General features: G+C 42.4%; 1 protein-coding gene across 1 annotated transcript; it reads right to left on the reverse strand.

The window, feature by feature from the left end:
- Positions 1 to 2,471: 2,471 nt before the first annotated feature.
- On the reverse strand, positions 2,472 to 45,387 carry pogza (pogo transposable element derived with ZNF domain a). Its single transcript, XM_061741955.1, has 25 exons — positions 45,251 to 45,387; positions 41,179 to 41,319; positions 38,437 to 38,564; positions 38,262 to 38,322; positions 36,437 to 36,661; positions 35,476 to 35,676; positions 31,729 to 31,814; positions 31,505 to 31,636; positions 30,989 to 31,257; positions 28,873 to 29,030; positions 25,819 to 25,919; positions 25,590 to 25,736; positions 25,281 to 25,415; positions 24,716 to 24,793; positions 22,460 to 22,557; positions 22,089 to 22,220; positions 21,901 to 21,960; positions 21,685 to 21,800; positions 21,268 to 21,307; positions 8,994 to 9,147; positions 8,480 to 8,884; positions 6,357 to 6,653; positions 4,831 to 5,031; positions 4,623 to 4,753; positions 2,472 to 4,470 (listed from the first exon to the last, which is right to left on the reverse strand). The coding sequence occupies exons 2-25, from the start codon at positions 41,306 to 41,308 to the stop codon at positions 4,053 to 4,055; spliced, it is 3,903 nt and encodes a 1,300-aa protein (XP_061597939.1). The 5' UTR covers positions 41,309 to 41,319; positions 45,251 to 45,387; the 3' UTR covers positions 2,472 to 4,052.
- Between the last annotated feature and the right edge of the window lie 26,702 nt (positions 45,388 to 72,089).

Raw genomic sequence — 72,089 nt, forward strand, 5'->3', positions numbered from 1 at the left:
CTATTTTAGTTTTCAAAGTTGCCATGGGATTTACATACAATTGCATGTAAACATTGACATTTACAAAAACCAAATTGCAGTATTGACAGTTTTGGCATGTTGAACTATGCGACTCTGGATCTGTTTTTATGAATTCCTTCAGTTAGATTTCATGCTTTCCTTCACAGGGAAGCATAATCCAGCCAATTAAAACAAACATTCTTCTTTCCTCTCGCAAAAAGAGTCAACATTACCTTCAGTAGTTTTAAGCTTCTGCAGCCTTTATAGATACTTTGAAATGAAACTCTGGGACTAAATTAAACTAACTGAATGGTGAGCTGTCTCCTGTCTCCTGAGTAAAGGTTCTGAGACTCTACGAGAGTAAAATCTGAGGTCTGGTAACTCTTCACACAAGTTTTGGACCTTTAACCTTTAACTGGTGCCGCTTTTGCACTAGTATCACCTTAGCTCGGTTCTACCCGTTTTGCGCTTTTGCATTAGGGCTGAGACGGGTAGAGCCGCTCCAAGCCGATACCTTTTTCTGTAACCATTTCAGTGAGGTTCTAGCGGGCTGAGCCGGGACTATTTCTGAGGTCACCACCCTCCACGCCTCTGATTGGTCGGGGGGCGGGGCCGTCACCACCCTCCGCGCCTCTGATTGGTCGGGGGGCGAGGCCGTCAAACGTTTGAATCAGGAAGCGGGAGTCAGCGCGAGGCGACTCGCGGCGATTTTATTATACAGCAAAAACGTCTGTTTGGTGATCCAACTCTGAGGTGCAGATGTTCATAAACCTGGTGGCTGTCGAGAAAAAATTAAAAAAGCGATGTAGACGGTCTGTTTTTTTTCTCAGCCGCTCCCGGCTCCAGCTGATTTCTCATCTGCGCCGACACAAACAAAAGTGCTGCGCAATCGAGTACGTCACAGCCGCTTCACCCCACCCCCCCCACTTCTCCCCTGGCAGTGCGAAAACACACGTGTGGAGCCGTGTAAAGCCGCGCCGCGCCGAGTCGGGCCAAGTAAGTCCTAGTGCAAAAGTGCCAAAATTAGGTAATTTATGATGCCCTTTTCTAGCAGTTTGACCTGTACAGTTTTGGTTATGATCAGTTTCTGCTCACATTCTTTGGCCCTCTGCAAGCATGGGGTGCAGATGATGCAGATGTCCTCAGAGGGCGTCCATGGTGTTGATCACTTGTGCTTGCAGAGGAAACTTTAACATAGTTTTCTGTGGAGGTCAAAGTTATTCATGTTTTGGTTGACCTTTTTAAAGTATAATCTGTCCTGTAGTTGAGAGGATGATGTTCAAATAGATGCTCTGTCCACTAATAAACACGTTTCCATCCCTGTATGAGGTTTGAAACAGTTAAACAAAGAGAGATTTTTTAAATTTTATTTATCTGAGCTGGGATAGGCTCCAGCAGACCCCCGTGACCCCGCAAGGGATAAAGCGGGTATAGATAATGGATGGATGGATGGATTTATCTGAACCTCTGCTCTATTTTTCACGACTTTCCCAAATGTACAAGTGAATAAACCCAAATCAGTTCAGGCTGTAATCTGCTGGGAGAGCTAGATTAAATCAGATTAAAGACTAACCAGCACACTTCTTATTCGTCACAGTCCAGGGGTTTGTTTTGATGAAACGAAGACCACCCGGGGTTCACACGGATCAGAGATCACCCTCGCAGGACCGCCTGCATAATCCCCCTGCAATTATCTCAGATTTGGAGGTTTGGCATTTTTGAGGTGGCTGTGATTATCAGATTAAAGTCTGCAGCAGCACTCGGTGGTGCAAATGTGTAATCCAAGTCCAAGTGCAATTTGTCTGCTCAGACTTTTCAAATAATTTGCATGTAAACAAGCTGTGAGCAGCTCAGCAGCTCTGTACACATGAGCTGATATATGATGCTGACACATGCTGATGACTGCAGGTGGACACACATGAAGTAGTGCTCCTTATTTCCAACCAGGACACCACACAAGTGCTTGCTGGGAGGGATTTTCACCAAGAAACTCCAATCTGCCCTCATCATTTCGGGTGTGGTAGTTTCAGCGTCGGATGGGAATCACTGGGATGGATCTTTGTCCTAAATCTGAAACTATATTTAAACAAAAAGGACAGTCGGGGTCCTGAAATTCTTCCCATCATGCATCCCCCAGATGGCTGGAGCAGCCCTTGGGGGGTCAGTGCCTTGCTCCTGGGCATGCTGGGAAAGTGGCTCTGTTCTCATGGTTTCTATATTTAAGTGTCAGCAGGGATGTCGGACGCTGCCGAGGTCAGAGCTCAACACGTGGGGCTGCTATCAGCCCGGCCGGCCTGCACAGCTTACTCTGCTGACTTTTTACGCTTTTTAATTCAATAACGTGTCAGTCTTGATATCAAGTCTCTCTGCACACAGACTGAATATTAACAGATGCAATTGTGAATCTTTAAATTTTATGTGCACATCAGCAGACTCAAAGACTCAGGGTGAAGAAGTTTTCTTTATTCCAGTACAAAACATCAACATGAGTCATCATACGTTTCAGTATAAAAGTAACAAAAGTCTGACTACAAAGCGAGGAGCACTGACCAAATCTCAGTGTGGTTCATTCAAGTTTCTTCTTTTTTACATCCTGAATTCAACTGATTCTCTATCAACCTTTATAATCTGATCATCAGTTTAACCATCAGAATAAATGTTTCCTCCCATAAAGCCAGCACATTATCACTTTGTTTGAAACTGCTTTTGATTTTTTGTAGCTGATGTAACTGATGTGCATAATCCTCATTTTTAATTAAAATTACATGATTTTGTTTTTACAGTTTTACCATCACATTTTCAATTCAATTCAATTTTATTTATATAGCGTCTAATACAACAGATGTTGTCTCTAGACGCTTTCCAGAGATCCAGAACATGAACATAAACATAAACCCCCGAGCAATTATTATATAAACAATGGCAGGTAAAAACTACCATAGTGGGAGAAAAGCCTTAAGCCAAACAGTGGCAAGGAAAAAATCCCCTTTAGGAGGGAAGAAACCTTGAGCAGGACCAGGCTCATAAGGGGGGACCCTCCTGCCGAAGGCCAGACTGGGGGAGTCAGGGACGTCAGCAGCACACAGCAGGCAGGTGGAAGCAGCAGCGGGATGACCAGAGGGGGGTGGGATCATTAAGGACAGAGAAGTTCTTCCTTGGTTTCAGTTTTTTTTTTCTTTCTTTCATTTCCATAAAACTAAACCAGGTTATTTTATGTTGATTGATTGATTGTGACAGCAAATGAAATTACTTTGTTTCACTTTTCAAAGCTTTTATTTTGGAAGGGAATGGAAATGAACACCAACCACAGACCCCTGTTTATTTACTTTTCTGGATATTTTTTGTAGAAAATAAATCATTTTCATCATCATCCTTACAAAAAGCATTTAACATATTTCTTTCGTAAATGAAACTGATTAAATTATGAAATGTGAAAATAACTAGAAGGTTCAATGATGTTACAGGACGAATAACGTTCATTTTTCTAGCATGGGTTTTGGGATTTAGCACAATTTTCTGTTGTCTTAATGCAGAAAAAATGCTATTTATATATTTAGTAAAAGGAGCAGTGACTGTGTTGGAAAGATTAACACCACGTGATAAAAAAAACATTTCAATAAATAGATCCAGTTTCTCTGATATCAAATGTGACATTTTTACGTCATTAAATAACAGTGAAATTTTGTTGTACCACATTATTAAGGTTTAATCCTGAAAACAATCATATTTATTAAAGTGAAAATAGCTGATTGACTTTTTGTTCATTGTTTAATTGAGGATTAAGAACAAACAAAAGTTACTTTTTGATGATCAGATGTGAACCTTTGGTGCTGTGTTTTTGCCAGAATAATTGTTATGGGACTGCTGAATTGCTGTCAGAAAATGTGTAATTTAAAACAATTTGTTGTGTTTCCTTTTGTTTCATAGTCAATTGACTCATGGACAAATAATCCTGGTGGTCCATGTTATTCCTCCAGATAAATCCCTGCAGGTCTGGCCCAGAGCTGGCTCTAGGACGACATCACATCTCTGTGCTCAGCAGCAGCGGCGACTTAGAAAGCAGGAGACGACGAGTTTTCCGGAAACCCATAAAAGGTCTCCTGATCGCTGTCACCGTAAAACATCTGGAGCAGCGTGGGCAGACTATTCATGTCAAACTCGTGCTCTTCTATCTCTTTGTCTATTGGCTCCTTGTTTGTCTCCTGGAAGTTCTCCTGTCCGTCTTCACTCCTGTCATCTCCATGTTTGTACATCTCCTCTTCAAGGTTATCTGCGTCCTTCTCCTTCTCCCTTAGCGCCACGGCCTGTTTTATTTGTCTGGTGGGCTCTGGTCTCGTTTTCTGTCCTGGTGGAGCTGCTGGTCCTCCAGTTTCTTGAGGCTGGATCAGCGTTTGGGTCAAAGCTGCGACCATCCTCAATGTCTCCTTGTGGACGTCCTTGTGCTCCGGGCTGAACGTACAACTGAAGGACCTGAGGGAGTCGTGAAGGCAGAGGGAAGCATTAAAACCAAAATCAGAGGAGGAACACAGCACTCACTGTCACATCCCAATAATGTAACTAGATTTCCTGCTATAACCTCACAATAACCTGCAGAACTCAAATCAGCATCAGGATGCTCTCACCTGGCCAGCATGTTCTTTAGTGAGTTGAGAGTGGAGGAAACTTCACTGAGCCAGCATGCCAGCGTCAGAGCCAGCTGATCCAGCTCCAGACCGTCCAGACCCCCGTCGGAGACCAGCAGGGTCCACCGGGCCTGCAGAAAGAAGCAGCACCTGAGTACGTGTGGTGAGGGAACCGGACGGGAGGATGGAGAGCTAGAGGGGAGAATACCTGCAGGAACTCTCGCAGCACTTGCGTCACACAGACATCTAGAGGTTGCAGACGACAGCTGCATTCCGATGGGATGAAGGCGACATCTGTCTTGATGGAGGACAAGCTCTCTCTGAACCGTTGGCTCCGGTGACCTCGGTGAACATCCACAACCAGCAGGGATTCACTAGCCCACATGGAAGTCACATGGGGGAACCACACCTGAAGGTACAGGGAGCAGTGTTTGACAAAAGGTCACATGACAAAAAGCACACTACAGCTTTAAACTTCTGCACTTTGTGGCAACAACAAGCTGGATAAAGAAGATTTAACCCGGAGGGATGGAAACTAGTCCAGACAGCGAGTTCCCTCCAAGAGAAAGCAACACACTGCCAATAGATGTGTGTTTGCAAAGCTGTCACAACTACGATCCAATACCTAAGTTTACTTTACCTGTCTTATTTGTGACCAAGTACACTGTTAGTGTTAACATTCATAGTTAAGAAATGACCCACTGGCTCTGTTGGTTAGTCTAGAGTAAAAATACACCTGCGCCTCAGAAAATGTTCCCCTAAGGAAGAATAAAAAGATCAGCTGCTAATAAGTGGCTGGTCAGTTGTGCAAGCCTCAGTCTGACCTCCCACCGTCATCCAGAGCAGAGACGCTTTTTATTTCTCTCCAACCGTCCAGTGGGGTAATTGGGGTGACACACCGCTGTAAAATGCCAGTGTGCTACTGTCACTTGTAACATCACGTTGAGCCAGTAAGCAGACAGAGTTGAGCGTGAGAAGAGATTTATTACAGAGCAAATGATTATTTTTCTAACAGAGTAGGCTTGTGTTTGCTTAGACTGAGATATTCTTTGCTTGGAAAAACACAAATCTTGTACGTATGCTTGTGCTCATTAAAAATTGTTGCTTGCAATTACTTTAACCATACAGAATAAAATGAAAGATAAAATAAACCAGATATGTTTTCAGCAACATTCAGGCATTAGTTTTAAATTGTGTACGAGTACAACTTAAATTGAATTCCTCATGTGGAGAACCAAGGGTAAAATAGGTGCTGGTCTTAGAGAGAGGACCGCCCACCAACCTCCACAACAATCAGTACGGTTTACTCGTTGTGAAACGGTGGGTTGTGTTGTATTGCTCATTTGAAGGCCTGAACATTTAAATCCTATTTATTTGTTTATCTGTTCAAGTGTTGTGGCTCCGGTGGCCTTACGGACAGTAAGTTTACAGGAAATGAGGGCAGGGGAAGACACGCAGCAGGGAGTTGCTGCATGAGGACAGTGGCCTCGGCATGTGGGACGCGTGCTGGAACACTCCAGCCATCCATCATCCCACTTCCTCATCTATTTCAACAATACTGTTTATAGCCAACTAACCCAACTGAACAAATAAATACCACAAAAAAGAAAATCTGAGAGGAGCTTCTCCCTTTTTGTTAGTTTATAGCCAAACTGATAACTACCACTCCAACATCCTGTCCCACATGATAAAAATGTAAAACACTTGTGGAGCAACTTTGAGAACATGACCGACCTTATCGATCCAGATCTGCAGGCGGTCTTGGTCGGTGAATCCTTCCTGCCGAGCCTCCAGGAGAACATTGTTGGGGAAGCCGTCTGGAACACGTGAAGAAGCACCGGTGAAGAACAACAGGGGCGGCAGGAAGGTGCCGTCCGCCAGAGCCGACAGGGCGATGTCAAACACGGGGGTTTGGTTGGCTGAACCGAACAGCTGAAAGGCTGACGGGTTTTGTTTGGAGAAGAGATCAGAGTTGATGAAGACGGGGAGCTCGTCCATGCAGCCCCAGCAGTTAGGGGGCAGACCCCGGTTCTGGATCAGAGAAAAGACAAAGACCACTGCTCTGTGACTGCTGCTTCTCTCTCACGTTAGAAATGAGCTCATGAGTAAAAAGGTGCAGTATTTCAATGTGTCAGTATTATTGCAACTGCGATACATTAATATAGCTATATATATATATATATATATATATATATATATATATATACACACACACATACATACATACATACATACATATTTGGCTCTAGTGGCCTTTATTCAAAGTTTGGAGATGAGGGGGGTAGAGGAGAGAGAGAATGGGGGTGACCAGGACTGGAACCTGCAGCCTCAGTACCTGCTGGTTTTAACCACTGTTTAACCAGCGGCCCCTAATACAACCACATTAACATGAAGTTGGATAAAACATGTGATGCAAGAAATGTTAATGTGATAAAGTGACAATCAACTGGGTCTTTTAGATCCAAGCTTTTTAGGTCATTTGCCCATCATCATGCTTTGATAGCTGATCATTTCATTTCATTTCATTTATTCCATTCATGGTATATCTTCTTAATAATGTTGTACAAAATTCTATGAAGTACACATTATCACCATGAAAGAAAAGGAGCAGGAAGAAGAAAACTTATGATACCTGCCCCTCTCTGTTAATACAATTACATTGACTTACTGAACACCAATCTATCTATACATATATTTATAACAAGCATTTATAACAATCATCAGCGCAGCGTCCTCCAATTTTCATGGAATGTGACCATTAAAGTTTAAACCTTACTGGTTAAAGCTTGTTAAAAAATTATTCTTTTCTATCGTTCAATCCTTTTCAAAAATGCACGCCCATAAATGCTGTTGGTGTGATCGAACGATATTCTTTAGTTTAGATAATTATATAGTGTGATGATCCAAACTAAATTAAACTTGGTGACCCCAACTGGGATGACATTCTTTGGAAACAACACATTTCATGAGTATCTGTCCACAGAAGCTGCTACAACCAACATGTCAATCTCTCATGAACTCATTGAGAAATCTTAAGTTTGGTATGTTTGTACAAGGCTTCAGTTGTTACAAACTTTGTTTGTCCATAATGGATTTTGGAAAGACTGTTCCAAAGTAAAAGTCAATTGGCCAAGTAGGAGGTGCTTTTAGAAGAACTCAAAACTAGTCCTAATGTAACGTCCCTTTGGCTACCCGTACCACTAAACCACACACTGTACGGCATACTGGCCCGATCCTGCGCCTTCCTGTTTACTGACCAATAGCAGAGGCGCTAGACCAAGAAGGGCAGCCCTCCTCATTTGCATAAAGAGGCAGAAATTAATTAGGAAAAGTAAAAAGAGGGAAATGTAAAAACAACAAATACATGTACAAAGAAAACAAAAAACTTTTTTTTTGGAACGACAATGCACGTATAAGGAAAAGGAAAAACAAAAAATATATTTTTTTGTTTTTATTTTTAATTATGTCAGTTTTGGTCCTCCATGGAGTCGTTCTTGTTGAGCTCAATACATTCATGCCAAATCCTGCAAGAATGTGCTGCTGGTTGCAAGGCTGCATAAGCTGGTCTAACAAGACGACATTCAGTTCTAAAAACGTCACAGTATGCAAGTAAAAATGAGTGATGATACTGCCCACTGCCTATAAGAATACATATGAAAAGAAAGTATAAATACCAGGAAAACAAAGCGAGAGTAATGCCCTCTCTAAATAGCTCAAACAACTTCAAACAGTGTTTTATATCTGACCCTAACAATTAATTATTGTAAATTATCATACTATTAATTATTCCGTTCTTCAATAGTTGTCATCAATATGAATTGGTGATTGTTATTAACAGCTGGTATTGGGTGTCTGACCTGTGAGAGGAGTTTCTCTATGAATATGCGGCTGCTGTCGTGGATGCTCTTCAGTTTGTTGTTATTAGTGGTCTGCAGTCCCAGGTCGTGCCTCAGCATGAAGTCTATGGTCCAGCTGTAACACTCCTTCAACGTGCTGTTTCCTCCCAGTGTGGCTTTTGCTGTCATCAGCAGGACATCCATACACACACTCAGCTGCTGCTCCCTTCTGTTCAGCACCCACTCCGCCATCTTATCCGTCCTCCACCACCACTCTCTGCTCACCAGCCCATGCTGCTGCTGCATAATCCAGGACCGAATGGTCACTTGGCTCATCTGGAAATGTTGAGCTGTCTGAGAGATGCCATGGCACAAACAGTACAGGACTACCAAGAGCTGTGAGAGTGACAGAGGAGCATCTTTAGCCTGAAGAAGAAGAAGGAGGAAACCTTAGTTGAAATGAAAGAATGTAACCTTTGTTATCCTACTGTCCTGACTGAATATTAGGGATAAAAGTTAATCAGTAACATGTCACCTCTCCTTGTTGTAATTGCGAGCCCAGGATCCTGATGGTCATGGCTGGTGTAAAGGAAGGAGGGGACAGGGAGGTGATGGGTTTGACTGACAGCTGGCTGGAGCTTTGACCTGATGGGAGGAGGTGAATTGGGATGAAGGCTCCAGTCTGAACACTGGGGGAGAAAAGAAAAAGATCAGAGTATTAGAATCACTTCATACACTGTTTCTTTTGGTTATCTATTTTTTCCTCTAAGGATATGATTACATGTTAGCATTACATGTTAGCATTGTTAAGTCGCAAAATATATAAACCCTTTTTCAGGATGGATTCAGGTAGGCTGGTGTTCGTAGGAAGGATATGAGGGAAACTGGTCCACAGTTACATAATATGCAGCACATTTAAATTGTGGAAGCAGCAGTGTGTTAAACCGTTACTGTTATAATAAGCCATTAGTAGTATAAATAAGATTAAGGAAAAACTGTCCCATCTTCAATGAAGTCAGTCATTTAGGTACATTTTGAATTCCTCAATTATGTTTGGGATGCAACAAGTTGCAAATGCACAAATTCAATGTCAATCGTTACCAAAGTTGAACAAGTTAAAAGTTTAACTACTGAGCAAAGAAAACTGCTAACCAAACATGCAGCTAATTCAGAATGAAAAAAATACATCTATCAATGATTTCACTTCAAAATACCAACCCTAAAACTGAAACGCTGAAGATGGGGACTTTAGATTCATGATACAAAATCAATACGGAGACAATTAAGCAAAATAAAGCACACATCTTTGTGACATTTCTTTACAGAGATATCAATACTCAGGGGTGCACATAGTCTAAAGCATCTACTACAGGACTGTCTCAGAAAAATAGAATATTGTGATTTTCTGTAATGCAATTACAAAAACAATTAAAGCTGCAAGCAGCGATGAACGGGCCCTCGCACTCACGTCCACCGCCCCCCATAAGCATATCAGAAATGACACCACCCACGACTTCCTATGTCAAACCATTCAAAAGTTATAGCAGAAAAAAGGAACAACCGATCAGAAGAAGGGGCAGGGCTAATTCAGGCCAATGAAGGTCAAAGACTCCATACAGAGTCTGATGACACCACCCACGACTCTTTATGTCAAACCATTCAAAAGTTATGGCAGAGAAAAGTATTCTAGGGGGCGCTGTTGAGCCATTAGGCCACGCCCATTAATGCAAACCATGAAATATCAAATTTATCACCAGGCCTGGCTTGCATGCAAAATTTGGTGACTTTTGGAGAACTATCAAATATGGACCAATCAGATGAAGGGGACGAGCGCTTTTTCGCGTCTAGCGTCGCCACGGTAACGCTTTTGAAAGAGAAAAGTAATGTGCGTCGTCGCAGGACAGAGACGCACATTTTGATGTAAAAAAAACACAAAAATTGCTGACAAAAATTTCGGCATACAGCCGGGCTCAAACTCCCAACCTCTGGCACCAAAGACCGCAATGCTCTGGGTGAGGTATGTCTCAGCTACTCCTCTCACTTTGACTTACTGGCTTAGGAGAGACCAACATGATCGGTCCACGAGGGGGCGCATGATGTAGGACGTGTTTCACGTCGGCTCTTCGGGAATGAGTTTTTAATATATTTTATTCATTATATAAAGTCTGTCCTTCGGTTGCCACTACTAAATCCCCGTGCAAGGACTGTATATCGGTCTTCCTCAGTGTTTTAACCGGGTAAATGTTGAGTTCCAGAGCGAAGAGTGAGTCTGCTAAGGCCGCCCGGGGCCGGCTGCAACCCGACTCCCCGGTGCTGTCGGATGCCAATGACGAGATGCTAAGCAGCATTAAAGCAATGATGGAGGACTTGCGTATTGAAATTGTCACGAAATTTGAGGCAATAGTGTCGGCAACTGTCAAGAAGGAGGTAGCGACCGCTCTGAAGCCGCTTGAGGGGAGAATTGATCGGCAAAGTGAGTCTATTAGCGATCTCGAGCACGCGGCTAATGAGCACGGCGACAAGCTAACCGACGTGCATGCTAATGTGGCTAAGCTATCTGCTGTGGTGGAGACTTTGAGCAAGAAGTGTGAGGACCTGGAGGCCCGCTCTCGGTGGAGCAACATCCGTGTGGTTGGCGTGCCTGAGGGTACCGAGGGACCTCGACCCACAGAGTTCATGGCTGATTTTTTGAAAGATTTATTGCGACTGGAGGAGAGGCCCGGCCTCGATAGGGCCCACCGCACGCTACGAGCCAAGCCAGGGGAGGGGGAACCACCGCGTCCGATGGTCATCAGGGTGACACTGTTCCGTGTCAGGAATGCTATTCTGCGCCGTGCGGGAGAGGCCTCACCGCTGCTGTACAACGGGAGGAAGGTATTTATCTTCCCCGACTTCACATCGTTGGTGGCCAAGCAGAGGGCGGCCTTTGTCCAGGTGAAAAAGGAGCTCCACGCCTGTGGTAATGTTAAGTTTGGCCTCCGGTACCCAGCTACACTGCACATCACCCTGTCGGGTGGCCAGACCCACAAGTTTGAGGACCCGGACCGGGCTTTGGATTTTGTGAACAAGAAACTGAAAAAGAACCCGGGTCCAGAAGATTCCACCGGCTGAGGGCTGGGCCGCTGATATCCTTATTTACAGCCATGACACGAATGTTGCGAACTTTAGACTGATTATGCGCTCTGCTCAGAGTATGTAGGTGCTAGAGGTTTTATTCTATTTTATTTATTTTTTTTTTTTTTTTTTATTAATTTTTTTTTTTATTAATTTAATTAATTTTTTAAGTAATTCATTTATTAAGTAATCGTCACTCTCTTGCTGAGGATTCTCTGTTTGATGACTGTTGCACTGAGGATTACTCCACTCTTAAATGGAGTCATTTATTTATTTATTTATTTTTATATAAATTTTTTTATTTTTTTATTTATTTAATTAATTTTTTTTTTTTTTAAGTAATTCATTTATTAAGTAATCGTCACTCTCTTGCTGAGGATTCTCTGTTTGATGACTCTGTTGCACTGAGGATTACTCCACTCTTAAATGGAGTCATTTATTTATCTATTTTTATATACATTTTTTTTTTTTTTTTTTAATTTATTTAATTTATTTTATTAAGTGATCGTCACTCTCTTGCTGAGGATTTTCGGTTTAATGACTGTCGCACGGAGGATTACTCCACTCTTAAATGGAGTCATTTATTTTGTGTTTTACTTTGTGGTACCTTTTTCTGTTTTTGCTTATAGACCTTTTGGTTTTTAGGGGACAGCTCAATTCTGCATTCCCTTTAGTCGTTTGGTAGTACAGTGACACTACAGGTAACGACAGGTTTTATTTCAGAGGAGGGGGGGGTAGCACGCATCATTATTTGGATGCTTCTGCTAGGTGGGAACAAGGGGGGGGCGCTCTGCCCTGAGCTGGGGGGGTTGTTTGTTTTTTGGGGGGGGGGGTTGGCACCTACCCTATACTTTTGGTTTTATTTCATGTTTATGCTTACTATGTTGATAGATTTTTATTTTAGTCTCTCATGCTTACTACTTGGATCTAAACCTCTGACATTTGATGGCACAGTCTAGGAGATCACCTCTCATTGCAGGTGGAGATGTTAAGTTTGTTAGTTTGAATTGTAAGGGCCTAATTAATCAAATTAAACGAAGTAAGGTTTTACACTATTTGCGCCATCTCAATGCCCACATAATTTACTTGCAAGAGACTCACCTGAGAGAGGTGGATAACATGAGGCTTAAAAAGAGCTGGGTTGGGAACATTTACTCATCCTCTTTTTCTAGTAAATCACGGGGGGTAGCTATTCTTTTGCACAGGGACATTCCCTTTGTTCATACCCGAACAATCACTGACCCTGCTGGCAGGTTTATAATTGTTATTGGGTGCATTTTTGATGTGAAGGTAGCTTTTGCGAATGTGTATGCCCCTAATTGGGACGACGAATCCTTTTTCAGACGGGTTTTTTCAAGGATACCGGATCTGTCTGTATATGAACTGATCCTAGGGGGGGACTTTAATTGTTGGATGAATCCTTCCTTAGACCGCTCCTCCCGCACCTCAGTTGCACAATCCAAATCAGCCAAAGTGATTGAAGCCTTTATGAGAGAGTTTAATGTGGTTGATCCTTGGCGTTTCCTCAATCCAGGTAAAAGAGCGTACTCATTTTTCTCACATGTTCATTCTACTTACACGCGCATTGATTTTTTTTTAGTGACCAATAGACTACTTACTTCCATTTCGGACTGTAAGTATGATGCAATAGTTGTATCGGACCACGCGTCCGTCTCCATGAACATTTATTTTCAGAAGTTCAATAATATGAGGCCACCATGGCGTTTAGATACATACTTGCTATTGGATAGTAATTTTGTTAATTTTCTCAGTAAGCGGATTGATTTCTTTTTTCAAATCAACAAAACTCCAGAGGTAACAGCCTCTGTGTTATGGGAGACAATGAAAGCGTTTATTAGAGGAGAGATTATCTCCTATAAAACTTATCAAAAAAAATCTGCAAAGGAGAAATTAGCCAAGATATCTCAGCGCATTGCAATTTTGGACTCTTTGTATGCCGCCTCTAAACAACCAGATACCTATAAGGAACGCATGGCCTTGCAAGCGGAGTATGATCTCATTATGTCACAGTTTACAGCTGAGTTACTACTTCGTTCAAGGTCACGATTTTATGAACAGGGAGATAGAACTAGTAAGCTTCTGGCTCATCGGCTGCGACAAATTTCAGCATCTCAGTTAATCCCTCGAATCGAAACTGGTGCAGGAGTGACGTCAGACCCTGTGGAAATCAATAGGACCTTCTTTGATTTTTATAAATTGTTATATTCATCGGATTTTTCTCATGCTCCCCCAGATCTGCTCTCTTTCTTCGATAAAATTGACACTCCTACTCTGGACCAGAACGTGGCGGGGGGATTGGAGCGTCCTATTACAGCAGGTGAACTTGCAGAAGCAATTAAATCGCTCCAAAGCGGTAAAAGCCCTGGCCCAGATGGCTTTCCGGCCGATTTTTATAAAGTATTCTGGAAGCAACTGGCTCCGCACCTGCTAGAGATGTTCACTGAATCTTTTACTTTGGGCACACTCCCCCACACCTTAAACCAGGCCCGTATATCGCTGCTCTTAAAGAAGGGTAAGAACCCCTTACAATGTGGTTCATACCGGCCCATTAGTCTGCTGAACGTTGACTTCAAATTGCTGTCTAAAGTACTGGCCAGACGCTTAGAAACCGTTCTCCCCTCTATTGTATCGCTGGATCAAACAGGGTTTATTCGTAACCGACATTCCTTTTTTAATCTTAGGGGGGTATTTAATGTGGCTTATAGCCCTTCTCCATCTGCTCTGCCTGAAGCCTTGGTCACGTTGGATGCGGAGAAGGCGTTTGACAGAGTGGAATGAGATTATTTGTTTTTTATTCTGGGAAAATTTGGTTTTGGGGAAAAATTTGTTTCATGGGTTAGATTATTGTACGCCTCGCCACTCGCCTCTGTTAGAACGAATAACACAAATTCCGAATACTTTCATTTAGGTCGTTCTACAAGACAGGGTTGCCCATTAAGTCCTCTTTTATTTGCCCTTGTGATGGAACCTCTGTCGATCGCCTTACTGTCCAACCCCGATATTCGCGGTATAATTAGACATAATGTGGAGCTGAAGGTAGCCTTGTACGCGGATGATCTTTTGCTGCTTCTGTCTGATATAGCGCGTTCCATTCCTGCGGCCCTCTCGGTTTTAGATGCTTTCAGTAAGGTTTCGGGATATAAACTGAACCTTGACAAAAGCGAATTATTCGCTGTGAATAAGCAGGCAAGAGAGTTTCCACTTAGACAGTTTCCATTTAAGGTCTCGAACTCTGGTTTCATTTATCTTGGTGTGTATATAGCTGACACACAGGCTTATCTTTATAAGAAAAATTTTCTCTCTCTGCTCACACGAATTAAAGATGACTTTGAGCGGTGGTCCCTCCTAAATCTCTCTGTTGCGGCTAGGATCAATACAGTTAAAATGAATATTTTTCCACGTTTTCTTTACTTATTTCAGTGCATCCCAATTTTTCTTCCTCTCTCTTTTTTTCGTAAGTTAGACAGCCTTATCCTGGATTTTGTTTGGAACAAAAAGACTCCTAGGTTGAGCCGCCAAGTATTACAAAGACCCAAAGTCGCAGGTGGAATGGCGTTACCTAACTTTTTATACTACCACTGGGCGACCACTGTTAGGAATTTAAATTACTGGATTCAATACGAAAACATTGGGGTCCCCCCATCGTGGTTGGTCATGGAGGCGAACTCAGCTCATCCGGTATCCTTGAAGGCCTTGTTATACTCACCCCCTCACTCCTCTACCTCTGGTTTTGCTAAAAATGTAATGGTGGCCTCTTGTCTTAAGACCTGGGCTCAATTTAGACGCCATTTTGGCCTGCATAGATTCTCTGTCGGGGCCCCGTTGTCAGCGAATCACGCATTCCCGCCGTCTTTACTGGACAATTCCTTTGCTTTATGGGCTAGGCTGGGCATAAAAACCGTAAGAGACATGTATGTTGACTCAATTTTTGCATCGTTTCAACAACTTGTCGATAAATTCTCACTCCCTAAGGGACAATTTTTTAGATACCTGCAAGCGCGGCATTGGGCCCGTACTGCATTCCCAGAATTCCCAGCTCTACCTAACCCTTCAAATTTTGAGATGTTCCTGAGACCTCTAACCTCACTGAGGGGGGCAATCTCGGTAATCTATTCAAATATTTATGACCTTCATCTGGACTCCTCAACTACGCTTAAAACAGCCTGGGAAGCAGATTTAGGTGCGAAAATCCTCGATGAGGAGTGGGTGGAAGTTTTGAGAAGAGTACATAAGTCTTCAATTTGTGCTAGACATAGTTTTATGCAATGCCGGATCATACATCGGGCTCACTATACCAAAGCACGGCTCGCAAAAATGTTTGACACAGTGTCTCCTCTGTGTGACCGATGTCACCAGGCCACCGCAAGCTACATACAGATGTTTTGGAGCTGCCCCTCGTATAAATATTAGTAAAACACTATTTTTTATATTATTACTTTATCTGTAACCATTCTACCGAGGTTCTAACCGGGCTGAGCACGGGACTATTTCTGACGTCACCACATTACAACAGCTGATCTGTCGGGGGCGGGGCCGTCACCACCCTACTCGCCACTGATTGGTCGGGGGGCGGGGCCGTCATCACCCTACTCACCACTGATTGGTCAGGGGGCGGGGCCGTAATCACCCTACTCGCCACTGATTGGTCAGGGGGCGGGGCCGTCATCACCCTACTCGCCACTGATTGGTCGGGGGCGGGGCCGTCATCACCCTACTCGCAACTGATTGGTCGGGGGGCGGGGCCGTCATCACCCTACTCGCCACTGATTGGTCGGGGGCGGGGCCGGCAGACGTTTGAATCAGGAAGCGGGAGTCAGCGCGAGAGCGACTGGCGGCTTGCGGCGATTTTATTATAAAAAAGGACAACCAATCAGAAGAAGGGGCGGGGCTAATTCAGGCCAATGAAGGTCAAGGACTCCATACAGAAACTAATGACACCACCCACGACTCTATGTCAAACCATTCAAAAGTTACAGCAGAAAATCGGGACAACCAATCAGAAGAAGGGGCGGAGCTAATTTTCACCAATTATGGTCAAGGACTCAATACCGAGTCCCATGACACCACCCACGACTATTTATGTCAAACCATTCAAAAGTTATGGCAGAGAAAAGTTTTCTAGGGGGCGCTGTTGAGCCGTTAGGCCACGCCCATTAATGCAAACCATGAAATATCAAATTTATCACCAAGCCTGGCTTGCATCTAGAATTTGGTGACTTTTGGAAAACTATCAAATATGGACCAATCAGATGAAGGGGACGCACGCTTTTTCGCGTCTAGCGTCGCCACGGTAACACTTTTGAAAGAGAAAAGTAATGCGCGTAGTCGCAGGATGGAGACGCACATTTTGATGTATAACACACTTGGGGACACGTTACGGTTCGGGCCGAATTAACTGCCGAAGGAATGGCATAAATTTCGCCAAAACGACACAATTAATTCAAAATGGCCGACATCCTGTTCGGTTTCGGCAATGGCTCCAAGAGACTTTTCTTTAAGTTGTGCCATGATACAGGTGTGTACCGATTTTCGTGCATGTACGTCAAACCGTATTGTGGGGCTTGAGGCACAAAGTTTTCCGGGGGGCGCTGTTGAGCCATTTTGCCACGCCCATTAATACAAACCATGAAATATCAAATTTATCGCCAGGCCTGGCCTGCATGCCAAATTTGGTGCCTTTTGGGGAACTATCAAATATGGACCAATCAGATGAAGGGGGGGTGGGCTTGTTGGCGTCTAGCGTCGCCACGGTAACACTTTTGAAAGAGAAAAGTAATGCGTGTAGTCGCAGGATGGAGACGCACATTTGGATGTATAACACATCTGGGTTCACGATACGGTTCGGGCTGAATTAATTCTTGAAGGAATGGCATATATTGCTCCAAAATTACGCGATTAATTCAGAATGTTCAAAATGGCCGACTTCCTGTTCGGTTTCGGCCATGGCGCCAAGAGACTTTTCTTTTAGTTGCGACATGATACAGGTGTGTACCGATTTTCGTTCATGTACGTCAAAGCGTATTGTGGGGCTTGAGGCACAAAGTTTTTTCTGTCTGAACCAATCAGATGAAGGGTGGGCACGCTTTTTGGCGTCTAGCATCGCCACGGTAACGCTTTTGAAAGAGAAAAGTAATGCGTGGTGTCGGAAGATGGAGACGCACATTTTGATGTATAACACACTTGGGGGCACGTTACGGTTCGGGCTGAATTAACTGCCGAAGGAATGGCATAAATTTCGCCAACATGACACGATTAATTCAAAATGGCCGACATCCTGTTCGGTTTCGGGCATGACGCCAAGAGACTTTTCTTTAAGTTGTTTACTGATACAGGTGTGTACCGATTTTCGTGCATGTACGTCAAACCGTATCGTGGGGCTTGAGGCACAAAGTTTTCAAGGGGGCGCTGTTGAGCCATTTTACCACGCCCATTAATGCAAACCATTAAATATCAAATTTTTCGCCAGGCCTGACTTGGGTGCAAAATTTGGTGACCTTTTGGGCATGTTAAGGGGGGCAAAAAGGCCATCACTTTGTCAGAAGAAAAATAATAATAATAATAAAAATTCCTGCAAATACAATAGGGCCTTCGCACTGCAAGTGCTCGGGCCCTAATTAAAGCTGCAAGCAGCGATGAATGGGCCCTCGCACTCACGGCCACCGCCCCCCATAAGCATATCAGAAAAGACACCAGCCACGACTTCCTATGTCAAACCATTCAAAAGTTATAGCAGAAAAAAGGGACAACCAATCAGAAGAAGGGGCGGTGCTAATTCAGGCCAATGAAGGTCAAGGACTCCATACAGAATCTGATGAGACCACCCACGACTCTCTATGTCAAACCATTCCAAAGTTATAGCAGAAAATCGGGACAACCAATCAGAAGAAGGGGCGGGGCTAATTAAGGCCAACTAAGCTTAAAAACTCATTACAGAGTCCCATGACACCACCCACGACTTCCTATGTCAAACAATTAAAATGTTATAGCAGAAAAAAGGGACAACCAATGACAAGAAGGGGCGGGCCTAATTCAGGCCAATGAAGGTCAAGGACTCCATACAGAATCTGATGACACCACCCACGACTCTCTATGTTAAACCATTCCAAAGTTACAGCAGAAAATCGGGACAACCAATCAGAAGAAGGGGGCGGGGCTAATTAAGGCCAAGGAAGCTTAAGAACTCAGTACAAAGTCCCATGACACCACCCACGACTTCCTATGTCAAACCATTAAAATGTTATAGCAGAAAAAAGGGACAACCAATCAGAAGAAGGGGCGGGGCTAATTCTGGCCAATGAAGGTCAAGGACTCCATACAGAATCTGATGACCCCACCCACGACTCCCTATGTCAAACCATTCCAAAGTTATAGCAGAAAATCGAGACAACCAATCAGAAGAAGGGGCGGGGCTAATTAAGGCCAACGAAGCTTAAGGACTCATTACAGAAGTCCCATGACACCACCCACAACTTCCTATGTCAAACCATTCAAAAGTTATGGCAGATAAAAGTATTCTAGGGGGCGCTGTTGAGCCGTTAGGCTACGCTCATTAATGCAAACCATAAAATATCAAATTTATCACCAAGTCTGGCTTGCATGCAAAATTTGGTGACTTTTGGAGAACTATCAAATATGGACCAATCACATGAAGGGGGGGCGCGCCTTTTGGTGTCTAGCGTCGCCACGGTAACACTTTTGAAAGAGAAAAGTAATGCGTGGTGTCGCAGGATGTAGATGCACATTTTGATGTATAACACACCTGGGTGCACGTTACGGTTCGGGCTGAATTAACTGCCGAAGGAATGGCATAAATTTCGCCAAAATGACACAATTTATTCAAAATGGCCGACATCCTGTTTGGTTTCGGCCATGGCTCCAAGAGACTTTTCTTTAAGTTGTGCCATGATACAGGTGTGTAGCGATTTTCGTGCATGTACGTCAAACCGTATTGTGGGGCTTGAGGCACAATTTTTTCCGGGGGGCCCTGTTGAGCCATTTTGCCACGCCCATTAATGCAAACCATGAAATATCAAATTTATCGCCAGGCCTGGCTTGCATGCCAAATTTGGTGCCTTTTGGGGAACTATCAAATATGGACCAATCAGATGAAGGGGGGGTGCGCTTGTTGGCGTCTAGCGTCGCCACGTTAACACTTTTGAAAGAGAAAAGTAATGCGTGTAGTCGCAGGATGGAGACGCACATTTTGATGTATAACACATCTGGGTTCACGATACGGTTCGGGCTGAATTAACTCTCGAAGGAATGGCATATATTGCTCCAAAATTACGCAATTCATTCAGAATGTTCAAAATGGCCGACTTCCTGTTCGGTTTCGGCCATGGCGCCAAGAGACTTTTCTTTTAGTTGCGATATGATACAGGAGTGTACCAATTTTCGTTCATGTACGTCAAACCGTATTATGGGGCTTGAGGCGCAAAGTTTTTTCTGTCTGAACCAACCAGATGAAGGGTGGGCGCGCTTTTTGGCGTCTAGCGTCGCCACGGTAACGCTTTTGAAAGAGAAAAGTAATGCGTGTGGTCGCAGCAGGGAGACGCACATTTTGATGTATAACACACCTGGGTGCACGTTACGGTTCGGGTTGAATTAACTGCCGAAGGAATGGCATAAATTGCGCCAAAATTACACAATTAATTCAAAATGGCCGACTGCCTGTTCGGTTTCGGGCATGACGCCAAGAGACTTTTCTTTAAGTCGTCCCATGATACAGGTGTGTACCGATTTTCGTGCATGTACGTCAAACCGTATCGTGGGGCTTGAGGCACAAAGTTTTCAAGGGGGCGCTGTTGAGCCATTTTGCCACGCCCATTAATGCAAACCATTAAATATCACATTTTTCGCCAGGCCTGGCTTGGGTGCAAAATTTGGTGACTTTTTGGGCACGTTTAGGGGGGCAAAAAGGCCTTCCTTTTGTCAGAAGAAAAAGAAAAAGAAAAAAAAAATTCCTACAGATACAATAGGGCCTTCGCACTATAGGTGCTCGGGCCCTAATAATAATAATAATAAAAATTCCTGCAAATACAATAGGGCCTTCGCACTGCAAGTGCTCGGGCCCTAAAAATGTCATACGTTCTGGATTCATTACAAATCAACTGAAATATTGCAAGCCTTTCATTATTTTAATATTGCTGATCATGGCTTACAGCTTAAGAAAACTCAAATATCCTATCTAAAAAAATTAGAATATTCTGGGAATCGTAATCTTAAACTGTAAGCCACAATCAACAATATTAAAATAATAAAAGGCTTGCAATATTTCAGTGGATTTGTATTGAATCCAGAATGTATGACTTTTTTTTTTTTTTTTTTTTTTTTTTAAATTGCATTACAGAAAATAAAGAACTTTATCACAATATTCAAATTTTCTGAGACAGTCCTGTACTGCATGCTTTAGATCTTTCCCCGGTTTACCACCTGATTCTAATTAAGGGATCAGAACGTCAGTGGCCTCCACACGTCTGTTCATGACACAGCCACGTCTATCAGGGAAACATCTAAACCCAGCCCTCCAGCATCCGTTATGTGCAGCCTTGTCTATACTTCAGTTGTACAAACAAAGGTCAAAATTGTTGAAGCCAGTGTATTTACAGACTCATTTGTACTTGTGTTTGTTATTTACTACCAATTTTACTTCTGTGCGTTTGCCTCGCACTTACCTGTCTGAGTTTTGCTTTTTGTGTCTTTTTGCACCCAACTCTGAAATGAAAACAATTTTTTTTCATGAAAGTTATTTTGTTTTCTTTCACAGTTACATAATCTTGTCAGAAATCACCTGCTCAGAGTCATGAATTTAAATTCAAACAGGCAAATGCAGCTATGGTGGTCTGATCCTTCTCAATAAACACAGATGTGATGACAAACAATAAATACATTCTACTGTGGTGCCACCTGGTGGTGGCATCATGAAGCACAGGACAGCTTAACTATCTAACCCAGTGGCTCCCAACCAGAGTAAAAGATAAGTGAAGGATAATGAATTAATCATTTCGACAGCCGTTGGGCAGTAGAATTCAGTACTTCAGTTCATTTTGGTCAGAAGGCAGCAGTAGTGATATTTTGTAAGTGCGTCATACCGTTGTCTGTTACCGTAGCAAATGCATGATCTTCTCTCTCTGTCAGGTGATTGGCCATTGCATCTCCCTTTCGGGTGGAAAACGAACATGAGATACATTTTAACGCCTCTGACAACCTGAAACAGAAAAAACGAACTCAGCATGTTTTTCCATTTCCTCCATATAAGCACAAATTAAACTGATTGATATAAAAGTTCTATATAAAAGTTCGGCCACCTCATGTCTGACTTGAAGATGGTTAGGAACTGTGGGACTTTCCTACTGGTGCCATGGTTCCTGTTAAAACAAACATTTAAACAACACAGGAACAATATTTTAATTACAGAACCTTCTCGCAACAAAGAATTAACTATGATGGAGCTCTTTTAGTACGAACTGGACTCTGCAATGCTGTGCTGACATACTTGATCATGTGGTTGGCGTAAGCGGTGGAGCAACAGGTGACAAATCTGCAGAGTGAGCAGTGGACCAGTGATGGAAAGTGATACTTGAGATCTGGGATTGACTTCAAACACTCGACACAGCGTTTAGAGACTCTGAAACATGAAAAAAGACACATCTTAAATGATCCCGTTTAGCACAAGCCCCCTAAAAATGCCTTCTGAGACTCCTGTGAGGGAGTTTGCTTTATGGAGGAGGATGTTGCTCCCAATCCATCTTTTCTTGTTGACACCTTATTGATGACAAATATGTGTGAATATTGCAAATTAGGTTCTTATGATTCTAAAATGGAGCTTCCCTTCAGGTTCAGGTTATTCAGATGCAGAATAGATACCTGTCTGAGTTCAGCATGGACAGCAGCGGTCCCAAACTCTTCACCGGTTTCCTCTTGGGAGCCTCCTGTACAGGGGGCGGTGGGGGAACATCTACAACCTGAAAAAAAGGACAATAAGGGGAAGATGTCAATTTGTGGACTGACAGAAAAGAAAAAGCAGGGCAAATGAGAGCTGGCCAACAAGAAAAAAAAGGCTTTTATGCGTACATATTGCATGCTATATAGAATTATTAAATCAATACATTAAAAAAAGAAAAAAAAAAACCCTGAAGCAAAAAAAGAAAAAGAAAATGCATTTAAAATGCTTATGAATACAAACAAACGCAAAAGCTGAAGTCCCTAAGTCCTTAAGAGTGACAGGTAAGTCAGAGGGACACAGAACATTAGAGTGTTGCAAGCAACACTGAAATATTCCTCTGCTCATCAGGTGTTTGAGGTGTTGGCGGACAAACCGCAGGTATGCAACATGATCTAATCTGGTCGGCCAATAGCAGACAGCCATGTAGCTGGTTTAGCGTTAAGCAGGGATGCACGCTATCTGTCAGACAGGCCACATTGAGATTCTTACTTCACCTGCCTTACTGACAGGACAGCGGCTTGGCCATATGTCTGCCTAACTGGAAATTAGAACCAACAGCACAACACCTGAGCTAATATGTCAATCCACCACCAATGATTTCTACAAAAAAAATGTTCATCAAGGATTCGTCAAGGAAGAGAAGTTTTAAACACAACCAGTCTTATATCTCACCTGTAAGACCATTACCATGGAAAGGTTGTGCAAAAATAATATGAAAAAGAGGCGCAGAAGCACTAACACCAAAACAACAGCAGAGCACCAATGTTCCTATTCAGCAAATAAACCGTAAAACAACATTTCTACAGGAGCAGGTGCACCATTTGTGCAATCAGTGGATTTTGGTCCCAACCACTTCACTATGTTCATGCAGCCTTAAATTTAGCTCCTGTAGGCCAATCCAAGTACATCTCCTACTATAAGGATGTGTTTCACCCTGTAAAGGCTCCTGAAAGCCACTTTTGCAGGGACATTCCCGGTAATGGAAATGCATCAATTATCCAGACCCTAAAAAACGACTCGGAACTCCCGCTAGTGGAAACGCACTAATGGCACTTTTACACTAGTACCTACTCAGCCCGACTCGACACGCCTCGACTTGCCCTCGTTTATTTTCGATACCCAGACGAGAAGTAGGAGGAAGCTGCTGTGACGTATTTGACTGTGTGATCTAAACGGAGAAGACAACAACACTAAAGATGTAGAACCTGGAGGAGATGATAGATGTGCTGCTGGGTCTGTGGCTTGTGTTCCATATCAAGTTAAAAAATGAGAGTGAGAGAAGATTCAAGCGGCAACGCTTTTTTTTTGTTAGTTTGTTTCTGTGCTGCTGAAAAGTCAGCTGGAGCCGTGAGCAGCTATGAAGAGACAGAGCTCCTGGTAGATCTGGTCGTTCCTTATGGCCCGTCTACATCCCTTTTTAATTCTCTCCTCAGCACCAGGTTTATGAACATCTGCACCTCAGAGTTGGATCATGAAACAGACTTCTGCTGCCGTTGCTGCTGGAATAAAATGAAGAAGCCACGAGTCGCTCTATCGCTGATTTCCGCCTCTTGACTCAGACGTCTGACTCCAACCCCCCGACCAATCGGTGGCCTGTAGTGTGATGACGTCAGATACAGCCGACTCAGCAGCTTAGAACCTCGGCAGAATAGTTACAGAAAAGTATCTACTCGGCACACCTCCACCCGCCTCCACCCATAGTGGAGAAGCGCAAAACCGAGAAGAGGCGGGCTGAGTAGGTACTGGTGTAAAAGCACCATAATTGTTTTCAAAGAAAAGTAATCCATCTTGAGCTCTTTGTTATTGCAGGTCCTCCAGTGGAAGTCCTACATTTTTTGGCAGAAAAATGTATATGGCTGGATTTCTGGATTTGTTTTTGCTGAAAACGCAAGTTAGCTCTCAAAAGTCTGTTTATCGTAGCTTGGTCTGGACCTCTGCATTCTTGACCAGTGTGGAATCAATGTTACCTCATGGAAAACAGCCGAAATTCAACCTACCGCAAGACACTAAATCTGTAAACATTAAACTTATCAGAAAACACTTAAGACAACATCTTCTTGGTGCAAGACTAATGTAGACGTACCCTAAGCAAGACAAATACAGTATGGCATTCTGATGTCCAATTTTAATACTTGAAGATATTTACTTTAAAGTTACTTTAATATTTATGTGCTCACCTTGCTTGGGACATATGGGCTCCTCAATCCATCTTCACTTTTTTGTCCTACAATGACCGAATATGTCCTGACAGTCACCTGCAGTTACGATACAACATTCAGAACAGTCAAAGATCTTTTGTCCAGCTCAAATAATCACTAGAGTTTAAACGATGGACGGTTTTCTGGCTATTGCTGAATATGAGAAATGCCGGGCTATTTTTCTTTTTTCTGCATACGATGAGATACAATAGGTTTAAAAATGACAATGCACCAATTTCCTAAATTTTGATCCCTCCCAAGACTGTACAGCATGAATGGAATTACTTTTAACGATTACCCAATAATAATGATAATATTTAACATAAAATGTTTATTTTCATGCCAGCTTATCAACACAGGTCACACTTTTGTGTGCGGTTACCGTGTTTCTTTAACTTTACTCACCAAGTCCTATTCAAATTGTTCACTTTTAAGTTAAATTTTTGTGCAATTAAGAGACTCATTTTTTGCAGCAAGATCAGAATGTGAGTGAAGTAATGAGGACACAATTCAGGCATACACACGGCAGAGAGGACAGGAGTACCTTGGTTCCAGGTTTGAGTCCGCAGAGCTGCGGAGGTTTTACGTGAGTTTTGTGATGTAGCGTCCTGTGTTCAATACGTTCATTAAGGTAAAGGAAGAAAAGGCGACACTTATCACAGGCAAGCATATTTTTCCTCTAGAGACAAAGAAAAGACAACAAAACAGACACACTGAGGATTTGTTTTCCATTTACAGAGTGATACATCACTTAATGGTGTTCATGCTGTTAATCTGCTTAAATGCATGTATCTACAATGTGCAACAGGTACAGAAAAATGTGCACAGCATGTACACCTGCTGCAGTGCTTACCTGGTGACGGCCAACGTGCTGCTGGTAGCAGACGCTACTGCGCAGCACTCTGAGACAGTACTGGCACAGCAGGTGCTTGGAATCTGCGTGAGCCCTCTTAAAGTGAGACCAGACATCGGAGTAGAAGGATGAACGAAAGCCACACACCTGCAAACGGAGAACGGAGCTCAGTCACATCATGTTAAGACCTTCATAGAGAGGATGACGTATTTCTTACACCCAGTCAGACCTGGCAGATGTAGGGCATCTCTCCTGGCCTGTGAGTGGTCTTCATGTGGCAGAGAAAGCTTGGTTCATTGTCAAAAGCCAGCTCGCAGATTTTACATGTCGCTAGAACAAGAAAAAGAATAATTCAATACAGCTGAGAGACACGAATGATTGTCATTTCAACCTGCTACAAAGACAGTGAATAAAGGTCTGAAGCTTTGAGCAGTGTCTTCTTTACAATGAGATTTATAAACAACAGAACCAAGGTTTAATCAAAATAACTGCACAATATTGACTAACTAAAGTAGACCAGTTTATTTTTGCTTCGTTTGTGCATGTTAGTGGGAGGAAAATATTACTAATGAACATATTTAACACCAACACTTGCAACATGAGTGCTTAATGCCTTGTTTTCCCTTATGCGAGTATGATGCATTTATTTCAAATATAAAATCATTTTTACCTGTCTGCTACTACTACTACTACTACTAACAACATTTAGCAGACGCTTTTAACCAAAGTGACTTACATCTGAGAGAACAAACGCACCATTTCGACTTAATTAGGGTTAAGGTCTTGCTCAGGGGCCCAAGTTGGTTCATCTTGGTTGCCATTATGGGGCTTGAACCTGGTCCCCCAGACCCAAGACCTAACCCACCTCTGCAGCCACTAGACTACCACTCCCCAATGTCTGCAGTGTCAAACTCTAATCAATGTTTGCATTTCCATCAGAAACACAAGCATTGATTAGAAATCTTGAGTCAGAGGGGAAGTCAAAAAGTAGATTGTAACAGATAATCCAGAACAGGGGTGGCCAACCCTGGTCCTCGAGAGCCACACTCCTGCAGGTTTTAGATGTTTCCCTGCTTCAGCACACCTGATTCTAATTAATGGTCCTAATTAGCTTGTCATCAAGGTCTGCACAACTCTGTTGATGACACAGGTACTTGTATCATGGTGTGTTGAAGCAGGGAAACATCTAAAACATGCAGGAGTGTGGCTCTCGAGGACCAGGGTTGGCCACCCCTGATCATATCTCTACATTGATACATTTTGCAGCATTAGGTCAGAAATTACCCCAGATAATTTAACCCTTTTACCAACTACAGCAGGGGTGGCCAACCGGTGTCATGCGGCTCTTGCGACTTTATTTGATAGATGCAGTGAAAGACAGACTCGTAGGAAGTGGCGGCAAAATATGCATCAATACATCATACATCAGAAATACATATTATCCGGTTAAAAAAAGCCCCACTGTGGCAAAAAATAGTCCCATCTCTCCAGATGTAGCTCCGCATGTCGCCTTTTGCTCGTCTTGTTTTTTTCAGAGACAGGAACTCGCCAATCCATTCATCCATCGTTAGCCCTCCCAGGAGATCAAAGTTTACCGTAAACATGCCAAATTAATTGTTAACGAAATTAAAAAAATAACACCAGCTACTTTTTGCTACCACCTGTAACCGTCAAAAAATATGTAACAGTTGGTTGTTGTCATGGATACATTGTTGCTTCCCTGACACAGAATGATCTGCTGTGATGAGGCTTTAGAATAGAAGCCGTGGTATATAAGATAAGATTGTCCTTTATTTCTCCCTCAATGGAGAAATTCACTTTGTGCAGCAGCAGTACACTCAACACACACATGCAGGGAAAGGGTAAAAAAAAAAAAAAAAATATATATATATATATATATATATATATATATATATATATATATAATTACGAAACATAAACAGTGTACTGTATACATTGAAATGAAAAATATGCTCATTATACCACAGTTAACAACCAATCAGATTGTAGGATTTCACCTTTCTGTTTTATACTGGTATTTTTATGTCTCAGAGAGAGCAGGGAGTGAGGGATGGGGCAGTTGTTGTGGACGATGTGGCTTTGCAGTAACATAGTAACCAATTGTGGCTCTTAGCCTCTGACTGGTTGGCCACCCCTGAACTAGAGGTTTATGAGCTGGCAAAGAAAAGGTATTATGACACAAACATACTGTTTTTATTTGGGAAAACATGTGAGGATTAGCGCCTTCAGAAAAACATGAGAGGACACGCTGAAGGAATTACCTGCAGCAGGAACATGTTATTTTTGCTGAATTAATGAAAGTTGCTTGTGCAGCCGAACAAATCAACTTCTAAAATACTCCAAGAGTGAAACATAGTTGCCTCACAATGGAAAAATCTGTCACAGCAAGAACACACAATTACATAAAGTGCAAACAAAGGGGTTCATAACTCCATTCTTCAATAAGTGTTTTAAGTTTTGTGTGCAGTTTTACTTCACCCACTGTTTCAGACAAGTTCAGCATTGGAGACTGTAGCAGTGTGAGTGCCACGGGGCCCGACCGACAGGATGGAGAGGACACGGAGTTTAGTGCAGACTGATGAAGCATTGTTACAGTTTGGCCCCCCTGCAGGGACACAACGACGCCTTGCAGATTGCTCAAGCCTCATATACCCCTTAAGACATAGACATGCAGGTTCCAGTTCCTGAAGACCCCTGCCGAGACATTGTCACGCAAGGTCCAGCGTCTTGCATCCCTGCCGAGACTTCCAGCCCCCACGGAGACAAAGACCATATACGGACTTCCTGATCCCTCAGGGGTGGTCCCAAAGCTAAAGGATTCACACATCTGACTGGCTCTCACTGGGCTGGTTTATTCCTGTAACTTTTGTATAAAAACCCTTTGACCGAACCCATCTGCGTCGACACACCAACTACAGACTCGATCTGTGCTGGTCATGTCCACCGCCGGCTTACTGATTAAAAACTCTCTATACCACGAGCGGACTTCTGAACTGGTTTTTGATAAATTCCTCAACAAGACCCTTTTATTTCACCCAAATCACCGCCAACACGTGCACAAGCACCTCAGCATACCAGGGACCCCTTGCTGCTGTCCAGCTCTGCCTTATAAGGCAGGCAGGGTGGAGAGCGGCAGCCACTCAGGCGGATGGGACACAGGTGCGTGTGTCCCATCAACCTCTCCACCCTGCCACAGAGACCAAGTACGTAGTTGTTCAACTTTGTATGAAACGTTATCGTAAAAATACTCATTTGTACATACCTGGAGTTACCCCCTGGCTGTGAACGGCCTCTATGTGGCAATCCCGTCTGTACGGCGATTGGAAGTGGCGAAAACAGTGGGGACAGGGGCACACAGAGACGCTCTCTTCATGTCTTTCAGCCACTGTGCGCATGTGCTCCTGTATGTGCTCCATCAACCTGCCACACACACAGCAAACATTATTGGTGCGTCCCAATTCTCCCCCTCGCCCTCGTTTTGATCCCTCCCCCTAAATTTTGCATGTTCCCGTGAGGGTAGTGGTGTCCCAATTCCTCTTTTCACCTAGGGGGAGTGGGCATAACGAGGGCTAGGGGCTGAGAATAGCCCCTTCACATCGAGGGATGTGACATGCTGACTTCGCGAGTGAGGGGGTATAAACATTTCCCAGAATGCTTTTCGTCGTCATTTGCGGACTGAATCCAAAAAAAAAACATGGCGGACATTTTTTTATTTTTTAAGTGAATAAAATCAATATTTTGAGTTAGTTTCTGCATAAAAATGCGTTTTGATTACATTTCTAGCGAGAAATATATATTTTACTTTCATAATATTCACTCAGTGAATGTACATAATCACTTTTTTCCGTTGTTCGCGAAGATCGCCTTGGAGTAAAAGGCTGTTAGGTTACGCCGTAGGCTACGTAGGTTACGCCGTAGGCTACGTAGGTTACGCCGTAGGCTACGTAACCTACGCCGTAGGCTACGTAGGTTACTCGACGCAGAGCCTACGGCGTATATTACGCAACGACGCGCGCCATACGCCGTACCCCACGCCATACCCTACGCCGTACCCTACGCCGTAGGCTCTGCGTCGATTTAACGCGGAACCATAATCAGCTCCGGAGCCGGCAGTCAGGCAGAAATCCCGAAATCTTCGGAGCAAATTTCTTAACAGGCATTATTTGGATAAACTGAGCCCAGGTTGGGGATCTTAACGGTTACTTTTACGCCTGAAAAAATATTAAAACTTAATAAAGTGCCATATTAACAGCGCTACAGCTGAAATTAAAACAGCTTTGGCTCTCAGGGTAGGGATGAAAACGAGGGGGAGTGGGGAGAATTGGGACAGGCACCTGGGCCAAGTGCCCTAGATTTCAAGTGCCCTAAAATCTCCCCCTTCTTTTTCAGGGGGTAGGGAAGAAAAGAAGGGGGAGTGAAGAAAAGAAGGGCGAGTGGAGAAAAGAAGGGGGAGAATGGAGATTGGGCCTTTGACTCCATACCAAAACTTTACCATTGTTTTCAGTCAAACAGCAGTATGTTCAATCCTGATACCCTTCTGGAATGTCATTGTTTTCAGTAGCTTGTCCTTGGTAACATCAACCAGTAGGACACGCTGGAGATCAAATTGTCATCCTGCTGATTGGGAGCCAACCACTATTACCACTTGCTCACAAACTACACAGCAATGGTTTATTTGAAACTTCAGAACAGAGTCTGATGTTGATGTTGATCAGTAAAACGTGTCTTCTCTTTAGTGACGTGTTCACTGTTACTCACACATCACCAAACTAATGTCTGCTGGACCTCGATGCCGCTTTTGATAATAGAGATAACAGCATTTTACTGCACAGGTTAGAGCATGTTGTTGGGATTAAAGGGACAGCAGTAGGCTAGTTTAAATAATATCTATCGGACAGATTCCAGCTCGTTCATGTATGATCTCTGATGTTTGGCACAGAGAAGATGGTGACATTTCTGGATCATGTTCACACATGGCTTCTTTATGCATGATAATATGTGCTGCATTTGTGGATTGCACAGCCAACTGTGTTTACATACATCTTTAGAATTGTGTTCCTGAGCCCAAACAGTGAAATCCAGCAATTAACTTTTCACAACACAATCATTTCCACATTACTGTAGTAACACATTGACTTTGGTTCATCTGGTCAATGTCTGTTGCTCCCCTTCCCATTAAAAACCTCTGATGGACAGCAAGCGAAGATCAGAAATAATCTCTATGGCTGTAGGTTACGATTGCATAATGCAAGAGTTTTGTTAAAAAGAGAAAAATACTATGTGAAAGAGATTTATCTCAGTCTGCTTTTGTCATCAGTAGGAAAACTGTTGGTACAGGTGTATGCATGTGCGTGTTGTAATCCAAATATAAGCCTTACTTGATGTTGTTGTCAAGTGTCTCTTTGCAAAAGATACAGCGGTAAACTCCAGCAGGCCTCTCACTTTTCATAGTGCTGCTTCCAGGAGCACTTCCATAATAAAAGTCCTCCACCAGTATGACCAGTTTACCCTCAGGGAGGGCAGATTCTGCTAGAGCTTGGTAGTTCTTCTGGGGGCTCAACACGGGGGGGCTAGGGAAGTCATCTGACAAATAGTCATAGTCATCAGAAGATCTGTGACTCCTCTGATGAGGAGAGACAACATTAGGCTAAAAGGACACAAACAAAAACACAGAACCGTTGGTCATAAAACCAAAAAACAATCCATCAACAGTGTTCTAATAATAGCAGGATGTTGGTTTTAATATGAGAAATCTAAACTCGGAGATCTCCAGTTTCATTTTCTCTGATGTCCATCAATGTTAATCTCCAGAAATTAACTTCTGAGCTGATCCAGATCAGATACCAAGGTACATGCTGGAATGTACCCTCTCTGGATCAGTAGTGCCAACTCACAGTTAACAGTGCTGGTTGAATCCTGGGCGATTTTGTAGGGGTTTGGGGGATTTTGTCTCTGCTCCTTCGAAGATGTTTAATGTTCTTCCTCCTCAGGTTCTTCAGCCTAATATTAATGACAGGGCAGCATAACTGTAGGAGGAGGAATATTGTTTAGTTGGAGAATTTGCACTGTGCTATGTTCACAAGGTACAGTTATGATGGGCATATCTCAAAGTACTTACACACATAAATCCTCTCAGCTCTGGTACAAGTTTGTACTGAGATGCACACACAGGACAGCTGGAGGGAGAGATGGATCCAAGCTCACCTGACAGGACAGACACATGATAACAGGACACCTCAGTCTTAACCTGAATCTGGATCACAAAGTCACAACAGAAAGCTACTAGTAGGCCTCTTGTTCCCCTCAGTTGATTCCAAAGTATGATAACGCTGCAGCAATTGTTTTTAAAGTAGATAATTGCAACAACATGTGTACAAAGTATTGTGGTGCATGGCAACTTAATCTATATATACAGTGCATCCAGAAAGTATTCACAGCGCTTCACTTTTACCACATTTTGTTATGTTACAGCCTTATTCCAAAATTGATTAAATTCATTTTTCTCCTCAAAATTCTACACACAACACCCCATATTGACAATGTGAAAAAAGTTTTTTCGAAAGTTTTGCAAATTTATTAAAAATAAAAAACTAAGAAATCACATGCACATAAGTATTCACAGCCTTTGCCATAAAGCTCAAAATTGAGCTAAGGTGTTTCCACTGATCAGCCTTGAGATGTTTCTACAGCTTCATTGGAGTCCACCTTTGGTAAATTCAGTTGATTGGACATGATTTGGAAAGGCACACACCTGTCTATATAATATATATATACAGTGGGGAGAACAAGTATTTGATACACTGCCGATTTTGCAGGTTTTCCCACTTGAAAAGCATGTAGAAGTCTGTAATTTTTATCATAGGTACTCTTCAACTTTGAGTGATGGAATCTAAAAAAAAAATCCAGAAAATCACATTGTATGATTTTTAAGTAATTAATTTGCATTTTATTGCATGACATAAGTATTTGATCACCTGTCAACCAGTAAGGCCTCTGGCTCTCACAGACCTGTTAGTTCTTCTTTAAGAAGCCCTCCTGTTCTCCACTCATTACCTGTATTAACTGCACCTGTTTGAACTCGTTACCTGTATAAAAGACACCTGTCCACACACTCAATCAAACAAACTCCAACCTCTCCACAATGGCCAAGACCAGAGAGCTGTGTAAGGACATCAGGGATAAAATTGTAGACCTGCACAAGGCTGGGATGGGCTACAGGACAATAGGCAAGCAGCTTGGTGAGAATGCAACAACTGTTTGCGCAATTATTAGAAAATGGAAGAAGTTCAAAATGACGGTCAATCTCCCTCAGTCTGGGGCTCCATGCAAAATCTCACCTCGTGGGGCATCAATGATCATGAAGAAGGTGAGGGATCAGCCCAGAACTACACGGCAGGACTTGGTCAATGACCTGAAGAGAGCTGGGACCACAGTCTCAAAGAAAACCATTAGTAACACACTACGCCGTCATGGATTAAAATCCTGCAGCGCACGCAAGGTCCCCCTGCTCAAGCCAGTGCATGTCAAGGCCCGTCTGAAGTTTGCCAATGACCATCTGGATGATCCAGAGGAGGAATGGGAGAAGGTCATGTGGTCTGATGAGACTAAAATAGAGCTTTTTGGAAACATCATTCTTTGGGGATGCTTTTCTGCAAAGGGGACAGGACGACTGCACCGTATTGAGGGGAGGATGGATGGGGCCATGTATCGCGAGATCTTGGCCAACAACCTCCTTCCCTCAGTAAGAGCATTGAAGATGGGTCGTGGCTGGGTCTTCCAGCATGACAACGACCCGAAACACACAGCCAGGGCAACTAAGGAGTGGCTCCGTAAGAAGCATTTCAAGGTCCTGGAGTGGCCTAGCCAGTCTCCAGAACTGAACCCAATAGAAAATCTTTGGAGGGAGCTGAAAGTCCGTATTGCCCAGCGACAGCCCCGAAACCTGAAGGATCTGGAGAAGATCTGTATGGAGGAGTGGGCCAAAATCCCTGCTGCAGTGTGTGCAAACCTGGTCAAGAACTACAGGAAACGTCTGATCTCTGTAATTGCAAACAAAGGTTTCTGTACCAAATATTAAGTTCTGTTTTTCTGATGTATCAAATACTTACGTCATGCAATAAAATGCAAATTAATTACTTAAAAATCATACAATGTGATTTTCTGGATTTTTTTTTTAGATTCCATCACTCACAGTTGAAGAGTACCTATGATAAAAATTACAGACTTCTACATGCTTTTCAAGTGGGAAAACCTGCAAAATCGGCGGTGTATCAAATACTTGTTCTCCCCACTGTATCTATCTATATACGGTATATTTATATAAGGTCCCACAGTTGACAGTACATGTCAGAGCAAAAGCCAAGCATGAAGTCAAAGGAATTGCCTCGAGGCACAAATCTGGGGAAGGGTACAGAAAACGTTCTGCTGCTTTGAAGGTTCCAGTGGCCTCCATCATCTGTAGATGATGAAGAAGTTGGGACCAGCAGGATCTTCCTAGAGCTGGCCAGCCATTTAAACTGAGTGATCGGGGGAGAAGGGCCCTAGTCAGGGACCAAGAACCCTATGGTCACCCTGTCAGAGCTCCAGCGTTCCTCTGTGGAGAGAGGAAAAACTTCAAGAAGGACAACCATCTCTGCAGCAATTCACCAATCAGGCCTGTATGGTAGAGTGGCCAGACAGAAGCCCCTCCTTAGTAAAAGGCACATGGCAGCCGCCTGGAGTTTGCCAAAAGGCACCTGAAGGACTCCCAGACCATGAGAAACAAAATTCTCTGGTCTGATGAGACGAAGATTGAACTGTTTGGTGTGAATAGCAGGCGTCTTGTTTGGAGGAAACCAGGCACTGCTCATCACCGGGCCAATACCATCCCTACAATGAAGCATGGTGGTGGCAGCATCATGCTGTGGGGATGTTTTTCAGCAGCAGGAACTGGGAGACTAGTCAGGATAGAGGGAAAGATGAATGCAGCAATGTACAGAGACATCCTGAATAAAAACCTGCACCAGAGTGCTCTTGACCTCAGACTGGGGCGAAGGTTCATCTTTCAGCAGGACAACGACCTGAAGCAACAGCCAAGATTTCAAAGCAGTGGCTTCAGGACAACTCTGTGAATGTCCTTGAGTGGCCCAGCCAGAGTCCAGACTTGAATCCCATTGAACATTGATCTCTGGAGAGATCTGAAACTGGCACCGACGCTTCCCATCCAACCTGATGGACCTTGAGAGCTGCAAAGAGGAATGGGCAAAACTGCCCAAAGATAGGTGTGCCGAGCTGGTGGCGTTATATTCAAAAAGACTTGAGGCTGTAATTGCTGCCAAAGGTCATCAAGGCATCAACAAAGTATTGAGCAAAGGCTGTGAATACTTATGTACATATGATTTTTGTTTTTTTATTTTTAATAAATTTGCAAAAATCTAAAAAAAAACTTTTTTCACGTTGTCATTATGGGGTGTTTTGTGTAGAATTTTGAGGAAAAAAATTAATTGAATCAAATTAAGAGTAAGGCTTTAACATAGCAAAATGAGGAAAAAGTGAAGCGCTGTGAATACTTTCCGGATGCGCTGTATTTAATACATATCTGTTTGGGATATCAATAATGAAAAAAAAAGTGTTTTTTGAAGAATTTTTAAAGGGCTTCGCAGGCTAGGTTCCTTAGGTGGCTGACTGATACACCCCTGCCCAACAGGGGGTCTGAATTTTTCTGTTCAGCATTTTGCGCAGAGGTTGACGAATAATTTCTTATTGTTTGACCTAGATGGGATTCTAAATGGATCTGGAAAAGTTTTGTAAATCTGTAAAAATTGTAAAATCCCATAAAGCAGTTGCATTTGAAGCCACAAAAGCACATTCAGATAATTAAACAAACCTTTCCGTTGCACTTTGTGAGGTGCTGCAGGTCTGCTGGGACGAGGTTTTGTATTAAGAGATGCTGCGTGCGCTGGTGAGTTCATCTTCTGGGGTAAATCCGCAGAAGAAGTCAGGATATTCAATTCTGCCAGAGGGGTAGGTTGGAAGTTCACATTGTGGTCATTCAGAACCTTCTGAGCTGCTTCACCTGAGACCACACCTGGTTTGGAGAGAGCCTGGTTTAGTTTCAGGGGGACGTTTGTTTTTTCTTTGCATAAGAGCATATATTTGAGTAATTACAAAGTTAAATACTCCTAAAACTCACACACTGTATTTGGAGTCATCTTCAGTAGGCCCGAATTATAGAAATGCTAGAGGTATCTAGAATTATCCATCTTATTCCAAATCATAATTTAAAATAATGCTGCATTTCCTGTGTTTAAAGTGATGAGTTGGAACATTAGCCATTTTACTTTGCTATCAACAAGTCAATAGCAACTGTTTGTAAACTCAAGGTTAACTGAGTTTACAAACACTGAATTCTCAGCTGTCTCACTAAAACCAGTTGTTATAACTAGTGATGCACCGAATGTTCGGTAACCAAAATTGTTCAGCCGAAAATAGCAAAAAAAAACACTTTTGGTGTTCGGTGGAATAAGTGGGGAAAAAAACAAACAATCGAACAGCGTGGAGTGAGGGGCGTGCAGCGTTAAATGCAGCAAACATGTCAGCATGTCAGATCATTACTTGGATGTGGGAAAAAGCAGAGGACACGACAAATGATCTGCTGCGCAAAGCCTCCGATTCTCCGAGGTTGGGTCGCGGTGGGTGTAGCCTAAGCATCCGCCGCTTTGCGCGTTATATGTGAAAGCCCCTTAAGATGCTCTACTGTGATCAAAGCCAAGCAAACTAAATATTTATACAACAGGAAATGATGTATCTTAACTGTTTCTTAACTGGAAGCTGGTTGTTTTATCTACCTGTTATAATAGGGATGGGGTTAGGTGAAGGTGCAGGTGAAGGTGCAGTTTCAGCAGGAACATCTGGCGCACTAGAGGAGTTGCCAGCTGGTGTGAAGGGGGCCATAGTGTTGATGAAGTTGATCCCTGCAATGCTGTGGATGGTCACATTGACAGGAACCTGGACTGTGGTAAAGCCGCTGGCACACCCTCCAGGATGCGAGTGCAGCCTCAGCTCCGTACCACCTGCAGGACAGACAGAATAATGCGCAAACTTTAAGACTACAGTAGCTCGACCCAACATCCCCCTACCCCCATAACTCTGGTCTATGATTCTTTGGCACAGCTACACTGGTAAAAATTAACACAAGTATAAATACCAAGTACACCGTAGCAGGCACTGTGTACTTGTACACTGTAGTGTATGATGTTGCTCTGTAATTATACCCTCAGATGCTAGGTTGTATTGCACGTTGTTTCGTGAAGTGTTTTTTTCTTGCAGAGCTGAACTTCCTTTCACTCATTTCCTTCATGTACTGTATATCAGACATTGTAACAGGGCTCACAGAGCAAATCTTATTTGAGTCATAAGATGATGTTGAACAACTGCCAATTTTACTGAAATTACAGCAGTCTTATATATATGTTTTGTAAATGCTGGAGGATTAATAACACTTTCTTGTTCAACCAGTTTTCAACACATTCTCAGCCCCTGAGCGTGCATACGATGCATCCATCCATCCATTTTCCTCCGATTCTCCGAGGTTGGGTCGCGGTGGGTGTAGCCTAAGCAGGGTAGCCCACACTTCCCTCTCCAAGGCTACTTCGTCAGATCATATAGAGGTAACCCAAGGTGTTCCCAGGCCAGTTGGGAGACATAATCCCTCCAGCATGTCCTGTGTCTTTTCCGTGGAACATGCCAGGAAAACCAAACCAAGGAGGCATCCTCCCCAGATGATTTCTTGCTTGTGTTGTTCTCTCAGGTGTAAGTTGTTTTGGATAAAAGCATCAGCTAAATGACAGTAGTAGTGTGCCCGAGTCACCTCATCTGGCTCCTCTGAACATTCCCTGAGGATCAGCGGCTCTCCTCTGAGCCCCTCCCAGATGATCCAGCTTCTCAAGAGCCAGGTCAGCCTGCGGAGGAAACTCCATTCGACCGCTTGTATCTGTGATCTGTTTTTTTCAGTTGCTACTCAGAGCTCATGACCACAGCTAAGGGTGGGGACATAGACTGACTAGTAAATTGAAAGCTTTGCCTTTCAGCTCAGCTCCTTCTTTACCATGACAGACCAATGCAGAGTCTGCATCACTGCAGACGCCGCACCCACACCTATCGATCTCCTGCTCGCTCTTCCCTCACTCTTGAATAAGACACCAAGATAAATGAACTCCTCTACTGGGGGGCAGTATCTGATTCCCGACCTGAAGAAGGGACTCCACCCTTTTCCGACTGCGGACCAGGGTCTCGGAGAAGCGCCGATTCTAATCCCAGCTGCTTTGCATTCAGCTGCAAACCACTTCAGTGAGAATGGTGATACTATCAATGTCAACCAAAGGCCTGTCGTGCTGCCTGCTTGTCTACAACATTAGTCGTGCATTAGATGAATGCATGTTATTAACATGTAAAAAAGCACAAGTCCAACTGACTGACTTTGGTCAGTTAGGGTGTAATAAAAAGAAGATTTTTGTCTAGAATAAGTTATGTCGGCATCGATTCTAGTGTGTATGTGTGAAATTTCCTTTACTTTTGCTATCTTCAAACATAAATGTGAAGGCATCTAATACTTTTAGTACACTTGATTGTTATGATAAACACTGCAGTCATATTCACATGGCGCAGACTGACCTCCAGGCAGCATGGACACAGGTTGGCCATTGACCATGAAACTCAGAGCAGAACCTGCGGACTGAACACATCATGCATGTTAATGGCAAAAGGACATGAGCAAAGCCAATCAATAGGTAAAACTGTATACACATTCAAACAATCATTTCCATCATCGTTTGAAGTGTTTCATTACCTTTATTGTGGTGTTGGCTGGCTGGGAATTGTAACTTGACTCTGGCTGAACTGGGATGGGAATGATCCTGACAGGTAACTGGTCTCTCTCCTCATCATCATCCATTAGATGGTCAGAAATCTGCATGGCTGCATAAATATGAGAAAATAATTGTGAACTTTTTTGTTGCGAAATCGGATCCGTTCTTAATATATTTTGCATACAAGTTTGCTTAGGAAATAAAATACAACAGAGACATTCTATTTGTTTTGATTAATAAAAAGACATTTTAGCAGGAAAAGGAAAAATATTTTATGACCAGCATCCACATGAAATAAATCTAATAATTTCTCCCACTGATTCAATTTTGGGACATTTGGTAGTGTTCTTTAAAAGGTTTAACGGTTGTATTTTACTTCTTTCACTGGGTGTATTTTCCGATATAAACACATGTCTATTGTGGTTCCAAGGGTTGATGTTTACTTTAGACTTAGCAACTCCACTGAAATGAGGGATGAGGAGTTTTTCAAAACAGTGTTTATTAAGGAAAAGAAAAGTAAAAGCTTCAAGAAGCAGTTCCTCAGAAAAATATTTTTAGAGAAACAGTGGTCTTGCAAAGCAAAGTTAATTTTTCAATTCAATAGATCACCATCAAGACCACCATAATATGTCTATTAAGGCAGATCCATGCTTTCGTGGACAACATATAAAGTCTGAGTCCCACTGGTCTCCTATGAAAGAAAACATAATGGCCACGGTTACATGATGTTTTTTAATTCGGAATTAATTATTACGAATTAAATCATTCAAATTAAACTTCCTTCGAGTTTACATGGAAATAGTAATTCCAAATTAAGGTTTACATGGAAAACACGTTTGACCGGCTTTATCCAATTCCTTAGGGTCTGGGGGTTGGGAAGGTTCTGATTGGATAGGGGGGCAGACCGGAAGAAAAACAAACTTACAAAATATTAGCCGCTACAACTTTGAAAAGCTCAAAATTTTCAAAAGTTTCCCGTTTCCATCTGTTCTTTTAATTATTTCCAGGTCCTCCAAGCTCTTTATTAAATAAATGGTCTCTGTTCTTGACCACCGTTTACTGCTGCTGCTGCTGCTGCTGCTGCATCTTGAAACTTTGTTTGGAAAACCAGCCCAGCGCGGAATATAAGCGCCATGGAGACGGACGGGCGAGGGAACGAGCAGAAATAAAGACCAGAATTAATTTAAGGCGGAATGAGCGTATACATGATCTGGAAGTCATGTATACGCTTCCACATGAAGCTGCTGCTTCCACATGACTGTTGTGTGCTGCTGACACCCCCCCCCCCCACCTCTGGGAGTTTTTACCTGCCATTGTTTATATAATAATTGCTCGGGGGTTTATGTTTATGATTATGTTCATGTTCTGGATCTCTGGAAAGCGTCTAGAGACAACATCTGTTGTATTAGACGCTATATAAATAAAATTGAAATTGGAATTATTCTATTCGGATTTAAAATCGGAATACACCAGCCACTTACTTCGGAATTAAGTCTAATTCGGAATGGCCATTTTCATTTGGAATTAGGTGTTTACATGGTAATGATTACTCATTTTTAAAATCGGATTTAATTTTAATTCTGAATTAAAGAGGAATTAAACTTCCCATGTAAACACACTCAATGTCTTACCATAACTATGCAGATGACATACAGATCTATATAACCATCTAACTAGGAGACTATAATCCAAATCAAACATTGATCAAATTAAAAAGATAATGTGCCAGACTTTTCTTCCGTTAAATGACAAAAAGAGAAATAATAGTGTTTGGAGCCAAGGAAGAAAGATTCAAAGTCAGCAGTCAGCTTAAAGCAGTGAAGCTAAAAACCAATAGCCAAGTTGGAAGGGGTTCTGGACTCAGACCTGAATCACAGCCACATTAAGACAGTAGTGACGTCAGCCTATTATCACCTAAAGAACATATCAAGAATTAAAGGACTGATGTCTCAGCAGGACTTAGAAAAATGTGTGTTTATATATATATATATATATATATATATATATATATATATATATATATATATATATATATTAGTGAAGCCCCGAAATGAAAATTTGTGGCCAAAACCCTAACCCGAATAATACCGAACAATGGTTCTTCGCAGTTTTTCATTTATTTTGCCAATTTTTTCACCATTGCATAAATCAAATAAATGTGCAGTGAAATGCCCGCCAGTCACTATTTGTCTTACTGTACTTATTGTATTTTTTCCTCATAACCCTTTTTCATTTTCTCCCGTTCAAATCCAATTAATCGGGTCGCGGTGGAGCGTGGCTGATCTCCGCATTTTGAAGACTTGTATAATAAATTGTAAAAATCTGGGTTATTTTCTTGGAGGATCTCGTCATATCAGACAGTGAGGGTTCTCCACCGCATCGGTAGTACGGGATCTTTTCTCTGCTGTGCGTCCCGTCACCCTCTCCATCACCAAGCGGTTTTCCAAATCCAACTCAGCCTGGATCATTTGTTGTGTCCTCTGCTTTTTCCCACATCCAAGTAATGATCTGACATGCTGACATGTTTGCTGCATTTAACGCCGCACGCCCCTCACTCCACGCTGTTCGATTGCGTCATCTAAACATGCCGTTATTAATTGTTCGTTTTTTCCCCCCACTTATTCCACCAAACACCGAAAGTGTTTTTTTTTGCTATTTTCGGCCGAACAATTTTGGTTACCGAACATTCGGTGCATCACTAAGTTGTATGTTTGAACTCCAACCTTCTTCCAGTATGTCATCTTCTTCTTCTTCACAAGCATCTGGTAGTTTCGACAGCACATCCTGATCCTCCTCATAACACTCCATCGACAGGTCAGTAGCATCACTTTCTTCAGTCTCGACTTCCATCATCTTTCACTAAGCTGCATGAAAAAAAACAACGTCAATCTGGGTAAATTAATTTAAATAGATTACTCAAAATCCTACAAGTAAAAAGAAAATATATTTTCTGTTGAACCTTCAATATATATGTTGATCTTGAATTTAAGATCAGCACACATTTGTTAAAAGTTGCAAATTGTCTGCATGTGACAACAGCACAAAGGTCCAAACATAGATGTAAATTATTTTTAGTCAGCTACATAGTTTACAGTTATAAAGTGTGGAATACCAGGAAGCACACACATCCGTTAGTTTAACAGCAAATATTTAGGACACCTTAGGTAAGCCAACTTGTGTAATGAAAAGAGCTGGCAATTGCCCCTCGGGGATAGAAAGTTTTCTGAATCTGAAGAGCTGCTTCATACTCGTTTCTAAAGTGTGTGGCTTCAGAGCAACTGTGTAAGCCATGACCAAACTCCCAACCTATTCTTTAGAGATTCACAGATTTACATCATGTAAATAATAATGATGCTCTGCATACTCTACATAATATTTTAGTAGATTTGGAGAGAACATTTTCAACTGCACTTATTACCAGTATATTTAAAGTTTTCAGGGATGACATATCTATGTAAAATGACAATCCCAAAAAAATAATGTTTAAAATAGCAGGGATCTTCTGACCCTGGTGTAGCCCTGCAGTATAAAAGAGACGATTCTGAAAAACACTTCTAAAAACCACCGTCAAGGAACACTATAGATGATTCTACAAATGAAAAATAAATCTCTATGAAAGAAAGAAAAAAAAAGCCTCTAGAACCCTTTTAAAATGCAGCGAGGTGAAGAGGTACACCGTCTACGGTCTGACAAATCAAGATTTGAAAGTTTGTTGGATTAAAGACAAGAGTGAACTTAAAAAAAAAAAAGAAATAAGTCAATAAAACAATATCTGTGAGTACATGTAAGGAATTGCGAAAATAGCATAGATATCGTTTTATATCAATGGAGGTACAAGTGACATGTTTTCCAGGGAAGTCTATTTCATATTACCGGTACATATCTCAAAAACAACGCAAAACGAAACTCAACATATTTCACCGACAAAAGATGAGAAAATTTGATGCTCATCTAACCCTTCAATACTGTTCAAAATCATCAGTAATAATTTGAACATGTTTAATACAACCATGGTTGTGTCTCAGAATACGTACTCACAGTAGACTTATCTTATTCCTAGCTTTACCTTGCTGAATTTTTAATGGATCATCTTTGTTTATTTACTTTACTGAAGGAGTTCCACACATACCTTTTTGACTATTTTTGAGTCTGGTTTGGCATGTTTCTATTTAAACCCCAGAAGCATCGGAGGTTCACTGGAACAGGAGGGAAATGTTCTACTTTTGTTGTTTCATGGCAGTTGACAAACAACAGGGTCTATTAAATCCAACAGTGATAACATGCTACAAACAGGTGCCGGTTAAAACCAGTTAGTTCTCCATTTATTCCATAACAAATATTAAGAAAAAAAAAAACAGATTTACTCTGTTCTGTTAACTTTATTTATTTCATTTTACACTGAAGGCAACTTTCTTTTTAATAAATGTTCCTGCACAAACATGTTATATGGAAATGGTTTGAACGTTTAGGCTTTGCAGAAGGTAGAACAGCCAGCCAGAGCCATCACCCCAATAAAACATTTTCCATCAAACAGGTGATTACTTGCTTATCTACACATCTCATATATATGATACGCTGCCCTTGCGGTCTAGCATATGTGGGAAAAACTTCCAGACAGTTAAAACAAAGGATAAATGAACACAAAAGCTCCATACGGAGAAAAGACAGTAACTATCCTGTGGCTGTTCATTTCAACAAGAACAAACACGATATCTCAACTTTACGTTTTTGTGGACTTGCAAAAAAAAAAAAATCAGCCTTCCACGGAGGGGTGGGAATCTGGACTTACTGCTAAAACGTCGAGAGCTCTTCTGGATTTTTACTTTGCAAACACTGGCACCTAAGGGATTGAATGATGAACTGCCTTTGAGTGTTATGTTATCATTTGATTGTTTTTTATCATGTGTAGTTTCCTTCCTCACACTTCCCAATAATAACGAAAGCCAGTATCTATATGTATAACTTGTGTAATGTGTATATATATATATATATATATATATATATATATTCATATTCACCTCTTCTAAATATCTTTAAACATTTTGAGAGTTGAATTTGAACAGTTCTCCTTTCCCTTCCTTTCTCCAGGAATTCTCCAGGAACCGATTAGGACATAGTCTCCCGACCTGGGGTCCAGGGCCCCCTGGCGGGGCACCTGAGATCTCTGGGGGGGCGCAAAACTTTGTCTGCTTTGAGGATATGCAGTTGTACAAATTATATTTGCGCATGTTAAATAAATAAAAAAATAATAATACACCTAATGGAATACTGTAATCCAAGTCTGTATAAACCCACGTAGTATTTTAAAATGACCAAAATATATTTCTAAGTTATTTAGCAGGATAAAAACTTAATAACTTATTATTATATCATCATTATTCAACATTTAATCATACTACTACTCCGACAGGTTGTTAAAGAAAAAATGTTAAAAATGTTTGCACTCATATTAAAAGAGACATTTTTCAGAAATGATTTATGTCCTTGCAATTATTTTCTGTGCGTATTTTATACATTGGTGACACAAAATGAAGGTGAGAAAGACAAAGTAGTATGTATACAGGGTAAACCAAAGATAAATGTAATCACAAAAACATAATTAATGTTCATTTTTTCAATTAAGGATTTGTAACGAATCACTTTACTCTTTTGGTGCCAGTACGTACGGGTCGGGGGCCTGGCTTGTCTTAGACACAAGTAGGGGGGACAAGGAAAAAAGGTTGGGAACCACTGGATTAGGAGACTAGGCCTGACTCCTACTTATTCTAAGATGTTCTCTTTATAATAAGTTTTGATGTACTTTGTGTTTTTACAGTATATTCATCCTCCCTATTTTTTTTATACTGTATGAGATCAAAACACTTAGATGGGATTTTTGCTGTGTGACTCTCTTCCCTCACTCTAAATATTTTAAATTGATTGCTACTAAGATTGACACTTTACAGGTATAATCATCCTCCCTTTCTAATGATTATACATTTGGATTCGATAATCATTGATTGATGTATTGGATACGTACACTTTGTGAGTGTTATCTCTTTTTCGCTGTGTTTTTGGTGATGCTTACTGTTAAACGTTGGCCTAATAAACAAGTGCATGGTGAGAAGAAGATGTGAGTTTTCTTTTTATATTTGGCTGCAGCTTTCTGCAAATCCGGTGGGCAAAAAGTTTTCTACTTCGAATAAATAAGTAAAAAAATATGAAATATTTATGTTATTGTCATGTTTGAGCTAAAAACAAAATTTCACAGCCTCAAAAACTCACCTGATATAATTAAAGCAATAAATATCACACCTGTCATGTCCCCACTATAACCATCTTACACGTTGTTAGGGAAACTATTGGAAAGTCATAAAAACTACTGTCAGCTTTGGCTTAAAGATTTGACAGAATTGTATTAGAACAGAGACTAATAACTAATGATGTTTAAAGTTATGAAGACTATGTTACTGTCACATTCACCGACACAAAAGCAGGATATTTTAAAAAATTCTCTCTTTAAACAAGCTAAGCTAACATGCTAATGCACCTTTCAAAGCTATTTTAAACATTTTAACAAAACACAACTGCAGCAAAGCATGCAAAATTCTAAAACTGAATGAGTTTAAATTTACTTTCTGAGCCTTTATCCAAACTGGGAACAGTATTTCCTGCACCAGTGCTGGTTTTGTGTGAGCTTGCTGCACTGAAGCTGCTTCCTGCCACGAGCTAGTGTGCTAACCAAGTAGCCCAATGTGTGACTTTTAACTACTTTGGATGAAATCCGTCTTTAAAAAGTGTCACGTGTGCTCTTACCTAATGCAGACCCTCTAATATGGCAAATGAATGTTGATTCCTTTAAAATTCCACGATTAAAACTTTTAATTTTCCTAAAATAAAACGTGAATGTTTCATAGTCCCAGGATAGAAACTGTTAGCAGGTAGCAGCCGCAGCACGCTCGGGTCTAGGTCCAGTCACGGCGCTTCGTATCCCTCCGCCTCCACTGGTTTTATTCGGTGGAACTACGTTCAGTTGGGCGGAGTAATATATATACCTATGAATATGGGAACGACCATGACATTAAAACTTAACTTTAAAAATGTGTGAAAAAGTTCACTGATTGTCCCTAGATATTTTATGTGGATTAAGATTATACATAGTTTGAATTTAATGTTATGCTTTATCAGTTAGTCCACAGCCTTGTCTGTATGCTAACTGTACTAACTGCTAGCATGCATTAACTCGCAATATAACAAATAAAGTCATGTGGTTATGACCTTGTTTGTAGATTTTTAATCTTTAATAATGAACAAAAACGATGAGTGTAGCATCAAAAGGTGTTTAGTGGAACAGGTGATTTTGTTAGCTTCACGTTGCTGGCAGTCAGATTTAAGAAGAAAAAAAGTCTTATCCACATCCAGTAAAAACAATGCACTTAACTATGGTAGGCTATTACAAATTGTTAATGTCATTTATAAATGAGTTAAATCCATGAGTTTGACAAAAAAAAGTAGCAGAATGAGTTGTAAAAACTGTTAAAATGCTGCATTTGGTTAGCTACATGTAGCCTAATGGTAATCTTCAATCACACAAATAACTCTTCTGGTCATGTAACAAAAGTAATTACCTGAAAAGGGTGCAACAAGAACTCAACCAGAAGCTGAAAGAGGCCCGAAAGCGTCACAGGGAACTAATAGAGGATACTTTCATGTCAATGCACTCAAAAAAGCTGTGTGGGCCTCCATGAAATCCATTACAAACTAAAATAAAAACCACGAAGAACTGGTGCTGATAATGTTGATAATGATCTGGGCAAACCAAATGAACTGAATTACTTTTTTCTTAGGTTTGAAAACCATGACCCAGCTCAAAGATATAACAATGGGAATGGGAACTATTTTAACAGATGCTAGTTGTAGTATTGTAATTGACCCAGCTTGGTGCCCCATCTTCCAGCACGGATTCCCATACTGTCCCTGCTCTCTGGAAGAAAGCCACAATAGTTCCTGTTGCTAAGAAACGATTTCCAGCCGATAACAATGACTTTAGACCTGTGGCCCTGACATCAATTGTCATGAAAGGCTATGAGAAGTTCATGTTGTCTATCGTTAAAGCAGAGGTTCATTTGGCAATGGACCCGTACCAGTTTGCCTATAGACAGGGGAGAGGTACTGATGATGTCATCAACAGTATCACCCACTCCTCTCTCAAGCACCTTGAGTTCCCTAAAGCTTTTGCACCGATTTTATTTATTGATTTTAGGTCAGTTTTTAATACACTTCAACCCCATCTCCTCATCTCAAAGCTGAGGCAGATGAGTGTAAACCCTTTTTTAATTAAATGGTACTTTTCATTTTTAATCGATAGAAGTCAGCAGGTAAGAATCAACAACACTTTCTCAGAGATCAAATCAATTAGCACCGGTGCCCTGCAGGGTTGTGTCAGTTCTCTTCTCCTTTTTACACTTTACACAAACGATTCAATTCAATATAGATCATTATCAATGAATGCACTAACAGGTACCCTGGGAACCTTGTTTTTAAATTTTCTGACGATTTTCTAATCTCCTGCACAAAGACTTAAGCCTTTCAGCTTACTCTTATGAAATAGAGCATTTTGTGTAATGGTGTGACACTCATCATCAAACTAAAGAGATGGTCTTGGGTCCTAGATTGATATGGGATTACATTCCTGTTGTCCTACATGACTCACCCACTGAGCAGGTCAGCTCATACAAATATGTTGGAGTTCATCTACATAACTATTTTAGTTGGGATGTCCACGTGTAAAGTTTGTGTGCCCTACTGCAGCAAAGCCGATTGAGGCTGTATGGTGTGGACAAAGTCATCATGTTTTTATGTTACCAGGAAGTAGGAGAGCTTGGTCCGATATGGGATGTCAGCCTGGTATGAGAATCTCAGACCCCGTCCACACGTAGCCGGATATCTGCGGATATCTGCTAAACCGGAGATATTTTCCTACGTTTTGACCTGTCATCCACACGAAAACGCAAATAAACGAAGGTTTAAAAAAACTCCGGGCAAAGTGAAGATTTTTGAAAACTCCGTTTATGTAGATGCGTGTAGACACAGACAACCGGAGTTTTGCGTTTTCGAACGTGACATTATGCGCCAAAACAACAACAAATCTGCTCTGACGTGCGCCTTTTGTTTACTACACAACTACAGATGATCCAGCATCTGTTCTCCAAGCTATTTATTAAATAAATGGTCTCTGGTCTTGACCACCGCTTACTGCGTTACACCGACACAGAGGCTACGCCGTAGGGTACGCGGCGACGCGCAGCCCTACGGTGTAGAGCCCGCGGAGCCGCCGCGGAGGAGCCGCGGAGCCCAGCCCGCGGAGCCGCCGCAGAGGAGCCGCGGAGCCGCCGCGGAGCCCAGCCCGCGGAGCCCAGCCCGCGGAGCCCGCGGAGCCCAGCCCGCGGAGCCCGCGGAGCCCGCGGAGCCCGCGGAGCCGCGGAGGTGCAGCTTCCCCGGGAGCCGCAGATGATCTACAGGTTAGAATGCTTATGAATGTGTTCGAAAACGCAGATCTTCGGTTATGTGTGGAAGGGTTTTTTTTTTAAAACGATGTAATGTGGATGCAAATTTTTTTATAAACGGAGGGGGGAAATATTCGTTTTTAAAAATACCCGGCTACGTGTGGACGGGGTCTCACCGTCAGGTTCCAAACCAAACTGGCCCGTTTGGTGCATACAGCCATGAAGGTGATGGGGGAAAAGGAACCACCATTCCTTGCACTTAATCTATGAACAAACAGTTGTCAGGCAGGCCCAGAGGACGGTAGCTGAGCCTTCCTACATCCTTTACTGAATACGAGCTCCTGCCCTCTGGGAGACGATACAGGGTTCCCAAGTGCAAATTGAATCGCTTTAAGAACTAATTTTTACCAACCTCCATCAAACTCCTGAACAGTGCTCCATGAGGCCAAATAGCAATAATTTTACTGATTTATTTATTTTTTATATTGTGTTTTATTATGGTGATTTTTAGCATGTTTCAATTAGTGTATGTGTGTGTTTTAATTGTTGCTGAAATGGTGTGCCTGGTGATGTAATGTTTTGCCACTGTAGCTGTCAAGGGCATTTGTGGCTCAGCTGTCGAGTCCAAGACAAATTTCCCCAAGTGGAACAATAAAGTATATTGAATTGAATTGAATTGAAAATAGTACAAGCTAATCAGATGGACACTGTGGCAGTAGGCAAACTTCAATAGTGGCAGTGGCCGCTACATGAAGAAGGACCACAAAACACTTTACAAAAATGAAGGGTTGGGAAATTTACTTAAAAGAATACGTAATAAGATGCCTAACATTACGGTATTTTCATTAAATGTATTAATTATGTACCTATAGTGAAATTTTACTTCTCTATGATCATTTTTGGGACATAAAAGTATCTTTTATAAAGTAACAATACGTCATTCATCAACATTTAATTAAAAAATGTAACAATTTAAAGGTATTATGACATCATTTTTAACATGCTTTTAACACTATTAAAAGTCTTGGCCAACATCCCTCAAATGTGTCTAAAAGAGTGTAACAAGAAAAACTTCACTCTAGTACTCCATTCCTGGCTTTTTATGACAGTGTTTTTTTGCGCCGTGAAAAACGCTTCCTTTTCCCCCTTTCCTGTCAATCATTGCGCCGCTCCTCCTCCAAACCTCCTCCTCCACCCATACGCTCACAGCGGCGTCGGAGAGTTAAGCCGGGGGCGACAGGCGAAGCACGGAAAAGCAGCACGGAGAAGCAGTCCACAGCAAACAATTGTGGTAAGACGCACTTAAGTGCTTATTTGAGTGCGCAGCTTTGACCAATGGCATGCGTCGCCAGCCTATTTAAGGGGAGGTGATGGCGAACCCGGAAACAAAGCGCGACTCTTCGCCCCCGCCCACTGCGGGTTCCGGTCGGTTCCTGTCTCGTTCCTCATCCACCTGTGGCTTTGGCCGGCTCGTGTCAGAAGCGGATCTTGTGGCAAGAATTCATGCAACTGCACGTCCGTCATTCAGCGTCCTTTCAGTCGGTCGCAGCTGCGCCTTCTGAGGATGATTGGCTCGCTGGGAGCGTCTGCAGCGCAGACGACTCGTGAAATGCAGCGAGCTGCTTTAGAATAAATTAAGAAGCCTTACATCGCCTGGTGTTGCTGGTTTTAGCCCCCACTGCCGTTCTTGCCAGCGTTCTACGGGAAAAATCCAGAGCCGTGGTCTGGCTGGACTGACGCGGCCGCTCATGTGAAGAGGCTGCAAGACCTTCGAGCATCCAAGACTTTTTGATACACTTAGGCCCAATCCCAATTCTCCTTCACTCGCCCTTCTTTTCTCCACTCGCACTTCTTTTCTTCCCTAAACCCTAAAAAAGAAGGGGGAGATTTTAGGGCACTTGAGATCTAGGGCACTTGGCCCAGGTGCCTGTCCCAATTCTCCCCCTACCCCTCGTTTTCATCCCTAACCTGATCAGGAAGCAGAGAGCCAAAAGCTGTTTTAATTTCAGCTGTAGCGCTGTAAATATGGCACTTTATTAAGTTTTAATATTTTTTCAGGTATAATGGTAACCTTAAGATCCCCAACCGGGGCTCAGTTTATCCAAATAACGCCTGTTAAGAAATTTGACCCGATGTTTTCGGAGATGAGAAGAGCCGCCGCCCCCGGGGAGCAGCCTCAGCTCACAGCCCGAGAAGAGACGTGTCCGCCGGCTCAAGCTGCTGCGTCAGCCCCGGGAGAAAACTCTCTCCCGGGACGCAGCTCTGTTGAGAATCACGCCGGCTGAAATAAATCATTTAGGAATATGTTGGTTTAATAGATGAAATCTAACAGTTGTAGCTACGCCTGTTAAGAAATTTGCTCCGAAATGTAGAGATTTCTGTCTGCCGGGTCCGGAGCTTGGGTCCGCGTTAATCGACGCAGGTCCTACAGCGTAGGTTGCGTAATCTCCGCCGTAGGATCTGCGTTGGTGTAACGCGGAACCATAAATCCCTTTATTCTGGCGTGATCTTCCGCAACTTTGGCCCAATCCCAATTCTCCTTCACTCGCCCTTCTTTTCTCCACTCGCACTTCTTTTCTTCCCTAAGCCCTAAAAAAGAAGGGGGAGATTTTAGGGCACTTGAAATCTAGGGCACTTGGCCCAGGTGCCTGTCCCAATTCTCCCCCTACCCCTCGTTTTCATCCCTTCCCTGATCAGGAAGCTGAGAGCCAAAAGCTGTTTTAATTTCAGCTGTAGCCCTGTAATATGGCACTTTATTAAGTTTTAATATTTTTTCAGGTATAATGGTAACCTTAAGATCCCCAACCGGGGCTCAGTTTATCCAAATAACGCCTGTTAAGAAATTTGACCCGATGTTTTCGGAGATGAGAAGAGCCGCCGGCCCCGGGGAGCAGCCTCAGCTCACAGCCCGAGAAGAGACGTCTCCGCCGGGTCAGGCTGCTCCGTCAGCCCCGGGAGAGACACTCTCTCCCGGGACGCAGCTCTGTTGAGAATCACGCCGGCTGAAATAAATCATTTAGGAATATGTTGGTTTAATAGATGAAATCTAACAGTTGTAGCTACGCCTGTTAAGAAATTTGCTCCGAAATTTAGAGATTTCTGTCTGCCGGGTCCGGAGCTTGGGTCCGCGTTAAATCGACGCAGAGCCTACGGCGTAGGTTGCGTAACCTCCGCCGTAGGATCTGCGTTGGTGTAACGCGGAACCATAAATCCCTTTATTCTGGCGTGATCTTCCGCAACTTTATCTGAAAGTGTGTAAATTACCCAGATAACAGCTGGATTACTTTGTGGTTTCTGAAGACTATTATATCAGAAACATCCAAAACAAATCTGACGAGTCACAGGATTATTTCTCTCTATTTCTCTGAGACCAGTCTGCCTGTTTGCCTTCGGTCGGCGAGTCAAATCGACGCAGAGCCTCTTTTTTTCATACCCCCTCGCTCGCCAAGTCAGCATCTGAAATCCCTCGATTTGAAGGGGCTATTCTCAGCCCCTAGCCCTCGTTATGCCCCCTCCCCCTAGGTGAAAAGAGGAATTGGGACACCACTACCTTCACGGGAACGCGCAAAAGTTAGGGTTAGGGAAGAAAAGGAGGGCGAGGGGGAGTATTGGGACGCACCCTTAGTTTTTAGCGTGTGTGCGTGTGTGTGCGCGTGTGTGCGCGTGTGTGCGCGTGTGTGCGTGTGTGTGCGTGTGTGTGTGTGTGTGTGTTTGGAGCGTGGTGTGAGGGATATTCTTCTTTTGGGTTAATTTGTGTTCTTTTTGTTGCCCCTGCTTTAAACCTATTGGCAGGAGGTCCATTTGTATAACTGCAGATAACCAATAAGGTTTTTGGGCCGGGTTTATTGTGTTCTTTTTCTTTCCATATCTGTTATTTGTTTTGGGGCTCGAGAGCTTTTTGAGTTCGTGCGTGGTTGGTAACCACATTGGTTAATTTCTTTATTTTTCTTTCTATTACTTTTGTGCTGTTTTGTATGTTTGTTCATCTCCTAATACCCTTTTTTTGGTTTCTTTGCTTTCCAGGTGCTGAGCGTCCACGGCAGGGTGGCAAGCCAATCCTTGGGTGATGGTGCTTTATTTTCCGTGTGTGTGAATTTCACGTATGCTTAGTTTTCCTTAGTTTGCTGTGCCTCTGGATTTTTATTATCCTACGTTTGCAGTTCTTGGTTTATTTAACTTACTTTTGGTTTATAGTTAGTGTGACACGTGTGTCTGCATGGTGTGAATCTCTGGACCATTGATCCATTCCTTTGGTAACCCCCCCTGCTGGTGGGCCTCAGCCCTATCATTAGCGAGGATCCCCTCATCCCTCCCCCAAAATACGGGGATGTGATTGTGTCATATATTGTATTGTTTTAAAAGGAATCCTGGTTTTTATAGAAATTAAATAAAATAAGAATTTGTATTTTCACAACCGTTTCTCTGGTGTATTAGTCATCCGTTTGAAATCTTTCGTGCGCCCTTAAAGTCTATACGGCCACACAATCATAAAAATAAAGGCATGCAAGCAGCAGTGTCCCCTTATCTTAAAGGAGCTGTATGTAAGAGCAATAATAAAACGAATCATAAAATGACCCTGATATGTAAACATACATTTAAAAATCATGTTCATTTCAAATACTTATGTCACTGACAACAGCACTCAAGCCAGGATATTCCAGCTTAAAAAGAGGAGTTGCAGCCCTCAACTGATGTTTATGTTGTCATTTTTTGTTTTGGCCTGAAGCTCCACCCTCCACCATCTCCCAATCACGAAGTCAGTATTGTTTCGGCATCCGGGTTGCCAGCTCGGCTCTAATTATCGCAGCCATGGCAGCCTACGTTCCTGCTGCATTCTGCAGCCTACCTGGCAACCTCTGGTCGGGGGGAGGAGGGGGAGGGTACACGCCGCTCAACAATATTTTGAAAGTGACTGCAGTACCAGTTTTGGCCATTTCTTACAGACGGCTCCTTTAAGTCCAGTCAGTGGCACCATAAAGGCTGATTTATGGTTCCGCGTTACACCGACGCAGGTCTTTTTAGCAGTTGTCCTCCCGGTGATGAGAACAAAAGAGGCTCTAAACAGCTCTGTGTTAAGCCTGATTTATGGTTCCGCGTTAAATCGACGCAGAGCCTACGCCGAAGGGTTCAGTGTACGGTGCGCGTAACCCTACGCCGTAGGCTCTGCGTCGGTGTAACGCGGAACCATAAATCAGCCTTTATGGTGCGCTGGAGAGGAGAGGAGGCAGGGAGCTGGGTGGAGGGGGCGGTGATTTAGCAGGTTTATACGTAACGACCCGCCACCAAACCACATGCGCCGTTTTTGCATAGTTATGCGGAAAATCCCAGAAATCACACAATACACTGAATGTTAAAAGTTCGTTGTTTTTTGGGTGTAATGGATGTCAAGACACCCAACAAAACCCAAAAAATCAAGGAAAATGTGTTTTTCATGTCACAATACCTTTAAAATCAATTATAGCAGAATTAGTCATTTCAACTTAAAATCATATAGAGTCATAAACAATGAGGTTTCCCAGTGCAAAAGATGCACTTTTTAATGTTTTTTTTTCATTAATTAATGAATATCTCACATTTTTAATATTTCTATCGAGAGCAATGTCATTCCTGATGTGTGGAAAACTGTCCATGTCCTCCTTCTCCTGAAAGGAGGTGACTGCACTTTGTTGAATAATAAAAGACCCATCTCCAAGCTCTCGATTTTAGCAAAAGTTCTTGAAAGGCTGGTGAATGACCAGGTCAAGGACTACCTGAGCTTGAACAATATTTGATCTCCTTTTCAGTCAGGTTTTAGGAAGCAGTATAGTAAAGCAACTGCTGCCATTAAGGTGACAAATGATCTTGTGGAATCCATGGATGCCAAGAAATACTACACTTCCCTTTTTATTGATCTTTTAAAGGCATTTGATACAGTTGATCAGAGTATTTTATGTCAGCGATTGTCCACCATTGGAATGTCAGACCATGTTGTTGGGGAGTTCTCTAACTACCTTTCCGGCCGCAAGCAGTGTGTGCAGTCCGATGGTCTTAACTCTGGGTTCCTAAACACTATAAATGGTGTGGAGCAAGGCTCCGTCTTAGGACCCATTCTTTTCATTATTTATTTGAATGGGGTAGGCCAAAACATAAATGCATCTGTACATCTTTATGCTGATGATACTGTTGCCTATTGTTGCGCATCTTCCTTCACCCAGGTGTTCAAAGATCTGCAGTCTGCTTTTGACACCATTCAGGCACAATTGTGTTATCTCAGGCTAGTTTTAAACGCAAGTAAAACTAAGCCTATGTTCTTTTCAAATAAATAGAAGGTGCCGGCTGTTTTACCCTGTATTATGTCTGCACAGGGTACCCATATTAAGTCTGTGGCCACTTATAAATACGTTTGAATAACATTGGAGGATTTTCTTTTAGATGCCATATTGACCAATTACTGAAGAAACTTAAATTAAAGCTGGGGTTTTAGAAATAGAGCCTGTTTTTCTTTTAAAGCAATAAAACGTATTGTTGCAGCCAATTTCTTCACATTTGCCATCCCCTCAGTCCATACTAAGCTCCTATGCTGCACCTGGAACCTGGAACAGGCTCCAACAGAAGCTGAAGCTGTCCAGTTTTATTTCGCATAAGGGACTTCAAATGACTTGAAAGGCTGGCAAGACAGTCAGCGGGGGTTTGCACATGTACGCCATTTAACTAGTTCATTTTTTTTAACTTCATTTTATTTTTTATTTTATTTTATAATTATTAATTATATGTTCCGGTTTAGTTTTGACTCTTTTACGTTCAGTTAGTCTATAACTTTGTGTTTCTCTGCTGGTCTCTCTTGTAAATGAGACCCTGGGCCTCGATGAGATTTTACCTAATAATTTAACGGGACGGGAACCTTTTGCGGCGTTGCACAGGTGGGTTTTCATGACGTAACATAATCGGACACGCTGTAAAATGGGATATAAAGCGCAACAGTGGAAAGGAAAGCTAAGGTGTGTAAGATGTGGAGGGCCACATGAGTATGGGAAATGTGACAAAGATACCAAGGTGCAAAGTTGTAACTGTGGAGGAGAACACAGTGCTGCCTATGGAGGATGAGAGGCCAGAGAGGTAAAATAATTGAAAAAGTCTCATGTGCAGAAGCACTTAAGAAAGTTAGGGGGACAGGAACAAATGATGGAAACTTTAGTGGAATGACACAAAGACATGTAGCGAGGGACAGTAAAACAACAGATAATCAGGCCAGTGTAACTCAACTATTTCTTTAAATTTAATAAGTCCTGAATTAATAAATAATCTGTTGGTGTGTTCTCTGTAATTTGCTTTATGAATGATCCTCACCGCTCTTTTCTGCTGGATAAACAATGGATGTACATTGCTAGTATATGTGTTGCCCCAGACTTCCACACAGTAATTGAAATAAGGTAAAATCAGTGAACAATATAAAATTCGCAATGCCTTATAACCTAATACATATTTAGCTTTGTTCAGAACAAAAATACTCTTATAAATCTTTTTTTTAACATATGATATATGAGCTTTCCATGTCAATTTGTCATCCAGTACAACACCCAAAAATCTAAGTTCACTTACTCTTTCGATATTTACTCCGTCTATAGACAGTGACACATTTTCAATTTTTCGATTACTAAAAATCATTAATTTTGTTTTTTGTAAGTTTAATGATAACCTGTTTTCATCAAACCATTCTTTAAGTTTAATAATTTCTTGTGCAATGGTCTCTGCTAACACCTTTAAATCATAACCAGAAGTAAAAAAATTTGTGTCATCTGCAAACAAAACAGACTGTAATATTTTAGACACTTCACATATGTCATTAATATACAAAATAAAAAGTTTAGGCCCCAAGACCGAGCCTTGTGGGACTCCACATTCAATCTTCATACATTCAGAAGTATTACCAGCGAACTGTACATATTGTTGTCTGTTTTCTAAGTAGCTTCTTAACCAATCCAGAACTATTCTTCTCACTCCATACATATGCAACTTAGAAAAATTAAAATTGTGTGATCTATTGTATCAAATGCCTTTTTTAAGTCGATGAATACACCTATTGTATGTTTCTTACTATCAATCGCCGTTGTTATTTCTTCCATGATATTCATTAAAGCTGCAGCTGTCGACCGATTTGTCCGAAATCCATATTTCATTCAGCAAGGCATTCTTTTCTATAAAACTATCCAATTTTTTACCAAACAGCTTTTCAATCACTTTAGAAAATTGTGAGAGCAAGGATACTGGTCTATAATTTGTAAACCTGTACTTTTCTCCTGATTTAAAAAGTGGAATAACTTTTGCTACCTTCATTCGATCTGGAAAAATACCTGTATAAAAAGAAAGATTACAAACATAACATAGGGGTTTAGTTATACAATCAATAGTCTTTTTCACTATTATCATATCTATCCCATCACTATCAGTAGATGTCCTATTTCTAGATCGGGCCTCCCCTGACCGGGGGGTGCACGGGCGGGCGCAGCGGCGGGGTGGCGCCATTCCCAGGTATCTATGTCTTATGTTGTCAGTATGAATGGGAGGATGTTGGACCGTTTCCCCCTCCGTCTGGGGGCTCCGGCGGCTCCGGGGGCGCCCGTGGAGGTACGGTGGGGCCCTGGCCCGGCTCGGGGGCCGGCCCCCGTCTACTGGATGGCCGGTGGGGGGACGCGGGTGTCTTATCAGGGCCGGCTTTGCTGGTCCTGCCTCCTGGCTTCGGCCTCCGCTCCCCCTCTTGCCCCCCCTACACGATTCATACGCACATAGGCGAAAGGCGGGGGGTCCGGGTCGTGGGGGGCACTGTCCCGCGTGGCCCGGCACTCCCCGCCTCACGGTTTTAACAGCAAATTAGACACTGCACATTCAACACTTTATAAATACACCTGACAAGGACACGTAGTTCGGGAGGGGGGGGGTCGGTGTCAATCGATACTTGGCCCTCCCTCCTCCCTGTTTTTATGGCATTAATCACATGCACTCAACACAAGGGGCGGGAGGGGGTCCCACATCACCCGCGTTCCCTCACCGGCCTGGGCCTCGGACAGGTGGGTCGGGTTACCCGGGCCTGGCGGGGCCCGCCGTGCAGCCTGGGGTGCCTTCTGGCGGTGCTGGACCCCCCCGGGGAGGGGGAAACAGTGCGTGATTGTATGTCTGTGTCGGTGAGAATGCGGTATGGAAGGGTCCTGCCATGGAGGATTTGAGCCTCCATTGGCAGGACATCAAAAACTTAATAATTTATCAATATTATATTATACAAAGATGGTTATTATTATTATTATTATTATTAGTATTATTATTATTATTATGTATAGTATATTATATTATTATTAGTATAGGTATCGGATAGGTGAATGGATGAATGAATGGGATGCCTGGGTCTGGGGCCCTCCGTTGTCGGGCCTGCGCGGGTGTCGCCTTGTTGGGGGGTTCCCTCTCTCCGGGCCCGTCTCCGGTCCCCCCCGCTGCCTCTACGGCGGGGCGCCCCTCTGGTCTTGGAGGGCCACTTTCGTGGGGGACGGGTGCGCCTGCCCGCGTCGGCGGCCGGGGCGGCTCTGTCTCTCCGGGCAGGCTGGCCCCCTGCCGGGTGGGGGTCGTTGGCCTGAAGGGTGAGGGCCTCCTGGCCGCGTGTCCGGCCCGGACCGGGTGGCCGGGGATTGCCTGGGTCGCGGTCCGCCGCCGCGGGATCCCTGGCTGCTTCTTTCCGCGCCGTGGGGGCCCCGCCCGCGGGCCCCCTCGGCCGCCGCCGGGTGGGGGGGGGGCCTCGCAGGCGGTGGGTTGCCTCCCTCCTACTTCTCCCCTCTGTGGGGTTTGCCGGTGGCCTGGGTTCCGGGCTCTTCCTTGTCGGCCTCTGGTCTCGCGGGTGGCGGGGTTGCTCCCCCCCCTCCCCCACTATAGATACACTTCAGGTGGAGCTTTGTTTGGTTTATTACGCACACACACACACACACACACACACACACACACACACACACACACACACACACACACACACACACACACACATACACACATATAGTCATTTAGTCACATGCACACACACACACACACACACACACACACACACACACACACACACACACACACACACACACACACACACATGATCATATACATACACACACACACACATAGACATACACACTGGCTTGTTCACCTGCATGCTGGCTCTCTAGTTTTTGGGTTTAGGTAGCGGTAGCGATAGCTTAGCTCAGACTGCGATCAGATCTCAAGATTTAGGTCGATTGCTGTTCGTGTTTTGGTTGGCTCCATGCCGGTTTCGTGCTTTGTTTGTGGTTTTTTGTTGCAGATTTCCAGTGCTTGACGTGTGTCTCCGTGTGTTCCTGCTTCCTGGATTGGCAGTGGATGTCGTCACCCTCCCCCCCCCCCCCCCCCCCCCCAAAAAAAAAAAAAAAAACACTGGGTTTGTATGTGTATATTTATGTATGTGTACGCATATGTGTGCGTATATATATGTATATATTACATATAGTAATAATGCACATATATACACTTTTGGTTTCTACCGTCATGGTATCAATCAATAATATGTGTGCAGACAAGGTAAAAAAAAAAAAAAAAAAAAAAAAGTGGAATAACTTTTGCTACCTTCATTCGATCTGGAAAAATACCTGTATAAAAAGAAAGATTACAAACATAACATAGGGGTTTAGTTATACAATCAATAGTCTTTTTCACTATTATCATATCTATCCCATCACTATCAGTAGATGTCCTATTTTTTGATTTTGATACAATAGATACAATTTCATGTTCACTAGCCTCTCCTAAAAACATAGACTGCAACACTTTACATTCCCCTTTCCATATGCTGTCTATTTGCCCATCTTTATGTTTTGCAATGGAACTTGCCAGATTAGGCCCAACATTTACAAAAAATGAATTAAATTCGTTTGCCACTATATTCATATTTTTCATAATCATATTGCTATTGTGGCAGGGTGGAGGAGCTGCAGCCACTCAGGATGATTAGGGCACAGGTGGGCCCAATCAGCCTCTCCACCCTGCCAGCCTTCATAAGGCAGAGCTGGACAGCAGCAAAGGGGCCGATGGAGCTGCTGCTGAGGAGCTGTGTGTGCTTCGGCACTGTGTGTGGTGTTGGTGAACTGGTCTAATAAAGGGTCTGCACGAAACTCCGTGTCTCTCCATCCTTCGGTCGGCCCCGGTAGCACTCGCCCTGCTACCGGGGCCGACCGAAGGATGGAGAGACACGGAGTTAACCCTTAGTTATCCAAGGCTTCCTGTTATAGCTACCCTTTTCTTTGCACGTTACTGTTGGACAATGTTTTTCATACAGTGATAAATAAGCCCTGTATGCAGCATTAACATCTTGTACATAAACCTCTTTCCACTCTTCCTTTAAGAGGTCAGCTCTGAACCGTTTATTGCACCATCTGTTCGTACTCTAGTGTTTCTTGAAACATTTGCCTCCCTCTTACTGTATTTCATTTCACAGACATATGCTATAAAAATGGGTAAATGGTCACTTATATCATTCATTACTAATCCACCTGTTATATTCTTATCTATATCATTTAGGAAAATATTATCAATTAGTGTTGCACAGGTTGCTGTTATTCTACTGGGTTTTGTAATCACTGGGTACAGCCCTCTACTATATAGTAAATCCATAAAGTCTGATGTTGTTTTATGTATAGATACATTTAAGAGGTCAATGTTGAAATCCCCACAAATAATAAATGTTTTGTTTTCATTTATCCTACTTAGTAAGTCTTCCAAGCTATCATTGAAATTTTCTACCCTTGTCCCAGGTGCCCTGTAAATACAAGTAATAATAATATTTCTCCTTTTCTCCATTTCAATTTCCACACTTATACATTCCATTAAATCATCAATCACGGTTGTCATGCATTGAACAGGTTTACAATTCAAATTACAATCCACAAACAGAGCCACACCCCCACCCATCTTATTTGTCCTGTTGATATAATGTAACTCATATCCCTTAATGTGAAAATCTATCCCTCTCTCTTGTCTCTGATAATGCTATCACTTTGAACTTGCTTTTACAGTTATTCAAGTATTAATTGATCTTGGTAAAGTTTGCATAGAGGCTTCTACAGTTAAAATGTATTAAAGAAAAAGTATTAGGCCTGTCTAGTTCAAAATCCACCCCCTTATTGAATTGTTCCTCGCTATAATAATTACAAGTGGCATTGATGGAGTTGAACACATGACTTTCCGGATCAACATCACATTCAAAATCATGCATTGTATAGGCCGTGCAGTCTCCTCTTAACAAGGTATGATCTTCAAGTGGTTCAGTCATTCAGTTCAAAGTCACTAGTGTAGCCTGTCTCTGTCTCTATTTTAAAAGTCCTCTCATACCTTTTTAATCCGTTCCACTGTCGGTGTTGTCGCTCCTTGAGCATGCCGCCTGCCCTCTGCTGTCTGTAGCATAGGCCCCCGATACGAGTCCGGCTCCCCAGCGGTCTCAAATAGGAATGGAAAATGCCTAAATCTTTTTGGTCCATAAAGCAGCTCCCCCACATAATCCAGCCATAGTCTGTTATCGCCCAATCAAAAATAAACAAACAAAAATGAATCGCCAGTCCATCCATGCAAAGCAGTGATTTGTCCTTCCACGGAAGCAAGTCATGCAAAGAAAAATTTTCAAAATGCCAAAGGAAAAAGATCACATCCATCAGGATCTTAATTACTAAGGACAACTTAATCTCCAGCGTGAGTAGTTGCTTGAAAAACAAAATCATCCATGCGCAAAGCAACTGTCCAAAAAAATCAAAAGAAAGGAAGAAGTATGGAAACAGAACTGATACGGCAAAGGGAATATAATCCATATTGCCTATTATTGATCCTTTGCAGTGACATACGTCACTGATCCATCTTGATCATTTGCTTGGTCCAGCCAAAGCATTACGGATTTTAAGTTTATCTAAATGGGTCCAAGTCTTTCAGATCTCTTATTGTTAACACTTTGGTTTCTTCTGGTTTGTCTCCATTTATCCGTATCAGCACCTTGCAATTCCTGGTCCAAGTTGATTTGATTTTGTTTTGTTTCCTCATGTTTCGGGCCTCTCTGGCTATTTCTGCGTTCTTCTTTGTCAGATGTTCATTTATGTATATTTCAGTCCCCCTTAATTTCTTTCCTTGCATCAATATTTCATCTTTTTGTTTCCGGTTGCTAAAACAAACTATGACGGCGGGTTTTGCATTTCGATCTTTTCGAGGGAGGATATGACAAGCGACAACACTTTTGGCATCGATATGAATATGTTTCTCCTTCAGAGACTGTATTACTTGCGTTTCAAGATTCTGTTGTTCTTCGAGCCGAGTGTCCTTGCTGTTTGTCCTGCCACCTGCTGCAGCTCTTGCATAGGAACGTGGCGTTACGTTTAATCCACTGATGATAATATCCTACATTCTCGTGTATTGTTCGATTTCATTAACTCTACGTTCAAGTTCTTCAATTTTTTTGATCCTTTTCTTTGACCAGGTTTCTAAGTTGTTTGACCTCGTTTACTAAATCCACCAGGGCAGTTTGTTGTTGCGCCACTTGAGTTATCTCCTTCGACATGAAGTCGAGCGACTTTTTAATCTCTTCAATGTCTTGCTCCATTTGTGGATTACTAGTAGGTTTCTTAGGAGGCATGCATTCCACTTCAGTGGAATGCAAGAAGCCTTATAACAAATGGACAAGAATTTAAAAAGTACATACCGGTACATGAATTAGATACAGTTCCAGATGTTGTATGTGTACAAGAAACGTGGTTATGGCCCCAGTTAGATTTTGTTATTCCAGGGTTCAGTTCTATAAGACATGACAGAAATAACCAACATGGAGGAGGGTGTGATACATTTTTCAAAGATGGATTGGCCTATAGAGAGATTCCCTCCCCTGAGGATATTGAATGTATTGTAGTTGAAATGTGTAGCCCAAGGGAAGAGGGAAACATTAAGCTAATTAATTTTTATAATCCATGTAAAAATGTAACTGTTGAACGTTTCAAGGAAATGGCAGGGACTGTAGCTAAGAAAGAAATATGGTGTGGAGATTTCAACGCACACAGCAGCTTGTGGGGCAGTACTCACACAGACAGTAATGGGGATGTAGTGGAAGAAATGATGGATGAAAGGTCTTTAGTATGTCTTAACAATGGAATAGGTACAAGAGTGGACGTGAACAGGGGTACGATGTCATGTTTGGGTCTGACAATGGTGTCAGATAGATTGGTGAATGCCTGTGAGTGGTATGTTAAGACTAATTCAACTGTAGGAAATGATCATTTCCCGGTGCTAACTATTGTAAATACAAGTGTATGCTTTCAAGAAGGGAATACATTCACCAGGTGGTGCTTTGGTAAGGCAGATTGGAAAAATGTAGGATATGTTGTGAAGAGTCAGCACATTTGATAGCACTAGAAGGAGACATAGAGGAGTCTACGAAGCAGGTTACAGAATATATTCTAAATGCAGCAAACCTGAGCATACCAAAAAGATCTACACAGGGTAGGGAGAAAGTGGTACGTGGTGGAACGAGGAATGCAGCAGAGCAATAAAAGAATGAAACAAAGCATTCAGAGCATTGAAGAAAAAGCAGTGGCTCGTAGGATCATTATTGAGTGATCAATAATGATCTGTGGGTATCAAAGGTGCGGCTCTCATGCTGCTTCAGTCATACTTGACTGACAGGTCTTTTTCTGTCCACTTGGGTGATTTCTCCTCCAGTGTGGCCCCTCTTACTTGTGAGGTGCCCCAAGGCTCCATTTTTGGTCCATTATTATTTTCTTTATATATGCTCCCTCTGGGTTCTGTTCTCCGAAAGCATGACGTTTCTTTTCATTGTTTTGCCGATGATGTCCAAATCTACCTTCCTTTAAAGTTAAAGTTACAGGACTCTCTGCAGCCTCTACTAGCTTGCCTTAAAGACATTAAGGTTTGGATGGAACAAAATGTCTTGAATTTAAATGAAAATAAAACGGAGGTTATTGTGTGTGGACATCCGGCTGTTTTAAATGACTCTGTTGGTGCTCTGGGCCCCCTTGGTTCCAAAATGAATTATTTTATTAAAAGCCTTGGTGTCACTTTTGATAGTGATTTTAAATTTGATAGACAGATTGGGTCCGTAGTAAAAGGTGCTTTTTTCAGCTAAGGCTCCTGGCCAAAGTAAAGCCCTACCTATCTCCAAAAGACTTGGAGAAGGTCATTCACGCTTTCATTACATCACGGCTAGACTACTGTAACTCTTTGTATGTGGGCTTAGACCAGCGTTCTGTGCGACGCCTGCAGCTGGTGCAGAATGCTGCTGCTCGACTGTTGACTGGAACTAGAAAGCGTGACCACATTACCCCCGGTTCTGGCCTCCCTGCACTGGCTTCCTGTTCACTACAGGATTGATTTTAAGATTCTGCTGCTAGTTTTTAAATCACTGAATGGCTTGGCTCCCCAATACCTTCCAGAACTTCTCCACTCTCACACACCAGCCAGAGCACTGAGGTTGTCAAGTCAGTTGCTCTTAGACGTCCCAAAATCCAGGCTCAAAACTAAAGGGGACCGAGCTTTTGCGGTGGCTGCCCCTAAGCTGTGGAATAGCTTACCACTGAATATTAGTTCTGCTCAGACCCTAGAGGTTTTCAAGTCTTCTTTGAAAACGTATTTATTTTCTTTGGCTTTTGGTGTACGATAAATAGTTGCCTACATTTGTGAGAAGTGATTGTGCACTTTATGTGTCTGTTCTTTGCCATCTATTTTCTACTTTCTATCTTTTATTACTATTTTATTGATCATTCTAGCATGTTAGTGATTTTATTGTTTATACATTTTGTACTGTATTCTCTTTTGGTATTGTTTCATGTTATTATATACTGTACAGCACTTTGGTCGACCTCGGTCGTTTTTAAATGTGCTATATAAATAAAATTGACATTGACATTGACATTGACATTAAGTACACCAAAAAGAGTACATGAAGAGAATTTTGTTCCACCATAGGCAGAGGAGTTCAGCTGGGGGATGTATGGTCCATGTTCAAGCGAATGAGTGGGAAAAGGAAGTCAGCTTTAATACCAGCACTAGTAGATGGGGAGAGAACGGCAGTGTCAGACAAAGAGAAGGCTGATGTATTAGGTACAGCATTTGCTGCAGTACATAATGAGGAGCACATAAATGAGTTATATAGGCAGCAGAAAGACCACACTATCAGAGAAAATGAGAAAGTGAGAGAGAAGAAAGAGGATGACATGTCAACGATGAATATGGATCTTACAAGTTCAGAACTTAAAATAGCCTTACAAGGTACAGGATATACAGCACCTGTAGAGGAATTGTTTTTATGTATGTATAATCATTTGGTTGAAATCTAACATTGGTAACCTTCTACTTCAAAAAAAGAGCTTTATGAACTTTAAGCTAAATAAAAGGAGGAAGAAAAAGGACAGTGTGCGTATCTCTCCGGCATGTGTGCCCCTGAGTGACGCGGGTGTGGATGTGTGTTTCTCTCCGTGTCTCTCTCTCTCTCCCTCTCTCTGTGTGGGGGTATGTGTGTGTCTTTCCTCCCCATCTTGTAGTAGAAAGAGAGTAATAGTTTTGTATAATCAGTGTTATTTTTAAAGCTTTGGTGTCCACGAAGAATCACTGCAACTCCATGAAAAGGAATGTGTGTGTTATGAAGTATCTGCTTGTATTTGCTCAGATGGGAAGGAAACACATGCTTGGGCCTCTTGCAAATAGGCCTCACTTTGTGTATGTGCAAAATTATCTCCCCTTTCTTGGGTACAAGGGGCGTCATACATCACACCAGGTGTCTAGAGACTGCCCTTGTTTGAACAATTTACACCAAGATTAGTAATAAATGAGTATCTCTCGGGGAATCCTCCCTATGAGGGCCAAAACGATCTCCAGATTTTAGGCAATGACACGAGACTTGGGAGACGACACCTGTAGTGGTAAAAAAAGACGCTGGGGAGGGTGGATAGTGAGGTAAGAAGTTGAATGATTTATGTATGTACCACTTGTGGAACTGACATGAGGAGAAGGTTATAGGGATATTGTTGGATACAGGGGTGTGGCCCTCAGATCCTTCAAAAGTATATAAGACGGATGATTTGATGCAAAGTTTTAGAGTCGGTACCGGGATCATGCCGGTTCTCCTGTGTGTGGTACTGATTTTAATTCTTGCAATAAATACCTGCACAGTATTTGGACGGAACACCAGCTGAAACTTTGACTCCAGTGTTTTCTTCAAGTCCGCGGATGAAGGAAAAACTTAGTCTATGTGGGGTAGGAAAAACGTAGAATCATGTGGAGGTCCCGAGAAGGATTTTCTCTACACACCAGGTCATGACCAGTTATGTTATGCCATGTTCAGCAGCTGCTGTGGAATCATTAAAAATGTTGTTGAGACTTTTTAATAAAATATGGAGGGAGGGAGTTCTGCCCAATAGTTGGAAAAGAGCAATAATATTGCCATTTAATAAACCAGGGAAGAATCCTGCTAATCCTGGTAACTATAGACCAGGGGTCGGCAACCCAAAATGTTGAAAGAGCCATATTGGACCAAAAACACAAAAAACAAATATGTCTGGAGCTACAAAAAATGAAAAGTCTTGTATAAACCTTAGAATGAAGACAACACATGCTGCATGTAGCTATATTAGTTATAACTGGGTCCTCGGCTGCAAATGTAGCATGCTAATGTCTTTCCACATGACTCTTTTTGTTACGCAAATCTATGGAAGAGTATTAGGGCCAGGCAGGAGAAAAATAAAAATAATATTTTAGAGGAGGAAGATTTTTTTTTTCATTATGCACTTCGAGAACAAAGTCAAACTGTCGAGAAAAAAGTCAAAATTTTTAGATTAAAAAGGAAAGGGAAAAGGAAGAAAAAAAGAAGTAAAAAAAGAAAAGAAAAAAAAGAAAAAAGAAAAAAGGAAGAAAAAAAGAAGAAAAAAAAAGGTCAAACATTTTTTTAAAAGCTCCAGGGAGCCACTAGGGCGGCGCTAAAGAGCTGCATGCGGCTCTAGAGCCGCGGGTTGCCGACCCCTGCTATAGACCCATAGCCTTGACATCCCACTTATGTAACTGGATGGAGAAGATAATAGTTATGAGGCTGTCATATGTTCTGGAACAGAGAAGGTTATTTAGTAATTTTCAGAGTGGATTTAGAAAAGGACGATCCACAATGGATGCTCTAGTTAGAGTTAATAATGAGGTAGAAAAGACAATGAAAATGAAAGAGTTAATGGCAATAGTGTATTTTGATAAAGAAAAAGCATATGATTCCATGTGGAGGGATGGGTTGCTTATCAAACTAAGGAGGGAGATTGTATAACTGGATTATGGACTTTTTAACAGGCAGGAAATTTAAAGTCAAGGTTGGAACAGAAGTTTCTAAGGATTATGAAATTGAAAATGGTATTCCCCAGGGCAGTGCAATCAGTCCTGTACTGTTCAATGTAATGACTAATGACATCTTTACAAATTTAGATGGATGTATCAAATCAGTGCTATACGCAGATGATGGGGCCATATGGATGAGGGGAAAAAATGTGCCACATGTCTTTAGGAATATGAGGAAAGCAATAGAAAAAGTGGAAAAGTGGTCATATGAATGGGGGTTCAAAATGTCAACAAGCAAGTCATGTTACATGATTTTTACAAATAAGCGCAAGATTGACATTGAGAAACCCTATATGGTCAGCCGATGGAGAGAGTGGATGAGTTTAAGTACCTGGGCCTGTGGCTAGATCACAAATATACATGGAAAGCACACATTGAACATTTGGAAACTAAGTGCAAAAAGGTTATAAATTTACTACGGGATGTGGCAGGCTGTGACTGGGGGGCAGATAAAAAATAATTAATTGACATATACAGGGCAATTATGAGGTCAACAATAGACTATGGCTGTATAGTATATGGAGCAACCCCCACTAACGCAATATTAGTAGAAGCAGGAGAGACACCACTGGACTTAAATGGGACATATTGTGGAATTTAATGTATATTTTAAACAGGCCTTGAATGTCTTAAAAACAATCTAAAGCTTGTTTTTTCTACATAAATCAGAAATTCAGTCACTGGGCCATGTTTTTATTTTTTCCGCTTCTAAAGCCTTTACTGTGCTTCATTTTCAGGGCGGGGGGGGGCTATGATAATGAGGCTCTGCGCTGATTGGCTGCTTGAATGACGTGTAGCAGGGGAGGAGACAAAGCGTCGCTCCGGGCAGAAGAGCAGCGGCTGCGTAGCAAAGCGTGTCCACGGTTCTGCGTTAAATCGACACGTACCCTACGCCGTAAGCTCTGCGTTGGTGTAACGCGGAACCATAAATCAGCCTTTAGTCACCTCGTCTTCAAACAGGAAGATTGAATTTAATTCTAAACAGGTACACCACGGTTATTTACTCCAATTCCTCATCATTTCACTTCTTATGTTGAATCATGTTAACTGTAAAGAAATCACAACACTGAATTTTCACAAATGGCAACTTTATTGTTAAAATATATAAATAAAATGTATGCACTATTGCTGGCTCAAGGAAGGACTGCGCGTCTTCTGAATGTGAACAGCTCCAGGTGCTTGAAAGATCTGAAACCACAGAAGAAAAATGTATTACGGTACTAATAGAGCCCCGAGCCCGGGGCTCCTCGACGGTCCGGTCCGTGAGCAGCCCCCGCAGCTCTGTATGCGGCACCGGGGCTCCGGAGCTAAGCTAAATGCTTAGCCCATGCAAAGATCATACAAATATAAATAACATTAAAAAAAAAGGAACTTACCGCTGACTCGTGTGCAGTTGCCGGGTCCGTGCTGTGGGAACGGATCCTTTTATGAGGGTAAATGTCGATGCAAAATCTCATTTCTACTCTCCCTCGCTGTTCAAACAGCCACCGCTGCTGAACAATGGAGGAGCTTGAGCCGACGGAGAGAGCTGGTTGTGGGCGTGGTTTCAGCAGCGGAGGCCGAGCCTCTGCGCCTCGGGTGACGTCACCCTAGGCGCAGATTTTAATCGGCTCAAAAAAAATCACGTGACACTGGGGGATTCTGTAAGGTGGGGTCAAAGACCTTGCAGAAATTCATGGGATTGTGTCTCCCCTCTGCTGGCAGGGTGTGGGGAGACCACTTTATATATGTTAAAACAAGAAAAAACGTGTTTTTCATAATATGTCCCCTTTAAGAAGGGAAAAACTGACACTTACATACAGGGTAAGATTAAAAGGGAGTGGGGAAGAAAACTTTGCAACAATGACAATACAGGACTGTTGGGAATATTCTAAATTCCAGAGACATGGGTTTGGGTGGTCAAGGGAGGAAAGACTGAGAATATATGGAATGGAGACATTAGAATTCACTAAGTACACACCGATGAGTAATATTCCTCCTTGGCTCTTCCCAGAAGCAAAGATAGACATGAACATATTGGAACAGAAAAAAGAATGGAGAATAAATGAAGTAGGAGTCAAAGTGAGTGTATACTTGAGAAATAGTTATCACAACTACCTTAAAAACAGATGGGTCAAAAAATCAAAAGGATTGTGTGGGAATAGGTGTTTATATCCCTGAGTTCGGTGTTAATATCTCCAAAAGATTATCTAATCAGTTATCAGTATATACAGCAGAAATGGTGGCAGTCTTTATTGGGTTACAGTGGGTGGATGAGGTTAGTCCGGATAAGGTGGTGGTTATACAGATTCAATAGCTGTATTGGAAAGAATCAAAAAAAAAACACAGGACGAGATGTTAAATTGTCCCTTGTGCCAATAGGTGGTGAGCACTCATTAAAAATATGCCATGTTGTTGGGAGTGGTATGTAATCAACAGGTCGGGGTTCTCCGAGTTGTGTGGGAGGTGAGTCTTGGCCAGGGTAGAATTTCAGGACAGCCGGGCAAGAGACACATCTTCAGTAGTGTATGCCCTTGCATCATTGGGTGTTTCGGCCTTCCAACACTATACACCCTCCACAAGGGTGGCCCGCCGCAGGATGATCAGTCCTCAGCTTGTGTCCCATGCTCAGCCGCCACCGAAATCCATCCTGTTAATCTGATGTTGGGGCCCAGCACGAGTCCTTCCGCTTGAGCCAAATCCACTGGCTGCTTCTTTCAGCCGCCTCTGATACTGCTCTGATGGTCCTCCGCAGAGCCTGGCCGTGGCTTCCGAGTTCCTTCAACAGTCTGATGGTAGACGATGCCACAAATCCTCTGCATCCCACTTCAACTGGATAGACTTTGGTGTTCCAGCCACGCTGCCTCGCATCTGCTGCTAGCTCTGAGTAGCGCAGCCTCTTACGCTCATAGGCCTCATAGGAAAGTATACAATCAACAACAACAACGACTTACTCATAGATATTTACCATAGTTTATTAAGAATACACAGATGTGGCATAGATGTACAGTTCTGTTGGGTACCAGCACATGAGGGAGTAACAGGGAACGAGGGTGCTGATAAATTAGCAAAAATGGAATTGCATAAGGAAATAACTTTACCAGTTCCACTAGGAAAAGGAGAAGGTAAAGCAGTAATAAAGAAGAAAGGAATGGAAATATGTCAGAAAAGGTGGGGGGAAGATCAGAAAGGACAGGGACATCACAAAATACAAAAGTCTATCATAACAAAGAATTATACTGAAAGGAACAAAAGGGAGGAAATAGTCATAACAGACTCAGACTGGACCACACAGGATTAAATGACACTTTGTATGTTATGGAAAAAAGGGACAGTGATAAGTGATAAGTGATAAGTGAGAACTTTGGAGTAAAATAAAACAGTGAACATATTCTAATGTATTGTAACAGGTATGAAATAGAAAGAGAAAGGCTACAGGAAAAAGTGAGAGAGGCAGGACATGAGTGGAATTTGAGGGGGATCCTGGGAACAGAGGGAGAGGGGGTTGAAACCACCAGAAAGGCACTCATTCATTTCTTAAAAGACACTAGCCTGATAAATAGAATTTAAAAAACAGGCTAAATTAAATGATGTTACACACTCTTGTACAGTAGGTGGCGGTATGCACCTTAAAGTTGGTTGCGATCTGCGCCAATAAAACAGAGAGAAGAAGAGATGACTCGTCCGCGCTGCTGCGACGTCGTCACCAGCCCTCCAGTCTCGCACTTTTTCCAGTGGCCAGCCGCGGTACTGCAACAAAAAATCCCATGGGGCCCAGAAAGCTTTTTTCCCATAGACTGCAATAGTAAAAGAGAAGCCTCTAAAACTGTTCACAGGAACCTCCAGCTGTAATCACCGGCAATTACTAATCTTTGTATTCTATATTTTTAAGTCATGGACTTTATGTCCGTCAAAAATGTTTTATAACGGCCAGCAAAATCAAAGAAAAGTCTCTTTCTGGGCGTGACGTCACGGCCGTGTCGGTGCCATTGATGTTGGCATGATGGCATGATGGGAGGCCCCAGAGCATCATGGGAGGTGACTCAACTGCGCATGCTCTATAGGCCCGTGTACACGGAAGTAAACCAGGAAGTCCGAGATTTTTTCGGCACATGCGCTGGCTGAGCAAAATGCATTGAAATGAATGGGCGGCCATTTTGGGCACTGTATCCAGTTAATATTATACCGTAGATTACCAAATAGTCGCCCGCGCGCAAATACGCGCCTGTGCTCTAATAGCCACCGGGGTCCGAGCCCATTTGGCATAATAAACGCCGGTTCAATTAAACGCCCGGGCGACTACCGGTAATAACCTGGTAATAACACTGTATTTGCATTGTATTGTGTACAGTATCGTTCATACTGCTCTGATCAGCTATGATCAGCGCCAGTTCATCAGTTATGGGGATTCTTTATTATTTATAATTTTCTTTTTTTATATATTAAAATCCCAAAATATCTGTACCGTTTCTGATTGGGTGTGTGCACTGCGAATCATTTTTAGACACAACAAAGAACGCGTACCGCAAAAGTTGTGTCTCGGCGGAGGAACCCGGCGTCCCAGCAAAATGAGAAGAGAAAAAAGAGGTTTTCTGAAGAGCAGACAGCGCACACACTAAAGGGTGATTTATGGTTCCGCGTTACACCAACGCAGAGCCTACGGTGCAGGGTACGCCGTAAGGCTGATTTATGGTTCCGCGTTACACCAACGCAGAGCCTACGGCGTAGGGTACGCGGCGACCCGCACCATACGTGGAAATGCGCTCTTTTTTTTGCTATTAAAACATGATTTGTAATGTGAATTTGCAAAACTTAAACTACAAATAATAGTTTTTGACGTAACATCAGAGATTGTACATGCTCTCATGTACAACCCGTACGTGCGACCCGAGGATGAGTCAAATCGAGTCGCAGCTGCTTCAACTGTGATTCCTTCACGAGGAGCGACCAGGATTTCAAACACGCTTGATTTTCTTGCGACCTCACGATTCGTGATCGGGAGCTCGTCGTGAGGTGTTGTGTTGTGTACAGTGTGTACAATTTTAGTTCCAGTGGTACTATGGTGATCTCATATGTTCTTTGTAAGTAATGGTCTGGTGCTGCTCATTGCAAAAATAAATTGTAGCCTGGTGCAAATACCCGCCTGGTTCTTATAAACGCCTGGGGTCCAAGTGGATTTAGCATATTAAACGCCCGGGCTACTAAATGGTCATCTACGGTAGATCCATGGTCGTCACACGGCGGCCATCTTGCCACAGGAGAGCTCGCTCACTCATAACACTGTGTTTAATGGTGCCTGTACTGCAAAACAACCTTAACTTGCTCAATTCTCAACAGATTTTCAAACAGTTTGGTTTGTTATGAACGTCAGAGATGTAGGTATGACACTGCATACTTGTGAATAATTATAAACATTGAAAAACGTACTTTTATATGAAAATAACCAGAAACAGATAGCTATGACATGGTATTTACATTAAATGAATATTTCTATAGTATTCTTAATATTTATATTTACATTATAACATATATACATATATTATTACCTTATAACATGTATGTATATATATATATATATATATATATATATATATATATATATATATATATATATATATATATATATATATTATTACATTATAACATGTTTATATATTATTACATTATGATGTATTTATATCATGACATTATAACATGTGTATATATATATTATAACATGTGTGTATATATATACACACATGTTATAATGTCATGATATAAATACATCATAATGTAAT

Source organism: Cololabis saira, chromosome 15 (genome assembly GCF_033807715.1).
Source record: "Cololabis saira isolate AMF1-May2022 chromosome 15, fColSai1.1, whole genome shotgun sequence".
Taxonomy (NCBI): Eukaryota; Metazoa; Chordata; class Actinopteri; order Beloniformes; family Belonidae; genus Cololabis; species Cololabis saira.

Bases quoted from the DNA above. Each gene is read 5' to 3' on its own strand.
- pogza (XM_061741955.1), bottom strand. From the start codon at position 41,308: ATGATGGAAGTCGAGACTGAAGAAAGTGATGCTACTGACCTGTCGATG. The intron at 31,637-31,728 runs GTAAGTACTTTG...CTCCTCCTACAG, and splicing joins AGCTGAGAGGATTTATGTGT to TTATGCTGCCCTGTCATTAA. The intron at 4,471-4,622 runs GTGAGAGCATCC...CGACTCCCTCAG, and splicing joins CTAAAGAACATGCTGGCCAG to GTCCTTCAGTTGTACGTTCA.